General features: G+C 32.9%; 5 protein-coding genes and 1 pseudogene across 8 annotated transcripts; 5 read left to right on the top strand and 1 right to left on the bottom strand.

The window, feature by feature from the left end:
* Window positions 1–2,858, top strand: part of LOC128166963 (dehydrogenase/reductase SDR family member 11-like) — a 4,256-nt pseudogene extending 1,398 nt beyond the window's left edge.
* A 2,891-nt stretch (window positions 2,859–5,749) lies between these two features.
* On the top strand, window positions 5,750–27,204 carry LOC128166962 (dehydrogenase/reductase SDR family member 11-like). 3 transcript variants are annotated; one of them, XM_052832439.1, is made up of 7 exons: window positions 5,750–5,909; window positions 6,808–7,011; window positions 8,028–8,122; window positions 8,331–8,460; window positions 26,177–26,266; window positions 26,555–26,620; window positions 27,077–27,204. In XM_052832439.1, the coding sequence occupies exons 1-7, from the start codon at window positions 5,778–5,780 to the stop codon at window positions 27,116–27,118; spliced, it is 759 nt and encodes a 252-aa protein (XP_052688399.1). In that variant the 5' UTR covers window positions 5,750–5,777; the 3' UTR covers window positions 27,119–27,204. The 3 variants fall into 3 exon arrangements, with proteins under 3 accessions (XP_052688399.1, XP_052688401.1, XP_052688400.1); XM_052832441.1 differs by lacking the exon at window positions 26,177–26,266 and adding an exon at window positions 26,050–26,139; XM_052832440.1 differs by lacking the exons at window positions 26,177–26,266; window positions 26,555–26,620; window positions 27,077–27,204 and adding exons at window positions 8,866–8,955; window positions 9,407–9,472; window positions 9,932–10,043.
* LOC128166961 (dehydrogenase/reductase SDR family member 11-like) lies at window positions 12,958–19,983 on the top strand. The gene is made up of 7 exons (XM_052832438.1): window positions 12,958–13,399; window positions 16,827–17,030; window positions 17,362–17,456; window positions 17,992–18,121; window positions 18,523–18,612; window positions 19,045–19,110; window positions 19,418–19,983. The coding sequence occupies exons 1-7, from the start codon at window positions 13,268–13,270 to the stop codon at window positions 19,457–19,459; spliced, it is 759 nt and encodes a 252-aa protein (XP_052688398.1). The 5' UTR covers window positions 12,958–13,267; the 3' UTR covers window positions 19,460–19,983.
* A 2,419-nt stretch (window positions 27,205–29,623) lies between the features above and the next one.
* Window positions 29,624–36,410, top strand: LOC128166353 (dehydrogenase/reductase SDR family member 11-like). The gene is made up of 7 exons (XM_052831464.1): window positions 29,624–30,059; window positions 33,311–33,514; window positions 33,819–33,913; window positions 34,421–34,550; window positions 34,952–35,041; window positions 35,472–35,537; window positions 35,845–36,410. The coding sequence occupies exons 1-7, from the start codon at window positions 29,928–29,930 to the stop codon at window positions 35,884–35,886; spliced, it is 759 nt and encodes a 252-aa protein (XP_052687424.1). The 5' UTR covers window positions 29,624–29,927; the 3' UTR covers window positions 35,887–36,410.
* Window positions 36,411–38,419: 2,009 nt separating this feature from the next.
* LOC128168271 (E3 ubiquitin-protein ligase TRIM71-like) lies at window positions 38,420–43,771 on the bottom strand. Its single transcript, XM_052834470.1, has 3 exons — window positions 43,586–43,771; window positions 43,438–43,502; window positions 38,420–43,104 (listed from the first exon to the last, which is right to left on the bottom strand). Exon 3 carries the CDS (start codon window positions 43,081–43,083, stop codon window positions 41,329–41,331), a length of 1,755 nt encoding a protein of 584 aa, XP_052690430.1. The 5' UTR covers window positions 43,084–43,104; window positions 43,438–43,502; window positions 43,586–43,771; the 3' UTR covers window positions 38,420–41,328.
* A 6,558-nt stretch (window positions 43,772–50,329) lies between these two features.
* On the top strand, window positions 50,330–54,464 carry LOC128168282 (transmembrane protein 220-like). Of its 2 annotated transcripts, none has more exons than XM_052834485.1 (7): window positions 50,330–50,438; window positions 50,626–50,735; window positions 51,063–51,092; window positions 51,310–51,370; window positions 51,925–52,057; window positions 53,292–53,357; window positions 53,791–54,464. In XM_052834485.1, exons 2-7 carry the CDS (start codon window positions 50,628–50,630, stop codon window positions 53,933–53,935), a joined length of 543 nt encoding a protein of 180 aa, XP_052690445.1. In that variant the 5' UTR covers window positions 50,330–50,438; window positions 50,626–50,627; the 3' UTR covers window positions 53,936–54,464. The 2 variants fall into 2 exon arrangements, with proteins under 2 accessions (XP_052690445.1, XP_052690444.1); XM_052834484.1 differs by having other exon boundaries at window positions 50,351–50,533.
* The last annotated feature ends 11,018 nt before the right edge of the window (window positions 54,465–65,482 follow it).

Raw genomic sequence — 65,482 nt, 5'->3', positions numbered from 1 at the left:
AGAGAGAGTATCATTTCTAAAAAAATATAACGAAATAAGTTATCAAGATCTCCTCCACAAAAAATGGATGATAATATCATGTTAGTCTTGTTTGTTGTATATTAAATTAAAAAGTGAATGAAAGTATACAATTATTTAATGCTTGAGCAGTCAATAGACCAGAATATTTTTTCCGAGGTGCAGGGAACAGCTCAGTATGACCTATTGCCCTCGGGCAATAGATCATACTGAGCTGTTCCCTGCACCAAGGGAAACAATTCTGGTCTATTGACTGCTCAAGCATTAAATAATTGTTTTATTACCTAATTCCTTTTTTAGTTTTCGGGGTTGCATATTGCAGATGGTTTTCGTGCCATTATGCAATATACTCAGATTTTTTTTTCATTTTTAAATGCACAAAACCTGTTGCATGCATTACAACATCTCAATTTAATATTAGTTTACACAAAGAAGGGGGAGTCTTCAACCCATTAGATTTTAAATAGTCTATTACCTTATATAAAGCTTTAAAACTGTTGATTATTTGATACTCCATTTTGATAACATTGAATTTGGTTTCACCAAGTACTAAAAACAGCGTCTATGTAAAGGAATGTACATTCCCTGAGAACTATCGAAAGGATGTAACATTAACATACCCGCGTTCTGAAATTCGTTGCAGGTCCAATAAATCGCAGTCTATTGACCGGCGGTCCAATAGATCGAAGCCTATTGACCGGCGGTCTAATAGATCGCAGTCTATTGACCGGCAGTTCAAAATAGACGCAAATATTTAATTTGTAATAAACAACAAAATCCATTTGATTAGGTAATAAAAGAATTTTTTTTTCTCACAGAAATGCATGACTCTATTCAAGTATCAAGAATTTAAACAATCCATTATTGTAGGTCGATGTACTGGGTCTTTGCATATGTACCAGGGAAGCCTTCCAACAAATGCAGAAAACAAAGTTGATGATGGTCACATAATTCTCATAAACAGGTATAATTGATTTTATATTCATCCAATATGGAGAGGGTGAACATTAATTTTAAGTTGTATTGTACATATAATATTAGAAAAATTACACTTCACCACTGCACTTTAATCACAGGGGGAAAAAATTACATTTTGCTCTAACCATTAAAAACATGTAAAAAGTGACTTTGTTGTTAGATTAATATGTATATGAATGAAATTTATTTTTAGCATGTCGGGGCACCGTGTTAAACCATATGCAGCGGGTCATTTCTACGCTGCTACGAAGTTTGCTGTATCTGGAATTTTGGAGGGCATTAGAAACGAACTTTAAGAGCTGAATTCTCATATACGGGTTACGGTGAGATATTACACATTTGAAATTTATACTTTCGAATTGAGATTATCTACATCTGCATATACAGAGAAATATGACATTTTGTTCTCTTCATGATAATATGTAAATCAGTATGCATATACATTCCATGGATTCTAAAACTAATTAAAGATTGAACTCTCAAATACGTTTCCGTTTGTTCAAATTTTGAATTTTAATTCATAAGGATTTAAGTAATTCTCACCTGTTTATTAGCTGCGTTATCATTTAATTAATCATATTGAGTATATTTCTGCACATGCAGGCTATAAGCCCAGGGATGGCAAAAACAGAATTTGAAATACGCAATATGAAAAGTAAAGAAGAAGGGGAGAGAATCTATGCAGAATATAAGGTAGATAAATCAATTTCTCCTTGATTTTTTTAACAGTCTGTCAGTCCAGGGTTAGTGGCTACAGAATTCCAGCAAAGAATGCATAAAAGTTCAGAAGTTGGGAAGAAAATTTGTAGTCACTTTAAGGTAAGTACTAGTAAAATAAACAGTGTCTGACTAAATGGCATTTAGAGGTTTGAATGAAATGTAAGAATCCTGCTTTACATTTATGTCAAAAAAAGAAGAAGATAAATTATCTTAGATGTCTTAATCTGCTTTTGAATGAATTGTAAACATATTACACATGCATCCCCTTTTCAACACCATTTTCACTCTCTCGCATTACCTACCTACCTACCTCCCTCCCTCCCTCAATTGTATTTGTAAATGTGAAATGGAAGTGTGAAAATTTATAAATCCCAGGTTAAAGTAATTTTTTTTTACAGTGCTTGGAAGCAGAAGATTTGGCTGATGCAGTCATATATGCATTAAGTGCACCAGCACATGTACAAGTTAGTGTCCTAATTTGGACATTTAAGTATATTCTTTTATTTCAAGAACCACATCACTAATGAATTTATATCAGTTTTTGCATTTATATCATACAAAATATGCATAATATTAATATTCGAATGATATGACTTTTTAAAAACATTAGATATACATTTTTGCATGTGTATTATGTAACGGAAGAAGGTACAGCTTATGTCAATGTATGTCCTACAGTTTAAATGTTGTTTAATTCACATGAAAATCCACAGATAGTATCTTGAACATGCCTGTGTATAGCAGCTGTATAAAGTTATACACATATATCCTGTTACTAAAGAAGAAACATGACTTCAATATTTTGTCATATTTTTAAGATGTGATCAAAATGAATAATGGCACATTTTCTCATGGCTTGTGTACAACAAAAAATTATGAATACGCATGCATGTAAAATATTATGTAAATTTCTATTTACAGGTGCATGACATCTTGATGAGACCAACTGAACAGAAATCATAAATCAAAACTGAAAAAAGCGACGAACAATTATTTGATTGTTAATAATATAATGTCAATTTCATTAATAAATTGTTGATTTTGAATATTTTTGAATATACATGAGCATCAGCTTTACTTACTGAATACGCATATTTATTTAGTATAGTACATGTATGAACTAATAAATAATAGAGCAGTAACTGTTTTGTTATTCCTCATTGCTGGGAGGAGTGTTTTAATAGTATCCTCTGTAGTATTTTCTTATTCCCCGATTCTGAATCTCAGAGAAGTGAAAGATGATATCCATAAACATATGAAAACAGCCCCTTTTTATGCAAAGAACTGTGGAAAATGTACCATGCTTTTGATAAAACAAGAGTGAATAAATATGACACATCCTGATTACGGTTGTTAGCTTTAGACCGTTTTTCTATTGTAATGATTGACGTATTATCGATGATTTTATACACCATGTAACAGTAATTTTTGTTTTAGTTTAAATGAATAAAAATGAACAGAATAGGGGTGGGCCTTGGTACAATAGGCAATGTGTACATGAATAAATTAAGCTGATCGAGCCCAACACGTGTACATATCACGTGACTTAATTTGTCGCCAAATTCTTACCAACCAGGGGGAAACCTAGCAGCCAGAGACGACATCCGTTAACAATACAACTTATAAATAACGTATTCTCATAAATGAAGGTAGATAGTATGTAAAGTTACGTCGAATACGCCTATCAAAATCTATGTCACGTACGTGACACGCGTGTCACAGACGAGTCATTTATTTCAGAATTGACATATAATGATCACAGTGAGGTACTAGTACAGCGAGGCTTTCAAATGTGAAGCGGAGGTAAAAGTCTATGGAGATTGTATGTTAACTTGTCAAATTTAAAAGAGTAATTCGTAAAAAAATTTTTGGCCAATTTACTTAGGACCGTATTTAGCATCATCCTTTGTTTGAAATTCTCGAAGGGATAAAATCTTGATATCAGTCTGGCGGAAGATCTTTGTGTTCAGTTATGATATAATACCAAAAATAAATTTATGTAATAAATAGTTGATGTACTTCAGTTGTTGAACATACTTGATGAACTAACTCTCTCTCTCTCTCTCTCTCTCTCTCTCTCTCTCTCTCTCTCTCTCTCTCTCTCTCTCTCTCTCTCTCTCAGTATCAAAGTGGGGAGAAATCTGGAGTTGCAGTGACATTTCTCAGCAAGTATGCAAATTATCAAACAAAATGACAATGCAAGAATATTCATAAAATCGACATTTAAAGCTGATGTGGCCAAGTCTAAAGTTTGTGTTAACAGTTTTCATATAACTAAACCATAACTAATTTCAACCACAATTTAAAACCTTTATAAGTAAGAAGGAGTTGTGTCTCTTAATCATTGTATTTCAATCGAATATATGTGTGTCTATATTCTAAGAGGAACAAGTTACTTTCAGTTTATTTTTAATGGGAATATTAACGAAAATTACAAACAATGCACTATAATGATAATGGATACACCGTCAATTGTTTAAAAAATGTCACTAAAGCATTCTTAATCGCATTGCTTGTACACATGAACGAATTTAAAATAACCGAAACAAAACACCCCCCCCCCCCCAAAAAAAAATGCATTTGTGACGCATCAAGAGAAATCTTCGCGTACAGGTGTTGTATGTGAGGAAAAAAATGCATATGTTCTTATGTATATTCAAGTTCAAAGTTAACTTTTACTCACAACAACCAATTTAAATACAGAAAAATAAGTTTTGGAGGACTTCCCCCTCACCTCCCCACTTTTAAAGAGCAGATCAATTGATCGAAATTAGCTTCAGATATAACTTGTAGTTGTTGTTTTTTTTTTTGGTTTTTTTAGGATTAGCGCCCCCCCCCCCCACCTCAACCTTAAAAAAAAGATGCCAAGTTACTGATTCTATCAAACCAGAAAAGGTAGAAATTGATTTATTCCTGGTACAATTTGGTTTCTTTAAAAGCAAAGGCAAATTTATACAAGGCAGAGCTTTCATGCAAACATAAATTTTTTCTGTAACTTTAATTAAGTCCAGTTTTAATATTCTGTTGTGTATAAATGGCGAATTCATAGGAAACTGTCAATTTATCTCATTTTATATCGCATCACCTTAAATACACGTTTAGCCTTAAAACCTGCATAATTCTCAAGTGTGTCAGTTTTTATCAATTGTTTCTTAAAACCCAGATCTAGATTTCAATTTCAACTCAAATATATATGATATTCAATAATATACCCACAATTTATTGCATACCGCCGTCAAATTCACCAGATTACATCTAAGTGTATATGTTTCAAAATTTCCTGACGTCAATTCGAGCACCACTGTTTCCGCTCCAAGCCGCCTTGGTACTACATAAGATCCAATAATGGGTGCAAACTCCAGCTACCAAAAAATTAATATGGGTTGACAACGCTATTTTTTTTTAAATCGCCAATTGGAAATACATAAACGATTGGTATCGCGTCTTTCTCAGGGTAAGGCGTCACAGATACAAAAGATACTGATAGAAATGATCAATTTCATGGTATCCTCTCTCAACATCATCAATTATACTCTACAGCTCAATTTATATGGCTCTCAGTTAACCTGCATATTCCCGATTTTCAGTGCAATTTAAAAATGTAGCAAGGCGCCACCAATTTAAAGGGTATCTGTTTGCAACGCAAGATAAACATGTATTTTTATATACTACTATGAAAAACAAAAATGCATGTATCGTAACATGCATATATCTATTGTTTTTGAAAGTGCAGGGACATGCATATATCTATTGTTTTTGAAAGTGCAGGGACGAGACTTCCCCCAAAATATGCTGACAAGCTGAAAAAAGAACAAAACAACAACAGATTTACTGTTATATAAATTTTGCCAAGTATAACGAAATGTTCTGTTGGTGGTGCATATTTTCCACGAATTCGGGAAGTATGCATGCATGCTTGCATTACACTAGTCATATTAATAATAAAATTCAATTTTCTCTCGACCTGTGACAACTTGAGGGCGATAGTATTACTATACCAAGTAGCTTTGAGCCTTAAGATAAAGTACGTTAATAATTATTAAACAATAATTATTGTCAACATGGAGAGGTGGGTCGGTCGGGTTGCGCTTGTTACCGGAGCCTCGGTGGGGATAGGAGCGGCCATCACAAGGGCTCTGGTCAAACATGGAATGAAAGTCGTGGGCTGTGCAAGAAACGTGCAACAGATTGAGGTAACATATCTAGTATTTCATGCAAACTGGAGTCGACACTGTTATTAAATTATGTGGCTAAAGGGCATGTGACCCATGGACTCGCTTGATTTACCATAAATGGGTGTACACCAGTGTGCACCCGGTGTAACCAGTTTGTATTGTATATCAAATATAATATCAAATACAATGTACATGGGGGCAGAAAAGGATGCAGTTTTAACACAGAATCTGATCGTCAGCAACAACCCGATGGCTTTTTCTGATATAAATGCATTAGAATAAACTTGAAGACATTTCAAATTTAATGGCTTTCATTGTACAAAAGACAACATATATGCGACTTCAATTTTTTAAAAAAATTACATATAAAAAATTGAATTATCATGGAGTTGCCCCCCCCCCCACTTTTTTGGGACTGTGTAAAAAATTGATATGAAAATAAGGAAATGAGTGGTGAAATTGAAGTTATATACTCCCCCCCCCCCCCCCGTTTTAGGATTTTGAAGATTTTGGGAAAGTTTAATTTTTTATTTATTTATTTTTTTTTTGCTTGTCAAGAATTTTTGGATGAGTCTGCCCCCCCCCCCCCACCTTTCAAAAACGATGCTACGTGCCTGCTTGGATATAGTTTCTCTTAGTTATCCTAAGTTCAAGTACGTGATGTACATCTAAATTGAACTCATACATTTTCCATTAAGATCACATCTAAAATTTATTTAAAAAATGAGGTATTCAAGTTTAGACCCTATGGTAATACTAAGGCTTCTGGTTTATATTTGCTGCATATAATGTGATTTAAGGGCCTGCAAATCTATTGAAGAATTGTTTTAAAGTTTAAAAGAAAAAGGAATCTAAACGACATGTATTTCACACAATCAATGAAACAATCAATTAATGTATATTACTTAATTTTCAGTCAATACGTGATGAACTGAAGGCTGAAAAGGGTCAACTGATTCCAATCAAATGTGATCTCACCAAAGAAGAGGAGATCCTGGCAATGTTTAAGCAGATCCAGAAAGATCTAGGGGGTGTAGATGTGTGCATTAACAACGCTGGACTAGCACACTGTGCACCCTTACTGTCTGGCAGCACTGCTGACTGGAAAAACATGTTAGATGTAAATTTCAATTTTTAAATTTTTTATGATTTTTCTGCTTCTGTTTAAATTTATTTAAAGTAATTAGCTCTTGGGTGTTAAATTTTATCAGAATTTGTTTCCTTTTTAGGAGAGAGAGAGAGAGAGAGAGAGAGAGAGTATCATTTCTAAAAAATATAACTTAATAAGTTATCAAGATCTCCTCCACAAAAAATGGATGATAATATCATGTTAGTCTTGTTTGTTGTATATCAAATTAAAAAGTGTATGATAGTATACAATTATTTAATGCTTGAGCAGTCAATAGACCAGAATATTTTTCCCTTGGTGCAGGGAACAGCTCAGTATGACCTATTGCCCTCGGGCAATAGATCATACTGAGCTGTTCCCTGCACCAAGGGAAACAATTCTGGTCTATTGACTGCTCAAGCATTAAATAATTGTTTTATTACCTAATTCCTTTTTTAGTTTTCGGGGTTGCATATTGCAGATGGTTTTCGTGCCATTATGCAATATACTCAGATTTTTTTTTCATCTTTTACATGCACAAAACCTGTTGCATGCATTACAACATCTCAATTTAATATTAGTTTACACAAAGAAGGGGGAGTCTTGAACCCATTAGATTTTAAATAGTCTATTACCTTATATAAATCTTTAAAACTGTTGATTATTTGATACTCCATTTTGATAACATTGAATTTGGTTTCACCAAGTACTAAAACAGCGTCTATGTAAAGGAATGTACATTCCCTTAGAACTATCGAAAGGATGTAACATTAATATACCCGCGTTCTGAAATTCGTTGCCGGTCCAATAAATCGCAGTCTATTGACCGGCGGTCCAATAGATCGAAGTCTATTGACCGGCGGTCTAATAGATCGCAGTCTATTGACCGGCAGTTCAAAATAGACGCAAATATTTAATTTGTAATAAAACAACAAAATCCCTTTGATTAGGTAATAAAAGAATGTTTTTTTCACACAAATGCATGACTCTATTCAAGTATCAAGAATTTAAACAATCCATTATTGTAGGTCAATGTACTGGGTCTTTGCATATGTACCAGGGAAGCCTTCCAACAAATGCAGAAAAACAAAGTTGATGATGGTCACATAATTCTCATAAACAGGTATAATTGATTTTATATTCATCCAATATGGAGAGGGTGAACATTAATTTTAAGTTGCATTGTACATACAATATTAGATAAAATTACACTACACCACTGCACTTTAATCACAGGGGGAAAAATTAACATTTTGCTCTAACCATTAAAAACATGTAAAAAGTGACTTTGTTGTTAGGTTAATATGTATATGAATGAAATTTATTTTTAGCATGTCGGGGCACCGTGTTAAACCATATGCAGCGGGTCATTTCTACGCTGCTACGAAGTTTGCTGTATCTGGAATTTTGGAGGGCATTAGAAACGAACTTCAAGAGCTGAATTCTCATATACGGGTTACGGTGAGATATTACACATTTGAAATTTATACTTTCGAATTAAGGTTATCTACATCTGCATATACAGAGAAATATGACATTTTGTTCTCTTTATGATAATATGTAAATCAGTATGCATATACATTCCATGGATTCTAAAACTAATTAAAGACTGAACTCTCAAATACGTTTCCGTTTGTTTAAATTTTGAATTTTAATTCATAAGGATTTAAGTAATTCTCATCTGTTTATTAGCTGTTTTATCATTAATTAATCATATTGAGTATATTTCTGCACATGCAGGCTATAAGCCAAGGGATGGCAAAAACAAAATTTGAAATACGCAATATGAAAAGTAAAGAAGAAGGGGAGAGAATCTATGCAGAATATAAGGTAGATAAATCTATTTCTCCTTGATTTTTTTAACAGTCTGTCAGTCCAGGGGTAGTGGCTACAGAATTCCAGCAAAGAATGCATAAAAGTCCAGAAATTGGGAAGAAAATTTGTAGTCACTTTAAGGTAAGTACTAGTAAAATAAACAGTGTTTGAATTGATGGCATTTACAGGTTTAAATGAAATGTAAGAATCCCGTTTTACATTTATGTCAAAAAAAGAAGCTAAATTATCTTAGATGTCTTAATCTGCTTTTGAATGAATTGTAAACATATTTCTATATATTTATATTTATATACTTTCGAACTGAGATTATCTACATCTGCATATGCTGAGAAATATAACATTTTGTTCTCTTTATGATAATATGTAAATCAGTATGCAAATACATTCCATGGATTCAAAAACTAATTAACGAATGAACTCTCAAATACGTTTCCTTTTGTTCAATGTTTTGAATATATATATATATATATATATATATATATATATATATATATATATATAATTCAATTGTAAATGTGAAATGTAAGTGTGAAAGTTTATAAATACGAGGTTAAAGTAATTTTTTTTACAGTACTTGGAAGCAGAAGATTTGGCTGATGCAGTCATATATGCATTAAGTGCACCAGCACATGTACAGGTTAGTGTCGTAATTTGGACATTTAAGTATATTCTTTTATTTCAAGAACCACATCACTAATGAATTTATATCAAAGTTTTTGCATTTATATCATGCAAAATATGCATGATATTAATATTCGAATAATATGACTGTTTAAAAACATTAGATATACATTTTTGCATGTGTATTATGTAACGGAAGAAGGTACAGCTTATGTCAATGTATGTCCTACAGTTTAAATGTTGTTTAATTCACATGAAAATACACAGATAGTATCTTGAACATGCCTGTGTATAGCAGCTGTATAAAGTTATTCACATATATCCTGTTACTGAAGAAGAAAACTGACTTCAATATTTTGTCATATGTTTAAAATGTGATCAAAATGAATAATGGCACATTTTCTCATGGCTTGTGTACAACAAAAAATTATGAATATGCATGCATGTAAAATATTATGTAAATTTCTATTTACAGGTGCATGACATCTTGATGAGACCAACTGAACAGAAATATTAAATCAAAACTGAAAAAAGCGACGAACAATTATTTGATTGTTGACAATAAAATGTCAATTTCATTAATAAATTGTTGGTTTTGAATATTTTTGAATATACATGAGCATTAGCTTTACTTACTGAATACGCATATTTATTTAGTATAGTACATGTATGAACTAATAATAGAGCAGTAACTGTTTTGTTATTCCCCATTGCTGGGAGGAGTGTTTTAATAGTTTCCTCTGTAGTATTTTCTTATTCCCCGATTCTGAATCTCAGAGAAGTGAAAGATGATATCCATAAACATATGAAAACGGCCCCTTTTTATGCAAAGAACTGTGGAAAATGTACCATGCTTTTGATAAAACAAGAGTGAATAAACATGACACATCGTGATTACAGTTGTTAGCTTAGACCGTTTTTCTATTGTAATGATTGACGTATTATCGATGATTTTATACACCCTGTAACAGGGATTTTCGTTTTAATTTAAATGAATAAAAATGAAGTCAGAATAGGGGTGGACTTTGGTACAATAGGCGATGTGTACATGAATAAATTAAGCTGATCGGGCCCAACACGTGTATATATCACGTGACTTAATTTGTCCCCAAAGTCTTACCAGCCAGGGGGAAACCTAGCAACCAGAGACGACATCCGTTGACAATACAACTTATAAATAATGTATTCTCATAAATGAAGGTAGATAGTATGTAAAGTCACGTCGAAAACGCCTATCAAAATCTATGTCACGTGACATAAGTGTCACAGACGAGTCATTTATTTCAGAATTTACATACAATGATCAAATGTGAAGCCTATGGAGATTATATGTAAACATGTCAAATTTAAAATAGTAATTTGTAATAATCTTTTTTTTTTGCCAATTTACTTAGGGCCGTATTTAACATCATCCTTTGTTTGAAATTCTCGAAGGAAATCTTGATATCAGTCTGGCGGAAGATCTTTGTGTTCAGTTATGATATAATACCAAAAATAAATTTATGTAATAAATAGTTGATGTACTTCAGTTGTTGAACATACTAGATGAACTCAGCAGGCTTTCGATTTAGTTATGGCATTAAAACCTAAAAGAGAGTACAATCATAATATACTAGTACTTCTTTGAAATTAATTTTTATTTATGTTGAAATCTTAAGGTATTCAATGTATAATGGAGGGATATTGAACAATTTTAAATCATTTTAAACTAGTTAAATATGTATTGCTAGATAACTATTAAAGTGAAATGAACCAAATTCGCATGACAGACAACATATAGGAAGCCGGTCATTTTGCACCTTAAGTTTTTTTTAAGAGTTATCTCCCCTTGATGAAAAATAAGAAAATTTTAACTTCATCAAAATATCTGCAGTAAATGATTCATTTTATTTCATATTTTAATAAAGAGAAAGTTTATGCATGTATTAACCAAGAGAGTTTTTAGAACTTTAAGTTACTTTTTACAATATTTTAAGATAACATACGTTGCCCATAGACTTCAATGCAAAATTCCAGGTGTAATAAGTTGGACCATAATCAAAATTTTGAAAACTCCTTTGGTGGAGTATTTTTATTTGATAACACCTTCAAAATGATATCATGATTAAGAATATCGGACCATTCATTTATAAGGTACAAAATGTGGTCGTTATACATTGAATACCTTAACAAGTTTCAACTTACGCAGAACAGTAAGTAAAAAATATGAAAATAAGAGGAATACATGAATGTGATATATAACATATCACTAAAATTAACACGATGTAAAAAAAAAATCTATTTCAAAATCTGAAAAACAAACTCTTAAAAAGAATTTAATTTGCATTACGTATACATTAAGAAAGAATATTTTGAATGTCTGCATGGGCGCACGTGTATACACGATAATTTTATGCGCTATAATGAGCATGGGTACACCGTCAATTGGTTAAGAATGTCAGTTAGACATTCATACGGGTTTTTCCCTTGTGTATTTCTTTGACAAAGTAGCTTGTGGCAAACAAGATAAACTGATTTAACGTGTTCATAAATACTGGTAATTTTATCAACAACAAAAGGCACAGCTAGATTGAGACTTATACCAACGTCACACTTTATAAACAAATAATCGAGATTTGTTAACTCAATAAAGAATTCAAACCTCTGTTACTAGAATGAAACTCAATATTTGACTTTCAAATTTTGATAAAGCATCATCCTTAATGACCGTTTTAGACATTTAAAATGAAAAATATAATATTTGAAAAAAATTGAGCTCAAATCGTGTCTAAGTCTCTTTAATCAAGTATAAAATGTGACTTTTGAAAATAATCTATATAATGTGCTAGAATAACTACATCCATACATATTTTTCTTACATTTTTAAATATAGTATTATGAATAACTTCAATTTTAATTTTAAGATGATGAATGAAAAATAATGTCAATCCAATATATAAATTTTCCTGTATATAATGGCCGATGTGAGTAAGAAAAATGCATATTCTTATTTCTGTTTAACTGCAAACAACTATTGTTTAAAATTTTGATATAGAAAATTCTGGAGGAGCTTTTAATGAAATGAAAGTTAGAGATTTTTTTTTTTGCTTTTTAAATTGTTAAGAATTAGTCTCCCACCATCAACTTAAAAAAACCCACCGATGCTAAATGTCCGATTCTATCAAGCCAGACTAGATGGAAATTAATTTATTCCCAGAACAAAATGTCATGTAAAGCGTAGCCAAATAGCTTTCATGCAAACATAAACAATTTCTGTAAATTTAATTGCATAAAAATTATGCCACTGCATAGGAAACTGCCGACCCATTTTATATTGCATCACCATAAATACATGTACGAGGTGTTCTGTTTTCATTTATCAAAAATCGGTGGATACGTACATAATCATAAATCAATACCTAGATTTCGAAAATCACTATTGTACCTTTATATCTATTTTTAGTAAAGGGTACTTTCCGTTCAACCACGCATGGGTGCTCCTCGTCTATTCTTTAAATGACGAATGATGTTTGTACATGTATAAGTTTACCATGTATGTTATAGAATTGACTGATCAAGATTGATTTTGTAGCAACAAGGGTAAACAGGGTATGCATGTATAGACTTGTCATTCGTCATTTTTAAAAATAGATGTGGAGCGTCAAGGGCGAAATAGTATGAAAAGGCGCAATTATTTTTAGTAAAATGTACTTTCCGCTCAACCAAGGGTGTATGCAAAACAACAGGAAAAGGTGCCATATCTCTTTGAATTTTGGTAACACATTTTTTCTCACTTTGTGACAAGGAAATAGTGAAGGACGTTATTGTCAACATGGAGAAATGGGTCGGTCGGGTTGCGCTTGTTACCGGAGCCTCGGTGGGGACAGGAGCCGCCATCACACGAGCTTTGGTCAAACATGGCATGAAAGTTGTGGGCTGTGCAAGAAACGTGCAACAAATTGAGGTAACAAGTCGAGTGTTTTATGCAAACGTTGTAATTGATGCCGGTGTTGTATAGCAGTTTTTCCCCTATAGTAGCTTTTCCCCCGGAAAACCTACTATATAGTAGCCTTTCCCCCCGGGGGAAAAAGCTACTATAAAGTAGCTTTCCCCCCATAGTAGGGTTTCTCCCTCACGTTTTTGGTTCAGATTTTATAAAAAATATTTATGAAAATCCAGTCAGGATTAAAATCAATGTTTTTACACTCTCATGTTGCATACATGTATATCTGCATTCATCTGTACAGGTTAAGTTTCGTTTTGCCGATTTATTATTTTTATAGACAATGCTGAAAGTTGAACATGTGTGTAATGGAATTACACATAGAACTTAATTTAGGTAATTTATTGAAAAAAGTTTTACAAGTTATACACTTATATGCATAATTCTGTGTTCTGAAATTGTATTAAACGAGAATGCTTAAAGAATTTCTTGATAAATTTATCAGACTGTTTGTCTGTTTGTGAAAATTTTATCCAGGCTAAACCTCTGTTTTAGAGAAATTTGGTTTCCGATGTTTCAGAGCCCGATTTTAAAATCCTATTATAATAATTATAGTGCATATTTTTTAGGGTCCAATGTCTCATAAACCAGAGATGACCATATCACCATATTTTTATCGTGGCAGTGGTTTACCACCTGAAGATGACTCTGAAAATTTCAGCTCTCAGGGAAGAGGCCCTTGAAGTTTCAGGGCCCAATGTTGAAAACCCCATTATAATGATTGATTAGTGTTCTATAAGTGGTGACCCGAATCTCAAATTCTAGAGATGACCAATTAACCATATTTTCACAGTGATAGTGGTATACCACTAGTAGATGACACCGAAAATTTAAGCCCCCATGCAGGGTAGGAGCCTTTGTTGTTTTCGAGCCCGATGTTTGAAATCCAATTATAAAGAACATGTATTTTTTAGGGCCCCATATCTCAAAAACTATAGATGACCACATGAACATATTTTTACGGTCATTTAAAAGTAAAAACATCATTTAAAAATACACAATCACTCATATATTTCTTTATCAAAATGATTGAAAATTACGTTTAATTCTGCTGCTTTTTTTTTTTAATTAACGAACAAAATTTTTTAAAAAGGTACGCGGGTAAAATTCATTATTCTTCAAAACATTTAATCAATTCATAAGATGACTAATGATATAATAAATAATTAGATAAATAAATCAATGAACTTTTATTCATAAAAGGAGTAACCGAAAAAAAAATAACCAACCTAAGCGCATATACGACTTTTTTACTTGTTAGTTGATTAGAAGAACAAGCTTATATTTTAAAAAAAAAAGTCAGCTCATCACAATATATGTGTTGGTTGTTTTTTTTTTTTTATTACCCTTGTTTAATTGTTCGAAGAAATAATATGGTACACAAGTAAATCTTTATTGCAAAAATATGAAACAAATAGTATAATTTTGTTAGGTAATTGAATCGTATATCTTGATTTATATAGCATCGTTTTCAAAATTGTATATTTATAAATCACGTTGCAAACTTAAAAGTGGCAAAATTAGCAAATACTGAGTGACAATATAAACATAAGGTTAGTTCAGTCTCCATTTCACATTTTCCAAAGTAACCAGCAAAGATACCGACATTGTTCTGGTTGTGAAGACATTTCATTGTTTTTTAAAATGTTTACATCATAATATCTCGCGTTTCGTAGAAATGTGCTTAAAATATGAATATGCGTAACTTTAAAACGAAATTGTAAACACTAACTTTACACATACTTTTAATACATAATTAAAATACCAATAAACCATCAAAGTAAAACTAAAACATTTCAGTTTCTCATCATATCATTGGATCCTGTCTCCCGTTTGATATTTAGAAGAAACATATAACTGTTTTTAAGATCGTCAATTCTAACGGTATTAATTTAAAATTGACGAAGGGATTAATACATTTCCACTTTTTATTCCCTTCCTCTACGAAAGTAAGTCAAGATTGGTCAGTTAGTTCCCTGGGAGAAGCTTATACATTGATGGTAATACATTGGAAAATTAGATTTCCAAACCGGCGTATTTTCACTCAAATGTGTTCTCACGTGTTCATAACGTCGAAGTCAAAACTGTAGATAAGCACCGATTAGATGAAAAAGATTCGAGGTATTCCGCCGAAATCCGTGTAAAAGGTGTTCCAAAAAGGGGTGAGAACAGGTGAAATAAACGATGATGACACATGCATGTTATGAAGGCGCATGCCTTAGTGCATATTTGGGGTTGGAAAACCATGTATTTTATTCTATGTATTAATAAATGCCATAATTATCCTTTTTTGTGAGAAATTAATATCATATCAGTTATTGCAAATTATTGTCACGAATGGCCCGCAATAAACATGGCCGGAAAGTAAAAATGGGGGAAAATCCACTATATAGTAGGTTTTCCGTGGGGGTAATCTGGCTATAAAAAGGGGGAAAGCCCACTATTTAGTCAGCTTTCCGTGGGGGGAAAACTGCTATATAGCAATTTTTCCGGGGGGAAGAACTGCTATATAGCCATTTTTCCGGGGGGAAAGATGGCTAGGGGGAAAAGGCACTATATAACACCGGTCGACAGTGGATCATGGTTGACCAAGATAAATAATACGAAGCAAGCTCTAAATGTTCTTTACAATGAAAAAAGTATGCATTGCATACTCGTGGAAATACATGACGATTGGAGCAATAATTTGGGCTATCGGAAAGTCAAACTGCCAAATAATGCAGTATGTAGAAGGCCCATGGACCACAATGCTCACTTGAATTTTATAACAAAAAATCGATCTCGTTTATATGTGTATTGGCAGGCACGTAGCAGTGATGGATGGGGGGGGGGGGGGGCGGGGGCAGACTTATTCGAAATCTTGACAAGGAAAAAAAAAACAACCCCAAAACAACCCCCCCCCCAAAAAAAAAACCCCGCAAAACTATTAACAGGTTCTTTTCCGTGGGAGGAAGGGGGCTTAGTTACTTTAAACTTCTGTTTTAATGTCAAAGTTGTTAATTTTTTCTGTAATTCGTAAGTGGATGAACTCCTTTAAAATTAAATTTTCTATATCTAATTTCAAGCAAAATGTTTCTTGCATAAAAAGGAGGTGCAGGTCCCCCTCACCCTCTTCCTCCGATGCTACATGCCTCATTGGCTTCTCTTCACACCCAGAACCGTCGGTGATTGTATGTTTTTTTAAGCGTAAATAATGCTTATTGAAGGATATACAAGTCAGTTTTCTATGGAGTGAATGCAAAAACTGCCTTTGTCGTTTCAAGAAAACCCCTGAGTTAATTTCAAAAGTTGCTTCAATTGCCATTTTGTCACTATATTTATCAATGAAATCTCAATTTAGAAGTGCTTTTTCATTTTAAATATTAATATGTTAAATTATTAATTTCAGTCTATACGAGATGAGCTGAAGGGTGAAAAGGGTCAGCTGATTCCAATCAAATGCGATCTCACCAAGGAAGAGGAGATTTTGGCAATGTTTAAAAAAATCCAGAAAGATCTAGGGGGTGTAGATGTGTGCATTAACAACGCCGGACTATCACACTGTGCGCCCTTGCTGTCTGGCAGCACTGCTGACTGGAAAAACATGTTAGATGTAAATTTCAATTTTTTCAAATTTTCTGCTCCTTATTTTAAAGCATTAGTTCATGAGTACTGTAATGAAAACATCAAGATTTGTTTTCTTTGAGAGAGAGAGAGAGAGAGAGAGAGAGAGAGAGAGAGAGAGAGAGAGAAAGAGAATCTTTTCGAAAAATATGACTGAATAGGTTATCAAGATTTTAAAAAAAATAATGACTGCAGCATGTCAGTCTTCAGCTGTGTTGTATATCTATTGTTACAGTGTATAGGTTAATAATTAGTAGTTATTTTTAAAGAAATACATTACTGTATTCAAGATTTAGAATTTAAACAATCTACTGTTTTAGGTTAATGTACTTGGTCTTTGCATATGTACCAGGGAAGCCTTCCAACAAATGCAGAAAAACAAAGTTGATGATGGTCACATAATTCTCATGAACAGGTATAATTGATTTTATATTCATTCAATGTAGGGAAAGTGAATAAGATTTTTGATTAGGTATAATTATACATAAAATATTACATGAAACTACAATATAGACTATTGCCCTTTTAGGTTGTATGAGACACGTCCATATTGTTACGTACTTCCTATCGAAAAAAAACAACCAATTAATGAAGTATAACATTATAAATGTTTTATTTCCCAATGTTGTAACCTAACAGCGTAGTGCAGTGGGTTAGAGTATAACTTGCAAATCTGTAAGTAATGAGTTCGAATCTCGCTGGGGCTTTTACAAATGTTACCTTTTTTAAAAAATGTGGGTAAAAAATTGCATAATTTGAAAAATCTAAACCGGTGAAAATATTTTGATAGTAATGTTTTTTTTTATCAACATTAATCTCGACAGGTGTCCCATACCACCTTAGCCACAGGGGAAAAAAATAACATTTCACACTTACACTTGGATACATATGGAAGGTATATTATCAGTTATGTTGTTATAATCAATATATGTAATGATATTTATTTTCAGCTTGGCTGGACACCGTGTTATTTCAAATGCAGCGGGTCATTTTTACTGTGCCACAAAATGTGCTGTGTCTGCAATTGTGGAGGGCATCAGGAACGAACTTCATATGCTGAATTCTCACATACGGGTTTCGGTGAGAAACTGGGGTTTTTAATTTTATACTGTCGAATAAAGAGTACATCCGCATGTACAGAGATATATACAGATTTTCCTTCCTTTCTTTATGATTTGTAAAATCCATATACATTCCATGGATTCTGAAACTAAAGAAATGGACTTATGTTTAAATTCTTTTTGTTCAACCTTTGAATTTTTAATTAGAAGGATAAGTAATTCTAATCTGTATACTAGTATTACCTGTTTTATCATTTAATCAATCATATGGAGTATATTTCTGCACATGCAGACTATAAGCCAAGAGATGGCAAAAACAGTTATTTGAAACATGCAATTTGAAAAATTAAGAAGAAGGGGAGAGACTCTATGCAGAATATAAGGCAGATAACTGTATTTCTCCTCAATCTTCTTAAATAGTCTGTCAGTCCAGGGATAGTGGCAACAGAATTCCATCAAAGAATGTATAAAAGTCCAGAACGTGGGAAGAAAATTTGTAGTCGCATGAAGGTAAGTACTGGTAAAATAAACAGTTTTTGAATTGATGCCATTTACAGGTTAAATGAAATGTAATCACCCTGTTTTACATTTATAGAGGAAAAAAATTGATGAATTCTCTGAATTGTCTTAATTTGCTTTCTAATAAATTGTAAACACATAACATCCCCTCTCCAACAACATTTAATTTGTAAATTTTTACTTTTTTTTATGCATATATTAATTTATTTGTAAAAAAAGAGAAATATATCAATCCCAGGTTAATCAAGGTCATTGAAATAAGAAAGGTTCCATATGTATATTCAAAACATAATTATCATAATTACTGTGTCTTAATCAATTGAAAAATGCAAATTATCATTATGCACAAGAGTCAACTTTGAGTAAAATTGATACTATGACCACTTCAGTACTTGAAGCACAGACTTTTAATTGATTTTTCAGTGTTTGGAAGGAGAGGATTTGGCCAACGCAGTCATTTATGCATTAAGTGCACCAGCACATGTACAGGTTAGTGTCCTTATTTGAATATCTAAGTATCTTCTTCTATTTCAAAAACCACACCAGTAATGAATTAACATCACAGTTTTTGCATGAATATCATGCAAAATTTGTAGGATGTTTTAAAGAAATGATGGTTTAAAACATTAGATGTATGATATTCCGATGGAAATCATGTCAAAATCACAGGAAGTTTTTGCACGAAATGTGTGTGTTACTTTACGTCCCTTTTTCATGCAAAGATTTTACATGAAATTCATGCAATATAACGAAGAAGCATGCATATTAAATATTACGTTAAATTTCTTTTTCACAGGTTCATGACATCCTGGTGAGATCAATTGAACAGAAAACGTAATTCAAACTTAACAAAGAGACAAGCAGTTATTTGATTGTTGACAATATTAATATTATGCAATTTCGGAAATTAATTGTTATTTTTGAAAATTTCTGAACGTACATGACCATGGGGTTTTCCTAATGTATACTCCTATCTATTTTGTATAGTATGAATCAGTTTAAGTGTATGGTTCTCTTGAACAAAGCAGAAACTGTTTTACTTTTTCTCATTACATTAAGTGTTTTTCAGTAGTATCTTCTGTAGTATTTTCTTATTCCCCGATTCTGCTAAATCTCAGAGGAGTGAAAGGATGATATCCCTAGACATGGAAACGCCTCCTTTTTATATACAATGATCTATACAAAATCTGCCATGCTTTTGATAAAACAAGAGTGAATAAATATGGCACATTCTTGTTACTGTGACATCTTTGATCATTTTTTATTGAATTGATTGATACATTATCGATGATTTTGTACATTCTGTAAAGGTGAATTTTGTTCTGGTTTGTGACTTATTCAAATAAATAAAATTGAACAGAATGGGTTGACCTTGGTACAGTAGACGATACTGTGGTTTCATTAATAATCAAGGGTATCAATTTTCGTGGATAAAGTGAAAATCACAGTTTCAAGGATACGTAAATTCGTGGCCAATGACCCTATCAATAGAAAATGTTAATAGAAATTACACTTCAATGAACATTAAATTTCGTGGATCAACTTAACAATGAAATCCACGAAAATTGATATTCAACGAATATTAATAAAACCACAGTATGTATTGTACATGAAACAGATCGTTCAATAGTCTTTTACAATCCACGTAACTATATATCGTCAAATTCTCACCAACCATGGGGAAACTTAGTAATTAGAAAAAATCCGTAGACAATACAACTTACAAATGATTAATTTCATAAATGAAGGTATAGTAGATGGCATGTAAAGTCGCGTCGAACACGCTTAATATCGAAATATATGTCACGTGACACGCCTCGCACAGACGAGTAACACTATGAAATAAGTTTGGCGCGTTTCTATTTATTTTAGAAGTTACACAGTGATGTAGAGTTTTCTCTTTTTACATACAGATTTTGGCAAAATACATTAAAGTAGAAAAATTCATGTACCTCAGTGTGCTCGTGTGTATTTGAAATTTCAAATGTGGGGGGAGCTAAAGGTCTACGGGGAGATTGAATGTAATCAGCGTACCCCTACCATAAATGATGATTGTTTTTTCTTTAGTAAGAAAATGATTCTAAGAAAGTACATATGACATATGTTAACAAGGTTCAAGCTCATGCACAAGAAGAAGAGTACCGATAAATCTGGAATTTTTTTTTGCCAATTCACTGGGGGTCATATGTCACACCATCCTTTGTGTGTAGTTTTCAAAGGGATAGAAATCTTGATATCGTTATAGCAGAAAAGTTTAATGGTATGTATGAATAGTTTTGAGTTTATAATAACAGCTATTCTCAGTGTGTGTTACTGTACTCCTCTTTAATTAGAAGTATATATATATATATATATATATATATATATATATATATATATATATATATATATATATATATATATATATATATATATATATATATATATATATTCAATAAATCCTTTTTCTTGGTACCGGGGATTAAAAACACAAAAATAAGTCCAATGCTCAAACAACTTGTTGTTTGAGCATTGGACTTATTTTTGTGTTTATATATATATATATATATATATATATATATATATATATATATATATATATATATATATATATATATATATATATATATATATATATATGTATATATTTATGTATATATATATATATATATATATATATATATATATATATATATATATATATATATATATATTTATATATATATATCCGCAAGCTTCACTGACTGTGTTGACGCAAAGCGTAATACGCCCTCTCATGAGAGATTGGTTGAAATTCGAAACTCTCGGGATTTTTCACAGTAGATGCACTGTGTAAGAGTAATCTCCATATATAGCAAATTTCCAATGAAAACTTACACGAATTTGTGTTATTGTTTCTGAGTTTATTCATGCAAATGTGATATTGTGGAAACATAAACTAAAGAGCCTTAAGGATGACATTACAGAACACAAATTTGAATCTACTGTTAAAATTCGTTTTATGATTTATTCAATTAACATCATATTATATTTTTGACCTTTTCTCTTTGTTGAGAACTATTTTTCAACAAATCAGAAGTTATTGGTTTTTCTTCCCAAATTATATAACTCTAAAATTTCGGCATTGTTTCATTTAAATCTATGTACAACCTTTTATACTGATACTTATCTAAATACAAATAATAAAATAAAAGAGAGTCAACAAAAACTGTCTAGCTTGCGCAAATATGTAATGATATTTAAAGCAATATGAGTTGCAATTTTCATGTTTGCATGTTTTCTTTTTACAAAAATTTTATTGTCCACTAAAATGACAACAACTATCGTGGATTTTAATTTTCTGTTAGCCATATTTTTGTGAAAAAATTCACTAAGAAGCTTTTATTGGAGCAAAATTGAATTATTGTCGTCCTGTACAAAAACTGATCTGCTGTATATTCTTTAGAAGGGAAATCTTTTTCTTCCAAAAATTCATGCTCTTTTCAAATCTTATCTATTATGGAAATTTAAGTTACATGCAGACTTATCACACTAGCAGGTTTTTGCACAAATTTAATTCTAAAAAATACAGCTTATATTGCTTTAAAACATCAGTATATAAATTGATACGTAAAAAATAATGTCTTCGTTGACAGGACTGGATGGTCTTTGTCCCTTTAACAGTTACTAGTATTTACCTTCTTTAGACTAAAAATGTCACTAAAGCATTCTTAATCGCATTGCTTGTACACATGAACGAATTTAAAATAACCGAAACAAAACACCCCCCCCCCCCCAAAAAAAAAAAATGCATTTGTGACGCATCAAGAGAAATCTTCGCGTACAGGTGTTGTATGTGAGGAAAAAATGCATATGTTCTTATGTCTATTCAAGTTCAAAGTTAACTTTTACTCGCAACAACCAATTTAAATACAGAAAAATAAGTTTCGGAGGACTTCCCCCTCACCTCCCCACTTTTAAAGAGCAGATCAATTGATCAAAATTAGCTTCAGATATAACTTGTAGTTTTTGTTGTTGTTTTTTTTTTTTAGGATTACCCCCCCCCCACCTCAACCTTAAAAAAGATGCCAAGTTACTGATTCTATCAAACCAGAAAAGGTAGAAATTGATTTATTCCTGGTACATTTTGGTTTCTTTAAAAGCAAAGCCAAATTTATACAAGGCAGAGCTTTTTCTGTAACTTTAATTAAGTCCAGTTTTAATATTCTATTGTGTATAAATGGCGAATTCATAGGAAACTGTCAATTTAACTCATTTTATGTCGCATCACCCTAAATACATGAACAGCATTAGAACCTGCATAATTCTCCAGTGTGTCAGTTTTTATCAATTGTTTCTTAAAACCCAGATCTAGATTTCAATTTCAACTCAAATATATATGGTATTCAATTATATACCCACAATTTATTGCATACCGCCGTCAAATTCACCAGATTACATCTAAGTGTATACGTTTCAAAATTTCCTGACGTCAATTCGAGCACCACTGTTTCCGCTCCCAGCTTGGTACTATATAAGATCCAATAATGGGTGCAACTCCAGCTACCAAAGACTTAATATGGGTTGACAACGCTATTTTTTTTTAATCGCCAATTAGAAATACCTAAACGATTGGTATCGCGTCTTTCTCAGGGGAAGGCGTCACAGATACAAAAGATACTGATAGAAATACTTTTATGATTAATTTCATGGCATTCTCTTTCAACATCATCAATTATACTCTACAGCTCAATTTATATGGCTCTCAGTTAACCTGCATATTCCCGATTTTCAGTGCAATTTAAAAATGTAGCAAGGCGCCACCAATTTAAAGGGTATCTGTTTGCAACGCAAGATAAACATGTATTTTTATATACTACTTTGAAAAACAAAAATGCATTTATCGTAACATGCATATATCTATTGTTTTTGAAAGTGCAGGGACCAGACTTCCCCCAAAATATGTTGACAAGCTGATAAAAGAACAAAACAACAACATATTTACTGTTATATAAATTTTGCAAAGTATAACGAAATGTTCTGTTGGTGGTGCATATTTTCCACGAATTCGGAAAGTATGAATGCATGCTTGCATTACATTAGTCTTATTAATAACAAAATTCAATTCTCTCTCGACCTGTGACAACTTGAGGGCGATAGTATTACTATACCAAGTAGCTTTGAGCCTTAAGATAAAGTACGTTAATAATTATTAAACAATAATTATTGTCAACATGGAGAGGTGGGTCGGTGGGGTTGCGCTTGTTACCGGAGCCTCGGTGGGGATAGGAGCGGCCATCACAAGGGCTCTGGTCAACCATGGAATGAAAGTCGTGGGCTGTGCAAGAAACGTGCAACAGATTGAGGTAACATATCTAGTATTTCATGCAACCTGGAGTCGACACTGTTATTAAATTCTTTGGCTAAAGGGCATGTGGGTATAGTCCACTAATGCATTTTCCATAGGCGGTAATGTTAACGTTATGGTTCATAGCTCTGGCCCTAATTTTCGTTCAGCAACGAGGGACCTCTTGAATGAAAGCTCATCAAATTGTCTCTTCCCTGTTAAAATTTCGTAGTGTGAAGTCAGATTCGTTTTCCGGCAAAATGCGTCTGTATTGAAAAACTCTGAAAATGAAAGTAAAAGTAGGGAATTTCTCAGTTTTGGAAAGGGTGTACATCAAACAATTTCAATTCTTTTCTTCAAATGATAATTCAATTTTGACACTTGTTTTTGAAATTGCAAATCCTCTTTTCTGACATGTGTCAAGCATTCTAATTCAAAATATCCCAATAAATGTATATACACTCTGCAAGTATAGGGACTATTTTGCTTAAAGGCGCTACTTTGTTGTCCTACCGATTCTAAAAATAGTTAGAGGGATATACCCATGTCGACCCATGGGCGCACTTGATTTACCATAAATGGGTGTACACCAGTGTGCACCCGGTGTAAACAGTGTGTATTGTATATCAAATATAATATCAAATGGAATGTACATGGGGGCAGTTAAGGATGCAGTTTTAACAGAGAATCTGATCGTCAGCAACAACCCGATGCCTTTTTCTGATATAAATGCATTAGAATAAACTTGAAGACATTTAAAATTTAATGGCTTTCATTGTACAAAAGACAACATATATGCGACTTCAAATTTGACTTCAAATTTTTTAAAAAAATTACATATAAAAAATTGAATTATCATGGAGTTGCTCCCACCCCCCCCCCCCCACTTTTTTGGGACAATGTAAAAAATTGATATGAAAATAAGGAAATGAGGAACGAAATTGAAGTTATATACTAACCCCCCCCCGGTTTAGGATTTTGAAGATTTTAGGAAAGTTTAATTTTTTATTTATTTATTTTTTTTGCTTGTCAAGAATTTCTGGATGAGTCTGCCCCCCCCCCCCCCCACACACACACACTTTCAAAAACGATGCTACGTGCCCGCTTGGATATAGTTTCTCTTAGTTATCCTAAGTTCAAGTACGTGATGTACATGTAAATTGAACTCATACATTTTCCATTAAGATCACATCTAAAATTTATTTAAAAAATGAGGTATTCAAGTTTAGACCCTATAGTAATACTCAGGCTTCTGGTTTATATTTGCTGCATATAATGTGATTTAAGGGCCTGCAAATCTATTTAAGAATTGTTTTAAAGTTTTAAAAAAAATGAATCTAAACGACATGTATTTCACACAATCAATGAAACAATCAATTATAGTATATTAATTAATTTTCAGTCAATACGTGATGAACTGAAGGCTGAAAAGGGTCAACTGATTCCAATCAAATGTGATCTCACCAAAGAAGAGGAGATCCTGGCAATGTTTAAGCAGATCCAGAAAGATCTAGGGGGTGTAGATGTGTGCATTAACAACGCTGGACTAGCACACTGTGCACCCTTACTGTCTGGCAGCACTGCTGACTGGAAAAACATGTTAGATGTAAATTTCAATTTTTAAATTTTTTATTATTTTTCTGCTTCTATTTAAATTTATTCAAAGTAATTAGCTCTTGGGTGTTAAATTTTATCAGGATTTGTTTCCTTTTTAGAGAGAGAGAGAGAGAGAGAGAGAGAGAGAGAGAGAGAGAGAGAGAGAGAGAGAGAGAGAGTATCATTTCTAAAAAAATATAACTGAATAAGTTATCAAAATCTCCAACACAAAAATGGATGATAATATCATGTTAGTCTTGTTTGTTGTATATCAAATTAAAAAATGTATGATGAAAGAATTTTTTTTCACAGAAATGCATGACTGTATTCAAGTATCAAGAATTTAAACAATGCATTATTGTAGGTCAATGTACTGGGTCTTTGCATATGTACCAGGGAAGCCTTTCAACAAATGCAGAAAAACAAAGTTGATGATGGTCACATAATTCTCATAAACAGGTAATTGATTTTATATTCATCCAATATCGAGAGGGTGAACATTAATTTTTAATTTATTTTTAATGCAGGCTATAAGCCCAGGGATGGCAAAAACAGAATTTGAAATACGCAATATGAAAAGTAAAGAAGAAGGGGAGAGAATCTATGCAGAATATAAGGTAGATAAATCTATTTCTCCTTGATTTTCTTTAACAGTCTGTCAGTCCAGGGTTAGTGGCTACAGAATTCCAGCAAAGAATGCATAAAAGTCCAGAAATTGGGAAGAAAATTTGTAGTCACTTTAAGGTAAGTACTAGTAAAATAAACAGTGTCTGAATTAATGGCATTTACAGGTTTAAATGAATTGTAAGAATTTCCCGTTTTACATTTATGTAAAAAAAAAAGAAGATAAATTATCTTAGATGTCTTAATCTGCTTTTGAATGAATTGTAAACATATTACACATGCATCCCCTTTTCAACACAATTTTCACTACCCACCTACCTCCCTCCCTCCCTCCCTCCCTTGTAAATGTAAATGTGAAATGTAAGTGTGAAAATTTATAAATCCCAGGTTAAAGTAATTTGTTTACAGTGCTTGGAAGCAGAAGATTTGGCTGATGCTGTCATATATGCATTAAGTGCACCAGCACATGTTCAGGTTAGTGTCGTAATTTGGACATTCAAGTATATTCTTTTATTTCAAGAACCACATAACTAATGAATTTATATCAGTTTTGCATATATATCATGCAAAATATGCATAATATTAATATTCGAATGATATTACTGTTTAAAAACATTAGATATACATTTTTGCATGTGTATTATGTAACGGAAGAAGGTACAGCTTATGTCAATGTATGTCCTACAGTTTAAATGTTGTTTACTTCACATGAAAATACACAGATAGTATCTTGAACATGCCTGTGTATAGCAGCTGTATAAAGTTATACACATATATCCTGTTACTAAAGAAGAAAACTGACTTCAATATTTTGTCATATTTTTAAGATGTGATCAAAATGAATAATGGCACATTTTCTCATGGCTTGTGTACAACAAAAAATTATGAATACGCATGCATGTAAAATATTATGTAAATTTCTATTTACAGGTGCATGACATCTTGATGAGACCAACTGAACAGAAATCATAAATCAAAACTGAAAAAAAGCGACGAACAATTATGTGATTGTTGACAATATAATGTCAATTTCATTAATAAATTGTTGGTTTTGAATATTTTTGAATATACATGAGCATAAGCTTTACTTACTGAATACGCATATTTATTTAGTATAGTACATGTATGAACTAATAATAGAACAGTAACTGTTTTGTTATTCTCCATTGCTGAGAGGAGTGTTTTAATAGTTTCCTCTGTAGTTTTTTCTTATTCCCCGATTCTGAATCTCAGAGAAGTGAAAGATGATATCCATAAACATATGGAAACGGCCCCTTTGTATGCAAAGAACTGTGGAAAATGTACCATGCTTTTGATAAAACAAGAGTGAATAAACATGACACATCGTGATTACAGTTGTTAGCTTAGACCGATTTTCTATTGTAATGATTGACGTATTATCGATGATTTTATACACCCTGTAACAGGGATTTTCGTTTTAATTTAAATGAATAAAAATGAACAGTCAGAATAGGGGTGGACTTTGGTACAATAGGCGATGTGTACATGAATAAATTAAGCTGATCGGGCCCAACACGTGTATATATCACGTGACTTAATTTGTCGCCAAAGTCTTACCAGCCAGGGGGAAACCTAGCAACCAGAGACGACATCCGTTGACAATACAACTTATAAATAATGTATTCTCATAAATGAAGGTAGATAGTATGTAAAGTCACGTCGAATACGCCTATCAAAATCTATGTCACGTGACATGCGTGTCACAGACGAGTCATTTATTTCAGAATTGACATACAATGATCAAATGTGAAGCCTATGGAGATTATATGTAAACATGTCAAATTTAAAAAAGTAATTCGTAATAATCTTTTTTTTGCCAATTTACTTAGGGCCGTATTTAACATCATCCTTTGTTTGAAATTCTCGAAGGAAATCTTGATATCAGTCTGGCGGAAGATCTTTGTGTTCAGTTATGATATAATACCAAAAATAAATTTATGTAATAAATAGTTGATGTACTTCAGTTGTTGAACATACTAGATGAACTCAGCAGGCTCTCGATTTAGTTATGGCATTAAACCTAAAAGAGAGTACAATCAAAATATACTGGTACTAGTTCTAGTACTTCTTTGAAATTAATTTTTATTTATGTTGAAATCTTAACAAGTTTCAACTTACGCAGAACAGTAAGTAAAAAATATGAAAATAAGAGGAATACATGAATGTGATATATAACATATCACTAAAATTAACACGATGTAAAAAAAAAATCTTTTTTAAAATCTGAAAAACAAACTCTTAAAAAGAATTTAATTTGCATTACGTATACATTAAGAAAGAATATTTTGAATGTCTGCATGGGCGCACGTGTATACACGATAATTTTATGCGCTATAATGAGCATGGGTACACTGTCAATTGGTTTAGAATGTCAGTTAGACATTCATACGGGTTTTTCCCTTGTGTATTTCTTTGACAAAGTAGCTGGTGGCAAACAAGATAAACTGATTTAATGTGTTCATAAATACTGGTAATTTTATCAACAACAAAAGGCACAGCTAGATTGAGACTTATACCAACGTCACACTTTATAAACAAATAATGGAGATTTGTTAACTCAATAAAGAATTCAAACCTCTGTTACTAGAATGAAACTCAATATTTGACTTTCAAATTTTGATAAAGCATCATCCTTAATGACCGTTTTAGACATTTAAAATGAAAAATATAATATTTGAAAAAAATTGAGCTCAAATCGTGTCTAAGTCTCTTTAATCAAGTATAAAATGTGACTTTTGAAAATAATCTATATAATGTGCTAGAATAACTACATCCATACATATTTTTCTTACATTTTTAAATATAGTATTATGAATAACTTCAATTTTAATTTTAAGATGATGAATGAAAAATAATGTCAATCCAATATATAAATTTTCCTGTATATAATGGCCAATGTGAGTAAGAAAAAATGCATATTCTTATTTCTGTTTAACTGCAAACAACTATTGTTTAAAATTTTGATATAGAAAATTCTGGAGGAGTTGTCCTTTCCCTACTTTTAATGAAATGAAAGTTAGAGTTTTTTTTTTGCTTTTTAAATTGTTAAGGATTAGTCTCCCACCATCAACTTAAAAAAAACCCACCGATGCTAAATGTCCGATTCTATCCAGCCAGACTAGATGGAAATTAATTTATTCCTAGAACAAAATGTCATTAAAAGCGTAGCCAAATAGCTTTCATGCAAACATAAACAATTTCTGTAAATTTAATTGCATAAAAATTATGCCACTGCATAGGAAACTGCCGACCCATTTTATATTGCATCACCATAAATACATGTACGAGGTGTTCTGTTTTCATTTATCAAAAATCGGTGGATACGTACATAATCATAAATCAATACCTAGATTTCGAAAATCACTATTGTACCTTTATATCTATTTTTAGTAAAAGGTACTTTCCGTTCAACCACGCATGGGTGCTCCTCGTCTATTCTTTAAATGACGAATGATGTTTGTACATGTATAAGTTTACCATGTATGTTATAGAATTGACTGATCAAGATTGATTTTGTAGCAACAAGGGTAAACAGGGTATGCATGTATAGACTTGTCATTCGTCATTTTTAAAAATAGATGTGGAGCGTCAAGGGCGAAATAGTATGAAAAGGCGCAATTATTTTTAGTAAAATGTACTTTCCGCTCAACCAAGAGTGTAGGCAAAACAACAGGAAAAGGTGCCATATCTCTTTGAATTTTGGTAACACATTTTTTCTCACTTTGTGACAAGGAAATAGTGAAAGGACGTTATTGTCAACATGGAGAAATGGGTCGGTCGGGTTGCGCTTGTTACCGGAGCCTCGGTGGGGACAGGAGCCGCCATCACACGAGCTTTGGTCAAACATGGCCTGAAAGTTGTGGGCTGTGCAAGAAACGTGCAACAAATTGAGGTAACAAATCGAGTGTTTTATGCAAACGTTGTAATTGATGCAGGGCCGGTGTTGTATAGCAGTTTTTCCCCCATAGTAGCTTTTCCCCCGGAAAACCTACTATATAGTAGCCTTTCCCCCCGGGGGAAAAAGCTACTATAAAGTAGCTTTCCCCCCATAGTAGGGTTTCTCCCTCACGTTTTTGGTTCAGATTTTATAAAAGATATTTATGATAATCCAGTCAGGATTAAAATCAATGTTTCTACACTCTCATGTTGCATACATGTGTATCTGCATTCATCTGTACAGGTTAAGTTTCGTTTTGCCGATTCATTATTTTTATAGACAATGCTGAAAGTTGAACATGTGTGTAATGGAATTACACATAGAACTTAATTAAGGTAATTTATTGAAAAAAGTTTTACAAGTTTTACAATGTTTCAGAGCCCGATTTTAAAATCCTATCATAATAATTATAGTGCATATTCCTTAGGGTCCAATGTCTCATAAACCAGAGATGACCATATCACCATATTTTTATCGTGGCAGTGGTTTACCACTTGAAGATGACTCTGAAAATTTCAGCCCTCAGGGAAGAGGCCCTTGAAGTTTCAGGGCCCAATGTTGAAAACCCTATTATAATGATTGATTAGTGTTCTATAAGTGGTGACCCGAATCTCAAATTCTAGAGAAGACCAATTAACCATATTTTCACAGTGATAGTGGTATACCACTTGTAGATGACACCGAAAATTTAAGCCCCCATGCAGGGTAGGAGCCTTTGTTGTTTTCGAGCCCGATGTTTGAAATCCAATTATAAAGAATATGTATTTTTTAGGGCCCCATATCTCAAAAACTATAGATGACCACATGAACATATTTTTACGGTCATTTAAAAGTAAAAAAATCATTTAAAAATACACAATCACTCATATATTTCTTTATCAAAATAATTGAAAATTACGTTTAATTCTGCTGCTTTTTTTTTAATTAACGAACAAAATTTTTTAAAAAGGTACGCGGGTAAAATTAATTATTCTTCAAAACATTTAATCAATTCATAAGATGACTAATGATATAATAAATAATTAGATAAATAAATCAATGAACTTTTATTCATAAAAGGAGAAACCGAAAAAAAAATAACCAACCTAAGCGCATATACGACTTTTTAACTTGTTAATTGATTAGAAGAACAAGCTTATATTTAAAAAAAGTCAGCTCATCCAATATGTGTTGGTTGTTTTTGTTTTTTTAATTACCCTTGTTTAATTGTTCGAAGAAATAATATGGTACACAAGTAAATCTTTTTTGCAAAAATATGAAACAAATAGTATAATTTTGTTAGGTAATTGAATCGTATATCTTGATTTATATAGCATCATTTTCAAAATTGTATATTTATAAATCACGTTGCAAACTTAAAAGTGGCAAAATTAACAAATACTGAGTGACAATATAAACATAAGTTTAGTTCAGGCTCCATTTCACATTTTCCAAAGTAACCAGCAAAGATACCGACATTGTTCTGGTTGTGAAGACATTTCAATGTTTTTTAAAATGTTTACATCATTATATCTCGCGTTTCGTAGAAATGTGCTTAAAATATGAATGTGCGTAACTTTAAAACGAAATTGTAAACACTAACTTTACACATGCTTTTAATACATAATTAAAATACCAATAAACCATCAAAGTAAAACTAAAACATTTCAGTTTCTCATCATATCATTGCATCCTGTCTCCCGTTTGATATTTAGAAGAAACATATAACTGTTTTTAAGATCGTCAATTCTAACGGTATTAATTTAAAATTGACGAAGGGATTAATACATTTCCACTTTTTATTCCCTTCCTCTACGAAAGTAAGTCAAGATTGGTCAGTTAGTTCCCTGGGAGAAGCTTATACATTGATGGTAATACATTGGAAAATTAGATTTCCAAACCGGCGTATTTTCACTCAAATGTGTTCTCACGTGTTCATAACGTCGAAGTCAAAACTGTAGATAAGCACCGATTAGATGAAAAAGATTCGAGGTATTCCGCCGAAATCCGTGTAAAAGGTGTTCCAAAAAGGGGTGAGAACAGGTGAAATAAACGATGATGACACATGCATGTTATGAAGGCGCATGCCTTAGTTCATATTTGGGGTTGGAAAACCATGCATTTTATTCTATGTATTAATAAATGCCATAATTATCCTTTTTTGTGAGAAATTAATATATCAGTTATTGCAAATTATTGTCACGCATGGCCGGAAAGTAAAAATGGGGGAAAATCCACTTTATAGTAGGTTTTCCGTGGGGGTAATCTGGCTATAAAAAGGGGGAAAGCCCACTATTTAGTCAGCTTTCCGTGGGGGGAAAACTGCTATATAGCCATTTTTCCGGGGGGAAGAACTGCTATATAGCCATTTTTCCGGGGGGAAAGATGGCTAGGGGGAAAAGGCACTATATAACACAGTGGATCATGGTTGACCAAGATAAATAATACGAAGCAAGCTCTAAATGTTCTTTACAATGAAAAAAGTATGCATTGCATACTCGTGGAAATACATGACGATTGGAGCAATAATTTGGGCTATCGGAAAGTCAAACTGCCAAATAATGCAGTATGTAGAAGGCCCATGGACCACAATGCTCACTTGAATTTTATAACAAAAAATCGATCTCGTTTATATGTGTATTGGCAGGCACGTAGCAGTGATGGATGGGGGGGGGGGGGGGCGGGGGCAGACTTATTCGAAATCTTGACAAGCAAAAAAAAAAACAACCCCAAAACAACCCCCCCAAAAAAACCCGCAAAACTATTAACAGGTTCTTTTCCGTGGGAGGAAGGGGGCTTAGTTACTTTAAACTTCTGTTTTAATGTCAAAGTTGTTAATTTTTTCTGTAATTCGTAAGTGGATGAACTCCTTTAAAATTAAATTTTCTATATCTAATTTCAAGCAAAATGTTTCTTGCATAAAAAGGAGGTGCAGGCCCCCCTCACCCTCCTCCTCCGATGCTACATGCCTCATTGGCTTCTCTTCACACCCAGAACCGTCGGTGATTGTATGTTTTTTTTAAGCGTAAATAATGCTTATTGAAGGATATACAAGTCAGTTTTCTATGGAGTAAATGCAAAAACTGCCTTTGTCGTTTCAAGAAAACCCCTGAGTTAATTTCAAAAGTTGCTTCAATTGCCATTTTGTCACTATATTTATCAATGAAATCTCAATTTAGAAGTGCTTTTTTATTTTAAATATTAATATGTTAAATTATTAATTTCAGTCTATACGAGATGAGCTGAAGGGTGAAAAGGGTCAGCTGATTCCAATCAAATGCGATCTCACCAAAGAAGAGGAGATTTTGGCAATGTTTAAAAAAATCCAGAAAGATCTAGGAGGTGTAGATGTGTGCATTAACAACGCCGGACTATCACACTGTGCGCCCTTGCTGTCTGGCAGCACTGCTGACTGGAAAAACATGTTAGATGTAAATTTCAATTTTTTCAAATTTTCTGCTCCTTATTCTAAAGCATTAGTTCATGAGTACTGTAATGAAAACATCAAGATTTGTTTTCTTTGAGAGAGAGAGATTGAGAGAAAGAGAATCTTTTCGAAAAATATGACTGAATAGGTTATCAAGATTTTTAAAAAAAATAATGACTGCAGCATGTCAGTCTTCAGCTGTGTTGTATATCTATTGTTACAGTGTATAGGTTAATAATTAGTAGTTATTTTTAAAGAAATACATTACTGTATTCAAGATTTAGAATTTAAACAATCTACTGTTTTAGGTTAATGTACTTGGTCTTTGCATATGTACCAGGGAAGCCTTCCAACAAATGCAGAAAAACAAAGTTGATGATGGTCACATAATTATAATTAACAGGTAATTGATTTTATATTCATTCAATGTAGAGAAAGTGAATAAGATTTTTATTAGGTATATTTATACATAAAATATTACATGAAACTACAATATAGACTATTGCCCTTTTAGGTTGTATGAGACACGTCCATATTGTTACGTACTTCCTATCGAAAAAAAAAACAATGAAGTATAACATTATAAATGTTTTATTTCCCAATGTTGTTACCTAACAGCGTAGTGCAGTGGGTTAGAGTATAACTTGCAAATCTGTAAGTAATTAGTTCGAATCTCGCTGGGGCTTTTACAAATGTTACCTTTTTTAAAAAATTTGGGTCAAAAATTGCATAATTTGAAAAATCTAAACCGGTGAAAATATTTTGATAGTAATGTTTTTTTTTTATCAACATTAATCTCGACAGGTGTCCCATACCACCTTAGCCACAGGGGAAAAAATAACATTTCACACTTACACTTGGATACATATGGAAGGTTATAATCAATATATGTAATGATATTTATTTTCAGCTTGGCTGGACACCGTGTTATTCCAAATGCAGCGGGTCATTTTTACTGTGCCACAAAATGTGCTGTGTCTGCAATTGTGGAGGGCATCAGAAACGAACTTCATATGCTGAATTCTCACATACGGGTTTCGGTGAGAAACTGGGGTTTTTAATTTTATACTGTCGAATTAAGAGTACATCCGCATGTACAGAGATATATACAGATTTTCCTTCATTTCTTTATGATTTGTAAAATCCATATACATTCCATGGATTCTGAAACTAAAGAAATGGACTTATGTTTAAATTCTTTTTGTTCAACCTTTGAATTTTTAATTAGAAGGATAAGTAATTCTAATCTGTATACTAGTATTACCTGCTTTATCATTTAATCAATCGTATGGAGTATATTTATGCACATGCAGACTATAAGCCAAGAGATGGCAAAAACAGTTATTTGAAACATGCAATTTGAAAAATTAAGAAGAAGGGGAGAGACTCTATGCAGAATATAAGGCAGATAACTGTATTTCTCCTCAATCTTCTTAAATAGTCTGTCAGTCCAGGGATAGTGGCAACAGAATTCCATCAAAGAATGTATAAAAGTCCAGAACGTGGGAAGAAAATTTGTAGTCGCATGAAGGTAAGTACTGGTAAAATAAACAGTTTTTGAATTGATGCCATTTACAGGTTAAATGAAATGTAATCACCCTGTTTTACATTTATAGAGGAAAAAACTGATGAATTCTCTGAATTGTCTTAATTTGCTTTCTAATAAATTGTAAACACATAACATCCCCTCTCCAACAACATTTAATTTGTAAATTTTTACTTTTTTTTATGCATATATTAATTTATTTGTAAAAAAAGAGAAATATATCAATCCCAGGTTAATCAAGGTCATTGAAATAAGAAAGGTTCCATATGTATATTCAAAACATAATTATCATAATGACTGTGTCTTAATTAATTGAAAAATCAAATTATCATTATGCACAAGAGTCAACTTTGATTAAAATTGATACTATGACCACTTCAGTACTTGAAGCACAGACTTTTAATTGATTTTTCAGTGTTTGGAAGGAGAGGATTTGGCCAACGCAGTCATATATGCATTAAGTGCACCAGCACATGTTCAGGTTAGTGTCCTAATTTGAATATTTAAGTATCTTCTTCTATTTCAAAAACCACATCGGTAATGAATTTACATCACATTTTTTGCATGAATATCATGCAAAATTTGCATGATATTTTATTGAAATGATGGATTAAAAGATTAGGTGTATGATATTTAGATGGAAATCATGTCAAAATCACAGGAGGTTTTTGCACGAAATTCGTGTGTTACTTTTTGTCTCTTTCTCATGCAAAGATTTTACATAAAAATCATGCAATATAACGAAGAAGCATGCATATTAAATATTACGTAAAATTTCTTTTTCACAGGTTCATGACATCCTGGTGAGATCAATTGAACAGAAAACGTAATTCAAACCTAACAAAGAGACAAACACTTATTTGATTGTTGACAATATTATGCAATTTCGGAAATTAATTGTTATTTTTGAAAATTTCTGAATATACATGACCATGGGGTTTTCCTACTGTATACTCATATCTATTTTGTTTAGTATGAATCAATTAAAGTGTATGGTTCTTTTGAACAGAGCAGAAACTGTTTTACTTTTTCTCATTACAATAAGTGTTTTTCGATAGTATCTTCTGTAGTATTTTCTTATTCCCTGATTCTGCTAAATCTCAGAGGAGTGAAAGGGTGATATCCCTAAACAAGGAAACGGCTCCTTTTTACATTCAATGATCTATACAAAATCTACCATGCTTTTGATAACACAAGAGTAAATAAATATCATACACCCTTGTTACTGTTGACATCTTTGATAATTTTTATTGAATTGATTGATGCATTATCGATGATTTTGTACACACTCTGTAAATGTGAATTTTGTTCTGGTTTGTGATTCTCTCCTTCCAATGAATAAAATTGAACAGAATGGGTTGACTTTGGTACAATAGACGATTTGTACATGAACATGAATAAATGAAGCAGATCGTTCAAGAGTCTTTTACAATCCACGTAACTATATATCGTCAAATTCTCACCAACTATGGGAAAACTTAGCAATCGGAAAAAAATCCGTTGACAACACAACTTACAAATAATGAAATTCGTAAATGAAAGTATAATTATAGTAGATGTCATGTAAAGTCCCGTCGAACACGCTTATCGAAATCAATGTCACGTGACACGCCTCGCACAGACGAGTAACACTATAAAAAGTTTAGCGAGTTTGTATTTATTTCAGAAGTTACACAGTGATGTATAGTTTTCTCTTTTTACATATAGATTTTGGCAAAATACATTTAAGTTGAAAAATGTACCCCAATGTGCTCATGTGTATATTTGAAATGCTTTAAAATGTGTGGCGGATCTAAAGGTCTAATGGGAGATTGAATGTAAACAGCGTACCCCTACCATAAATAATGATTAACATCTCCCTTGGGGTTGTTTTTTCTTGAGTAAGAAAAGAATTCTAAGAAAGTACATATGACATATGTTTACAAAGTTCAAGCTCATGCACAAGAAAAAAAAGTATACCGATAAATCTGAAATTTATTGTTTTACCAATTCACTGGGGGTCATATTTCACACTATTCTTTGTGTTGTTTTCAAAGGGATAGAAATCTTGATATCGTTCTGGCAGAAGATTTTAATCTTATCATAACGGCTATTTTCAGTGTGTGTTACTGTACTCCTCTTTAATTAGAAGTATTTTGCAACATCAATGACCATACTGCATGCTACTTAAGGATTGTACAAAAAACAAAAATAAAAAAGGATTGGAGAACTTTTTTTGTTGATAATCTAAAAGATCACATTGTGTTTGGTATGCATGCATACATTTCTTATCAAGTTTGTTAATAAGCACGTAAAACTTAAGCCATTTGAAAAATGTTAAGAATTGGTGTTTATAATACATGTATGTGATTATATCCTCATTTATGCAGAGACAAATAAATTTATTGTTCTGGTTTATGGCATACCCCAATGTTTAGTTAAAGGTGAAAATTTGCATACAAATTCACCAGATAAAAATATGAAAGAAAGGGAGAAAGTTGCTTTAAAGTGGTGCAGGTTATGTCGTATTAATTTTGATGATATAAATTTCATATTGATCACGAGTTGTTCTTTTTAAAATCTGTAAACAATGTTAAAACAACGTGAGATTTTTTGTTGAATAGAGAAACTGTTTCAAGTTACTTTAGAGTCCACTTATATATATATATATATATATATATATATATATATATATATATATATATATATATATATATATATATATATATATATATATATTCGCAAGCTTCACTGACTGTGTTGAAGCAAAGCGTAATACGCCCTCTGATGAGAGATTGGTTTGAATTCGAAACTCTCGGGATTTTTCACAGTAGATGCACTGTGTAAGACTGATCTCCCGTATAATCTTTGATGAACAGAATATATAGCAAATTTCCAATGAAAACTTACACGTAGTTGTGTTATTGTATCTGAGTTAACATTATTCATGCACATGTGATGTTGTGGTAACATAAACTAAAGAGCCTTAAGAATGTCATTACAGAACACAAAATTGAATCTACTGTCAAGTTCGTTTTATGATTTATTCAATTAACATCATATTATATTTTTTACTTTTTCTCTTCGTTGAGAACTATTTTTCAACAAATCAGAAATAATTGGTTTTTCTTCCCAAATTATATAACTCTAAAATTTCGGCATTGTTTCATTTAAATCTATGTACAGCCTTTTATACTGATACTTATCTAAATACAAATAATAAAATAAAAGAGAGTCAACAAAAACTGTCTAGCTTGCGCATATGTAATGATATTTAAAGCGTTATGAGTTGCAATTTTCATGTTGGAATTTTTTTTTTTACAAAAATGTTATTGTCCACTAAAATGACAACAATTATCGTGGTTTTTAAATTTCTGTTAGCCATATTTTTGTGAAAAAAGTAATTAAGAAGCTTTATTGGAGCAAAATTGAATCATTGTCGTCCTGTACAAAAATTGATCTGCTATATATTCTTTAGAAGGGAAATCTTTTCCTTCCAAAAATTCATGCTCTTTTCAAATCTTATCTATTATGGAAGTTTAAGTTACATGCAGACTTATCACACTAGCAGGTTTTTGCAGCAAATTAAATTCTAAAAATTAAATACAGCTCATATTGCTTAAAAACATCAGTATATAAATTGATACGTAAAAAATAATGTCTTCATTAACAGGACTGGATGGTCTTTGTCCCTTTAACAATTATTTACCTTCTTCAGACTAACAATTTCTTCAGTATACCGTCCTCCTTAAAAACAGATGACAACTAGATGGATTCAGTTCTACAAAGTCAGGAATCGACGAACTTACTTTGGAAGGATACCTCAACTTAACTGATATCCAGTGGTCACGTAGAACCATATAGTTGGTAACTGGTATCCACAATATATCAACTAGCAGGTTATGAAACTTGCTGATGACTTGTCACAAATGCCAATAGTGGATTTCAAAACCTGCAACAACAAAACCGTAGACGTATTGTTCACATCACGAGCAAGAGTGAACATGACACAAATTCTGATCGAAACTTTATTATCACCAATAAGAAGTAAGCCAGCAAACTTTTAAAAGATACACAAATGAGATAGAGCATACAACATAAACATCAAGAATATGAAAAAGGGTTAATGAATATAGCCTTCATGGACATAAATTCAATCTTGACATCATTCAGAATATTCTGCAAGAAAAGTATAAAAAAAAAACATGTTGCAGCCAAAATGACATCCTCACGAGAGAGCAAATAGTGGATTAATGGGAATCAGGACAACTCGCCTCCAAGACAAGTCGCCCTCAGTACAACCTAAGACAACTCAACCCCAATTTAAGACAACTCGCCACCAGTCAAGACAGCTCGCCCCCAGCATAAAGACAACTTGCTCCCAGTATTGTTTTTAGTATTACGGCAAAATATTTAACAAAAATTCTTATTTTTTTCGCTACATATCACAGAACAGTTTATATTTTGCAGGTTATTTTTAAATTTTTGATAGTTTTAATTTCAAATTTAACAGATTAACAAGAATTTCAATCATAGATTTCAGATCACAGGAAACCAGAATTTGCCCGTCCGAAGTTTGTGAATGCAGCCAGGACAGCTAACCGACGACGGCAGGCAAATCGGCCAGAGGAACCCAAGGACATGAACTTCGAGGAATACATTACTTTAAAAAAACCATTGAAAATTTGTTTTGTGTTTTTTATTTTGTGTTGGTCTAATGTCTAAAAACACACACTTTTAGATATTTTAGATTGACAAACCAACAGCTAAGGACCAAGGATCGATCCATACATAAAACAATACATTGAGTCCATTAAAGCGGTGCAAGATGGTTAGATTAATCAAAAGTAAAAAAAAGATCAAAGGCTCAAATGTAAGATCCATCGTGATGTACAAGATATGTGGATGTCGAGATACCAAGTAGCCAATATGTAACTGCGTGTAATGCAGGGACCAGCGCTCCCGGCATCCGAGGGCAATGCCGTCATCCAATAAGGTATCTAAATAACCTTTTTTCCAAGAACGATAAGCCAGTAAAACAATCTCCCAAAAGAAACAGCCGCAGAAAATCATTTCAAAGTTTCGCTAAACATGATTCTACGGGTAGCAGACCTTATGGTTTAACCCCATATGATCTACATAACTCGTAAATAAGAGGTTATGTGTTTTACTGCCCTAGCATGTGCCTGAGTATTAAAGTTCTTATAGGCGCTCTGCGCAGTGCTTTAAAGAAGAAGAAGAAGAAAAAGAACTATTTAATTTTTTCTAAACTGATTATAGTTATGCAAAAGAAAATAAAATCATTTCATGCATCAAATTTTATGGGGAAGATTCGTCAGTACAAGCAACGAATCGTCGTGTGGTAAATATAAATAGACTGAATCTAAACACTAGTAAGTTATTGCTGAATGCTGAACATTTTAGATCACTATTTACATCTGAGAGTTTTGACATTAATTATTTTTTAATCATGAAGAAATATTCTATCTCTCTAATTTTACCACGCTTTTAAAATTCTGTTTTCCATTGTTTCATAATCTTAAAATTTGAAATTATGTCTAAGAAACTAAAGCAAAAATGCATTTATATTTTTATTCTTTTTTTTTATATATTTATATATCAAATAAGCGAATCTTTTTCACAGTAATTTTACATTTCATAGATAAATTAAATTGCTAGAAATTAACATATCATTTACGATTATCAAGCTTGATCATATTTTCACTTCGAGGCGCTAAACGGAGGTGACATAAGGAAGAAGCCAATTTTGAAGGTGACAATGTTAGATACTTTAAAGCAATAAAATTGAATTAATTCGTGCTTTAGGAGAACTAACTGTAATCTACATGCTATATACCTATGTTATTGTATATACAAACAGAGTCGTCCCTTCGGAATTACGGAAGCGCTCACTTCTTATTATTAATCAAAGTACTGATAGTACTGAAAAGCGCTAACCCAGCTTCTGTATGTATATAACATATATATGTATACAACATTTCAGCTTCTGTATATTTCCTCATCACTGCGTGGCAGCCCCTGCAATGATATTTGTAAGCCCCCCTACATTAAATTCACAATACCCCGTACATTAGATTCACAATAGCCCGTTCCGTTATGTGCATAAACCCCTGAAACTGGTTCCCTAACCAGTTTAAATGATGTATAATTCTGCTCATAGCGGGCGGTTTTTCGATGCACCGGAAGTAGAAGTCTAACGACAATAAAGCGCTGAGTATGCTTAGCGCTTTAAAAAGGGACTGAAGTTATCGTTTTGTAACTTGAAATTTCATTCAAATATAGAAAATCGTTGGTGCACTATTAATTTTAGGTCTCAAGGGCAGTTGGGCCAAAGGCGCTAAAATTTGTACAGCGCCATACTTTCTCGTTTTACAGTATTTAATTTTTTTCACCTTAAATGTCTTACACGCAGCAACAAAGAGATTGTCTTTGGAATCCATACACAATCCCCATGGACGCTGTATATCACAGTCGTCAATGTAGCGGAGGAACTGTCCGTCCTGCTCAAAAATGTGGATGCGGTTGTTCCAATAGTCTGCTGTAAGTATCCGACTCTGGCTGTCGGTAGTGATACCGACTGGACAAAATGATTCCTTGGTAGTAGAAAAAGGACCAGTGTAGGTAAACCGGAGTTTCCCGGCCTGATTGACCACCACTACTGCCCCGGCTCTATAATCAGCTACGCAGATGTTAAGGTTCTTGTTCTCGCTGATATACTTGGAGAAATCGCCAAGTGAATAAAGCGGCTCACCATTATCATTTGATTGAATGCTTTGTTTTTCTTTGAAGTCTGAGCTTGAGTAACGCACGACTTTTACTTGTTGATAATCATCACTGTCGATGATAACAAGGAAATCGCCGGCAGAAGAAACACATATACTACGAGGTCTCCATCCCTGAAGTTTGGCAACTCTCTGCAACTTTTCATCTTTCAATATGTTCACTGTTCTTTCATTGTAATCAGTATAAACTGGATACCCACTCGTCACTGCTATGGCTCCTGGTATGTTTCCTGTTTTGGTTTCAAATGACTTTACTAGTTTTCCCTGGAGATTGACGAGTCTCATGATTTTTTCATTTCCATGCGTTAAGATATAATCATCGCTTAGACAAGAAACGCCATGTAATTCACTTTGGTTACCATACTCTGTAATGATCCGTGGTTCCTCAAGGAGTGGTTTTTCAGAGGGAAAGGTCTCAGCGTCAGGGGAATCTATTGTGTAACCATCATTATCGCATGTTATACAAAATGCTGACAAAGCACCAAATTGCTGATAAAGCTGTTCTTTATTTATCTTCTGAGAAGTCAAGCTTGGTAAAGATATTTTGAGTTTAGGAGGCAATCTTCTGAAATCGGCATTCCTGGATTTGTAAGCAAAGACATGAGAGGCATCATTGGAATTAAGCAAACCATTCAAATCAGTAATGTTTTGAGTAATTTTAGAAATAGTTTGTGCTATTTCGTCCTCCTGCCTATTTAGAACAGCCAAGTATTTTGAATCTATTTTATCAAGAGCAGATTTCAGTTTTTTCAAAATGTTATCTATTTCTTTTCGCAAGTCTTCTTCTTGTTTTTCTAAAGCTATTGTCAACTTTTTAGAGTTGGTATTGATGTTATCTTTCTGAACTGAAATATAAGAGGCAATCTCTTTATATTTTGGATAAATGGATAGCTCAAACTCTTTTAAATCTCTTCGTATTACTTCTTTCTTATTTTCAATGTGTTTTAAAAACTCAACAAATTCATGGCCTCTATGATCCTCTGAAGAAGCACATGTTGCACATATAGGAATGTCACATAGTACGCAATAAAGTTCACATATTTTCGAGGAATGTTTTTGACACTTTGCTGTAGATGCACGCATCTTAAAGGGCACCACCTTGTGGTCTTTAAATTCGCTTGAGAGATGTTCTCCCTCACATTCTTTACACAGATGTATGTGACAAATGTCGCAGTACATAGGTGTAACAGGGGTCTTACAGAGATGACACCGTAACACATCCTGGGCACAGCGCTTGGGATCCATTGTCAGACACGTTCATTCATACTTTGAATAAAAAATATAGTTGCAAAAACAGAAATTAATTAATACAGTTAAATGATCGAAAATTGGTAGGTCTATAAAAATCAGGTTTGAATGACGAAGTAAATAGATAAGGCATGTTTTCTATAGAAAATTAAAAATTAAGATAAAATACGCAAAATTCAACGCAGCATTTACAGATATGCAAAAGGAAGGTTTGAACAGGTTAAGCATTAGATGGAAAAAGTTAAAAATACGCAGTTTTGTATACACACAAGTACCAACATGTATCAACTAAGAATCAATAATCCAGAACATAACCTTGTATTGACTAATTAAGAAAATTTAAACACTTACTTGCCAATGCAATCCAATCCAATTGCAGATCTTTCAGTTCCACTTATGATCCAAAGTTAATAATCCTAATTTGATCAGAAATAACGTATAATATGCTAATATAGTTTTATTACAACATATATGGAATAGATTTGGTATCAATACTTACAGATAAAAAATTACGAATCTCTTCAACCAAAGATTTATTTTGTGAGGTATCTTCACAGAAGTCTCTTTTAAACATCACATGATGTGTTAAGGAACGGGTACTGTGCTATAAAACTGCTGAGGTATTTTTTGCAGATATCTTTGTGTTTCGTTCGTTTTCTTTAGCCAGCTTGAATGTCTCAGCCTTATTGTGTAATGAATACAAAACTGCTTTAGAATCAGCATTTTTTTTCTTTTTTTTGTTAAAAACTGCATCTGTAGTGTTTAATGGGGTCAAGGACGCAGGCTGTTTGACGTTTAAAGGGCAAACACCATTCCTATTTCATAATTATATGTATTCTGCGCATGCTCAAGCATAAAAGTAATCTGTAGTAGCAAAACTTCTTAACCATTCTTTACTGAGTTTTTAAAAGCATATAATCATAAACAGCGCACAAAAGCGTGACCATGTATAGAATATGGTAAGGATCTTGTTTACAAAGAACTGCGAACTCTTCATCTGAACAGTGTTTCCCTTGTAACTGAATATACCAGCAAATAAAAGATGCACTACAAAGAATAGAGCTGTCGGCTGTGTGATGTGATTGTAGAATTTTTTTAATCCAATTGTAGAAATCCTAGACTTCCTTATGTTGGCCTGCTATGGGTAAATATATAAACAAGATAATATTGTATCAAAAAAAGAAACATCATGCAAACTAACATTTAACAGCAAAATTTTAAATCAAAACAGAATAACAAATTAACATAATTTGTAGATTGAAAGATTGATTGATTGAGTGGTTTACATTTATCATTTTGGACTTTTCTAAAGCCTCTATATTATCTTTAAGAGTAACAGAGGTATACGTAAAAACTTTGTTAAATAGTTAAGAAACATAAAATCATGGTAAAAATGATAATTATATAAATTAATGTACAAATTTGGACATATTCAATCCTGTTGTCTCCAGATCATAGTATACAATTGTTTTGGCGTTACCAACATCTGATGGTCTAGGAATTACTGTGGAATCATTAGATTTCGTGGTGGCTTAATTTTTGTGGATTTCGTGGGAATAAAGACACTGAATTTGTAATTTTTAAATAAAAAAATCTCTATATATATGCACAGATTAGAAGTATAGACATTTTTAATTTTTATGTTCATATTTTAATGCAAAGAACGCATAGTACATAATGATATAGTTACATTTGTATTTTACAGCAAAAAATAAAATATTAGAACGCAGTGTGAAGAAGAGACATTAATATTTTTATTTATAACATTTAATATTTCAGTTCAATCTTAATTACTACTCAGTACTGTGGTAGATTGACTCATTACAGTCCCACTTTTTGGAAGCCGCTTTTTATCAGCTCGGGGCGTTTTGACATGTTATGATGAGTGTTAATTATCCAGTTAGCGTGTAGAGGCTTCAGTGTCGATGTTCTTAGATCAACATTGGCATTCCCTTGACCGTCATGGTCAAGCAATTCTAAAACTTGGGTAACTTTACCTTGTAATCGTAGTTTACGGCCACATGCAACGGCTGGAGCTTATCGGTGCACGCGCCTGGGACATACAGGGGCTGAATGTTGTGGCTTTTTAATTTTTCACTTTAAGAATTCGTGCGATGAGCGGCAAAAATGTCGAAAAAAGCAATGGCCTTCTGGTTGATTCGATTTAACGGAAGTTCCTTTCTAATCTCGTTAAAATATGGCACGATCACTTTATCCACATATCGCAGCATCGAACTTTCACCCCAGTGAGTTTTGGTAAACGTGATATCCCAATCAGAAGGAAACTCTACATTTTGAGGTAGACAGCGCTCTGTTTTTCCTGCATATATGAGTTGCGGGGGAAAGTAAAGTTCCCGATTTCGTTATTCCTAAAAGAAGTGTTATCTGCCGTTCATCATCAATTTCGGCGACTGTAACCTGCTTTAATCCTTTTTCCTCCATTGTCCACTCACCCCCGGGAACGAGCTGGCAGCCAGTTTGATCCCAGTTGATAATAAGAGAATCCGGGACAGGATACTCACTCACCACATAATTGACTTTTTCACAAATTCACATTTGTATCGTCAAAATCACTTAGTAAAGTTTTAACAGTCTTTGTCACTTTCTATTTCACAAAACCCATACGGCGCATTATTAACCTAGCAAGATGCTTAGTGATTTCGATGTGGCCACCAAACTGGGATAATTTTTTTTTCTGTCGAACTTGGTCACAATGGCCTCCGTCCCCGCCATAACGATTCTCAAATTGATAACACCGCCGTTGAGCCGTTCTTGGCGGATCCAGTTTTGTACCTCACTATCCAAGGAACCAAGCATCAGGGAGTTTCCTAATCCCCTTAAAAAGTAATGCATCATATGTATTGCGTATTCATATTATTTTTTACGGAGAAAAGTGCGACAATGCTTAATGTAATTTAATATTTACGTAATATAATGGTAGTTTAAAAATGATTAAATAATATGACATACCAGATGCTTTTCTTGCTCTTAGATACCGGTCTCGAATGCTTCTTACTGTTGATTCAGACACCAGAATACCAGATACCAGAATTGGCCATAAAGCGCCTTGTTGCCCTTGCAACACCGTCTTCCACAGCGATTCTGTCAATTTTAGCCCTTTGTTCTTCGTCCAGGTTCTTATATTCATCCCGCTATTTTTTCCTAGGTCTCGAGAGAGGACTATCGGTAGTACTACATGTAGTAATAATAGCTTCAGCTGCATCAATTGCAGCTTGGAATATACTGCCGCTTCCCGAGGTTCTGTACAGTCAGACCGGGAACTGTTGGTGCTGTTGTTTTGAGTTTACCTGTAATCAACCGATGTCTCTGCGACATCTTCGAGAAAAATGACCAATATTGCCCACCAAAAAACACATTATGGATAAAGTATGAGTCAGATTGGGCCAAGGGGAGGGAAATCTACACCCAAAAATTGAAAGTCGCAGGACATACTTGGCAACTCTTATGTTTTCCTCACCTTCCCTTACACATTGTTTACATAGTGGTATATAATAAGATCATACCTTTGGCTAAATATCTATATGACCAATCCAAAATAGATATACATGTACTCTTATTGAATTGCTAATTAAAATCACCTTAAAGATTTGATGAGTAGCTGTCACCCTCTCTGACTTCTTAGCTCCTAGTTTCTCTACTCCTTTCATTTTTTATTTTTTGACGTTGCAACTGTGCAAAAAGAAACCAATCTAATTGTTGTCTTGTAAAATGACAAATGAATAGATTTTAATTATAAACAATTTCTATATATTTTTACTCATGAAAAGGTTTGATCATATACATACATGTATGCATATATGAAGTTTAATATTATAACTATGGTATATTTTGAGTTTTTTTGTTGTTGTATAAGCTAAAAGAAAATTGGTATGGGATTCGTCTATAATATTTTTATATACCTTATATTCTTTTGTTTTTGAAACTTTTCTTTTGCGATGAACATCTCTGTCTCTGATGGAGGCTAGCAAAGTTGTTGCTGACCCAGGTATAAGTCCAAGCTTCTAATGAACCTATAAAGATAGCAGTCAATTATTAAAATTGCAAAATAGACCGGAAACAAATTTTGCACTTTTCCTGCCAGTGACCTTGACTTTGTCCAAATGACCTTGGGTTAAGGTCATGACGCTTCGTCAGATAATAAGTAATATTTGTATGAAGTAAGAACTTCCAATGTTTCTCCATCAGAAAGATATGGACCGGACACGAAAATTTGGACAGACAGACGAACAGACAATTTGATTTTTATTTACCCCCCCCCCCCCCCAATTTATTTTCGTGGGGTATAAAAATCCTTTTCGCTCGTGTTTTGCAGCACAAAATGCGAGCTATATTTTTCACTTATTTCTATCATATCACATATAAATAAAATGTATGATTTGTATGCACATTTGAGTTCTTTTCTTGGGTTCTAATGATGTCTTTTCATTGGCATTTGTCAATTTGCATCACTAAATGATATCCAAGTGGTAAGGTATCAAAGTTTTTGAGAAGTTAGATACTGAATTTCTATAGATCAAAATTGTAGGTTATGAAAAACAACACGTTTTATATAGTGAAACAAAATCTAAAATAGCTTTATGTACTCGTATACATAAAAAAGAAGACGTAGCGAAAGCCATAAAGACTTTATTCATTTCTTCTGTTCTAGACTTTTTTCAGATCGGTCGAATAGTTTTCGAGAAATCGCGTGCACAAAATTTGGAAAAAAAATAATATGTACGAAAACAATCAGGATAATGTAAAAAAAATTGTTTATTACTTAATAAATGGGTGTGGCAATGAGTTTTCCACATAGATATTGTTACGATCAACAACTTAGCTTCTATAATGCATAACAAAATCTTCATCGTTTTAAGGTTATTTGTAATAGACTTTACGAGTTGATTGGCCCCAAAATAAAGGGGCCAGCCCTTTTTTCATGGTTTTGTTAGAAAGAACTTTTATTATATATTCTTAAAGCTATACACGCTATAATTTGCGTCAATTTTGAATAAAGGGGAAAATGTATGTGTTTGATTACTAATAAAAGTTACCTTTATTCTGTTAATTATAATGCTCAATTCGATCACGTAACAAATATATCAAATATTAAACAATAAAAAAAATTTATTTTCCTGCCAGGAAAGTAATGCCTCCTCGTGAATATCAATCTATCACGTGATATCGACAGCTAAATTTAGCCTATCATACCAAAACTGGTGAAGGGTCAACATCTTCATAATTGTGATAGTTTCACAAAGGAAAGGATATTTTCAGTAAAGCATAAATTTGTCAGATATACGAGTACAAACAAAAGAAAAAAATACAAGCCTGTGAGCAGATATGAATACTTCCTTTAAAAAAATGACGTAGACCTGTGTTTTTCCCCTATGTGCTATTTATAGATCCTATAAGTGTTAATGCAGAAGTAAGGGTATCGTAAATGGCAAGCGTATTTTACTCATTATACATGTATGTATTTCAAATTAACAATTTTTAAGCATATTAAAAATCAAGTTGGATATTCAATTAGGCAAACAATAACGACCACCTAGTTCTCCGCGGACATGCGCAATGAGGTCGGTTTGCTCTTCCTTCATCAATATTCATGAAAAGGCAGGAAAATAAACAATTAAAAATCTATATCTTTGTAACGAGATGGAATTCACCCTTGTAATTTACAGATTAAGGATAACTTTCATAAGTAGACAAACACATGCGTTTTCACTGTCATTCAAAATTGACGCAAATTATAGCGTGTATAGCTTTAACAAAATATCAACTGATAAAAAGATATCGACCGAAACGTCCAAAAATTGTTATTCAAAATTTGTACCCAATTTCCGTTGGAAACAGAAGACCTTAATAAACAGTACGAAAACAATAAGGTCTTCCACTGGAAATGGAAGACCTTAATTATCAGCAGAATCAGTACAAGGTCTTCCGTTGAAAACGGAAGACCTTAATAAAAAATTATGCGATACAAATGATCGAAATTCATACAATGCAAATGGAAAATCACAAAATACAAATGGAAAATTATACAATAAAAACACAAAATTATACAATGCATATAGAAAATTATAGAATACAAATGGAAAATTATACAACACAAATGAATATAAATACAATACAAATGGAAAAGATTGAATATTGCAACGTTTGACATGCCATATTAATATCACTCCTCATATTTTGATTTCATTGCGCAGATTATCATTATGTTCAAAATGAATATGATTTTATTTATTTTATCATCACAGAAAGATTACAATATCATAATTGCACAACAGTCATAAGGAAAATTCATTTAAATTTAACGAACAAGTTTTTCTGGCAACTATTTTTTCGTGCGGAAGGGTTTTTTTTAGACGAAAATTACAACAACAAAAAAACAAGCAATTTTATGAATTTTCAATATACTTTTCTTTTCATTATACTTTATTAATTATTCACAATTATAACATTTGATAGGTTTGTAACATATTCTATAGGTTCTGTATGACACGTACAAAAATAAATCTTGAGAGATTATAAAATCGTTCAAATATATGGAAAATGTCTGATTTATTAAAGCCAAATTTTGCGAGAATTTTAATTTATTTTTGAAAATAAATAAATAACTAAAATTTGACATCACCGACCCCCATGTTTTATTGTGTCAAAATGATACTGAAGACATATCTAGGCAAACTGAATTAATCTTATAAAATTCTTGATTTTCAAAAAGTTTTTATTCCAAACCAAATGAATGTACATGTATTATAGAACTTGTCTATTATAAGTGCAAAAGGGTCAGACAAAAAATTATGCAGCTTCGTATATAACTATTTTCGTAATCCCTCTATTCAGTGTGATCATTGTGCTTAATTAAAAACAATATTTGAAGAAATAAGTTTGCTTGATAAAAAATACTGACAACAAATCTTAATCAGGCTGAAATTGCATTTTAGGTGCACTGAGGTAAAATTAAATGGGCCATAACTTCAGAGGGATGAAAACTGACCCCCCCCCCCCCCCCCATTATCTTTGTATGTTTTTAGCATGTTTTGTGTACAGATTTCAATGATATACTCCTCAAGAAAGTCTTGATATAACAACATTGAGAAGTGAAATACCTTAAATAGAAATATTTTAAACCTTTTCTTTTCAGGTGGTGCTGGTGATGGGGGTGGGGGGTTGAATATGAATTTACTTGCCGGAAAAGAAAAGGTTGACGGTATGGATTTCTTTACTTAGTGAGCTTTCATTTTCTAAGGCGAAAAATGAAACTAAAATAATAACAACGTTGGCCAGCTGTTTAACGATTAGCGGATTACAGTGGAGTTATCAGGAGTGGTTAAACTGATAAGGTTATTATGCAATATCTGATAAAACCACAAGCGTTTATGTGACATATTTGTTGTGCTTGAAAGTCTTGTTAAAAAAAAAATAACCATGCAGTTAGGTAAGATTCACATACGTTATCGTGTGAATGTGCACGTAAAAGCAGGGGTAATCGGTTGATTGATAATAATAATAAATTCATTTGTGTTTTAGATATGGAGCACCAAGCAGAAGTCACAAAAAAGCCCTCAGGGGGCTGGAAAGTATGGAGGATAATTAATTTGTTGTTGGGAGTTTTCTTTATGTTAGCTGCTCTTGTCAATGTAAGTAAAATGTAAGAGAGAGAGAGAGAGAGAAAGAGAAAGAAAGAAAGAGAGAGAGAGAGAGAGAGAGAGAGAGAGAGAGAGAGAGAGAGAGAGAATGTACATTATATGTGGAACAGGTGCGAGAATTTTAAAGTATTATTATTATGATAACAACTATAGAGGCTTTAAATAATATTGTATATCAAAATCAAACTATCCGAAGTTAATGTTTCTAAATGTGCTTATAAATACTTTATATGAATTTAAATGCAGTTAATTGGAAGAAGTAATTTATATAACTTAAAGCCATATTCTTTGATGAATTATTGTCTTCTTAATTTTCAGTTAAATGATTCCGACTGGTACCTATGGATGGTAAGTATTGACAGGTATTTAATGGCATTATAAATTTCAAATGAATCACTTCTCTAAAACATAGGATTCAAGACCACGCAGTTATATGCTTAGCAACCTAAACCAGTTAGAGACTTTGGAAAAATTCTTCTAGAGGTAAATTAAAAGTTTTAAATTTACTATGCAACTTGCTGCCAAAGATTTTCAATAAATATGATTTTCTGTTTCAAATTTTTAGCCAGTCTATGGAGTTTCTGCTGCATTGTGTCTGCCTTTGGTATTGAAACCACAGTGGTCAGGTATGCCTCTCAGAGAGAGAGAAAGAGAGAGAGAGAGAGAGAGAGAGAGAGAGAGAGAGAGAGAGAGAGTGTTGATAACTCCTATACTGCTTTTAAGTACAGCAAAAATTAAGGATATGATTTACTGATTAGCTAGATGATAACATAATAAAAGGACGATATGTATTCAACAGCTTTAAGATTGTTGCTGCTATTTCTGACAGCAAAGTGTTTAATCCTCCAAAAAATAATACAACTGCAATTGTGAAACTAAATTACATTTCTAAGAAAGTTTTATTTGATTTTGTATATCGAATGTAAAAACATTTTGAACCTTGCTTTTTATGCATTTATTGTAATACTACTTGGAGTATTGTAACTGGCAACACTTGCAGGTCTGAAATAAAAAAAAAACCCTATAGTCTTTCACCTTTATGTATTTTATTTAAGATCACTAATAACTTACACCATTCTTCATAAATAATTAATATAACTGACAATCAAGATATCAAGATAACAGATGCTGATACATGTATTGTATGATTATTCTAGTTATTCAAAAAATTTTTAAACAGTAAGTAAAGTATGGAACACAGTGGTGACCATTCACTTCACAATGTGCCTGGCCTATGCTGTCTATCAGGTTGTACTGTTGTTTGAGGCCATCAAAGGGGAACTGAAGAACCCACTTGAACAGGAGGAAGGCAGGTAAGAAGAAAAAACCATATTTCTTATAATCATTGTATTGATCCAATTTATTGTTATTCTTAACTTGTACTTTCTCATCACAAAAAATAAAATACCAGTGTGCATAAATTATATATCAAATTTCCCCCCACATTTTTATAAGTTTTTTGGCACACAGAAACCACACATATACATGGTACATGTACAAGATGAGGAGATACCAGTTTGTTTATAATAACTTTATCTACATGTGGCAGAATGAAGTTTAATCTTAATATAAAGTAAAACTTTGAAGACATTGCCATTGTTGACATGCATTGTTGTTTACTATCATTTATGTTTAAATATTCACTCAGATATTTACATATCAGATTCAAAGACATACATTTAGGTACTGTATCATAGCAAGTGAAAGTTAATAACTAGTTTTTCTCAATCTTGAGGTCCTAATTTTATTTTTTTTAATATGAATGATCACTGCATGGTTATGAGACCTCTGTTTCTATCATAATTGAAAAAAAAATACACGGTCAAACACATGTATTGATGTACATAATAATATCAGAAAGTAAATTACTGTTTATCAAAAATTGTACAAGGTACCAAACAATGAGACCCTCAATGAAGTTTGATTTGAGTCTGAACAAAAAAGATGTTTTTTATTTAAAAAAAAAAATTTTTGCTGCTTGATTTATATGCTGAAGCCAGCCATAAGTGGCCTCTAATCAGATCAGATTCATCATAAGTGTTTTCTTACATGTTAGGAAAGAACCACTGTGCAGGAGTGAAGAAACAAAGTTGATTGCATTTGTTATGTTTATGCTTATACTTGAGTGGTTGCTCTGAGATACCGTGTACATTATGTTGATAAAGATCTTGTATAGATGATATTGTAGAGGGGTGATTTTACTGTAGATTGGGCCTCCAATTTCAGCTGACACAGAGACTCAATTGATGGTTTAATTTTATAAAAGGATATCTTACTCAATGCACATATATATAGGGTTAAAGTTCTTATTGGCATTTCTTTTAATGTCATCAGAAGAATTTCCATTAAAGCATGACTAAAAGTACATTTCGTGTTGATTTTAGAATCCAGTATTTGTTGCTAAAAATACTTCGAAAATATTTTGGGAAAGTTCATCTTCACTGCTATTTGTACTCTAAAAATCAAGCAAATACAGTACTTTGATTATTTTCTTTGATATATTATCCAGAATTTTATAGATATACTAACCAGAATTTTATATTACAGAGAAATGGGCGGACTGTTGATCATCATTGCTTGGACATCGATTGCCAGGTTTACAACAGTTGGAAGGTATTTAGTAAATGATGAAACATTTGCAGCAGAAAGTTCAAAGATTTTGGGGCACTGCAGTGTTTTAATGCATGATAAAACACGGCTTTCCTACCAGGGGTATAAAAAAAAGTAATTTTTGTCTGCTAACTGTAACATGAATCGGAATTATTTATAGAGGGTTACAGATATCAATCTGAGAATATTCTATATTTGATATAAATTCAATATTTTCCCCACCCAAATCAAATATTTTGTGCATTTATCAATATCTTTATGGCAATGCTTTGATTTTGTGCTAGCAGGATAAATAAAAAAGCAGAATAAAAGTTTGTATAAATTGATTATTTTTAATTGCTAAAACCCTATTACTTACTGTATAAATCCAAGGGAAAAAAATTTAAAAAATATCTCTGAAGTGCAAAAGATAATTTTCCTTCTTTTTTAATTTCAGACCAGTTCATGCCAGCAACAAACAAATGATGAATGCCCTGCTCCTGATCACTGTGACCTTGACCTTCATTCCACTTCTGACCTGGTCCCTCTGTTATGTGGGTGACTGGCACACCAGGCTAGGCCACTGCAAAGGAATGTTTTGATGTTTTGTTACTGCCAAGCAGACATCCTTATTTCTATTTTGTTGTTATTATATACGTGTAATGCATTGTGGATCATATGTTTGGTTATATGCATTATTTAGTTTGCCTCAGGTCTCATTTCAATTGGTCTCAATGGTGCTAAACCACCTTTCTTGTATGTTTATGAATTTTCAAAACAAATGAGGAACTTTAAGTTTACTGTATGAGATATATGTGTACAAACAGATTAGGAAGAAAAACCCAATTGTAATGTATTATGCGTGTTCTCTCTAAAAATCTGCATTGTAAATTGGAGTTTGATAGTTTGCTAATGTGACCATAAGCTAAACAGTGTGTGAAATCCAGAAACTAATCCAGTACTAATGCATGTACTACAGCAACTATATATTTACTTCCTGCCATGTGATTTAATCATTATCCACATGTTTATGTGCCATTCAAAATCACACCATGCTTTGTGTATTGTACAATCCCAATTTTTTGCTGAGTTTATACTCTTTACATTCAAAATAAATTGATTTAATGATAACGATTGTCTAAACGAATGGTAAATTACAATACCAATGTGCACAATATCAGCATAACCCTCTGAGCAAAATGAAAAAGAAATGATAATTTTATGATACAAACAATGTTAACATCAATAAGTTGTCTTCTTTTTACACACATTTACAAGTTGGATAAATTTATTATACTAGTATGGAAAAATTGACAATTTTCTGTTTCAGTGCAGAAAAAGTACACATACTAGATGAAAGGTACATGTTCCTAAAAACATTGAAATTTATGATGTAAATTAATTCATTCCAATATTACAGTTGATATACATATATTCTTTACAGTTCTCACTTGCATACATGCACATGAATTTGAGTTCATATTGATTTATAATAAATACCATGTTTATTGCAATAAATTTACATTAATTAGGGTCTTCCGTTTCCAACGGAAGACCCTTTTGTTTTTGTTAGGTTTCTTTTTCTCTATTTTTCACTATTATTATTCTTTTTTTTCTTAACATTTTTCTTAAAACTCAAATATCTCAAATATGCTACAATGGATTTTTATGAAAATTCCACGAATAATACAAAATATCAAGGTCTTTTATCATGTACATTTTTGTTGATGACGTCACTTCCGGTCGGCCGTTATATTCGTTTTTCTTTTTGTAAAAAGTGATCATGTCCTCCCTTTTTCGCAAAAACGATTAAAGATAGAAAATTGAAAGTTTCAGGAATGATAGATTTTTGAATTTCTAGGGCCGATCAGGTAAAACTACGATCGTCCGTCACTTCCGGTCCGCTCAAACAGCATTTTTAAGGCGTCGAGCTAATTCTCGGCAGCCTTCTAGCGATCGTCTGGATTGGCAATCGTCCAAAAATTCACGCGCTGCACCGCCTTTTAAATGCACATAAGAAATAAGTTCCTAAGAGTATTAAACGTATTACAAGATTTTTTTTCCATTTATTCAACTAAATTGTGTACAAAAAACCCAACTTTGCCTCCCTGGTGATTGACAACTCATTGCATAAGAATAAATTTGCTTAATCAAGAAATGGCGGATGAATACAATCAGGCCTAAGTGTAAAGATTCACTATATATTATTTTAGTTTATCGCTTACATTTTAATTGGAGACCGTGCCCGATAGAAGTAACATTTTAAATGTAAATTTATTTGTTATCGGGCACGGTCTCCAAAATAAATGTAAGCGATAAACGTATCTAGTAATTTCGTTGCAAAAAGTAAACTCGATAATGCAGTTAGTTTGGTCGAGCATTATAGATAGCACGTGTTGTGGATTTGTTTGTAAACAACCATACCATAGGAAATCTTGTTTCAAACGGGAATTGAAATAAATAAATGTATGTTTTATTATTATAATTAGGGACACACTGTTAATGTATTCAAATTATGAAACTATGAAAGTTGTTCAAAGACTGTTTGAAGCAGAAAGAAACAAATTATTTTTGAACTTTGAAATTTCTTCGATTTTTGCAATTATGATGAGTTATTGTATTAAAAAAGCACCACTACCTATTTTATAAGAAAATATACCGATTTTTGTTTTTAAAGCAGCAGAAAACATAATTCAAATACTTTCTATTCTAAGTCTAATATCATTTGATATGACTATTAGTACAGAAATTCAAATTATTGGTATCATTCTATATAAAAGAAAAAAATGTCAGCTCGACGCCTTTGTGGCCGTTCCGGCCTTTGATTGGAAAATTGTGTTTTAAAATTTTTTTAAATCAAATAATCTACGATTTTTTTTCCATCAGAATATGTTTTAAACTTATCAAATTTTAATATGAGCAGGTTGTCCGTCACTTCCGGTCGTCACCGGAAGTGATTCTAATATTTCGAATTTTAAAAGAGTTGCGTTTTGTTGACATTTTTGTACTGAATACAAAACTGAAAACCGTTTTAAAATCGGACTACGCATTGCAGAGATATTGAAGTTTAAAAATGACGTTTTCCGGAAATCTGCATTTCGCAGAGTAGGTTGAAAAATTAGTTTAAAAGGAAGTTAATATGATAGTAAATCGTACCAAATGTCAACAGTTTAATTGAACCCTATCAATTCAAAATCAAACGAAAGACCCACTTGTTGCTCGCAACAAGGTGCTTTCAGGTAATTCAGGCATTCTCTAGAAATTAAGCGTCAAAGTTCTGAAGCGAGGGTCTGAGTAGCTCAGTCGATGCAGTCGTGGACATGGCCCAGGTGACCCTGGTTCAAGCCCCGATTGCCGCAATTTTTTTTTTTACTATTTCGCTTAGATCTACGATTTATCTTTGAAGTGATAAGTTTAATCTAATCTATTAAAAAATCGGACGGAAGACCCACTCGTTGCTCTCAACGAGATCGTGTCTAGTTATTACTATAGTGATAGTGTTTTTTATTTTTTTTTCTCAATCTGTAATCTTCGTGACCATCCATTGCAAATGTTTTCAGGTATAATTTTTAGGAGGGAAAAAATTGAATGTTACTATTGATTGTTTTGTTTAAGAGTGAACATCTAGTATCAACTTTATATATCATTTACTACGTAATTTGATTTTGCTATTACTCTTGGTTATATCAGAAAAATTTTATTACTTTTAGGTCACCCGAGTCACTCAGGTGACCTATTGCTATCGGCCTTTGTCTATGGTCGAGGCACGAACAATTTTACATTTTTATACCTCCTGCAAATAAAGATGGATGGGTGGGGATACATGTATAGGAATCACATTATCCGACTGTCTGTCTGCACCTCTGTCTATCTAAGTCATGTAACTGTAAAAATGATATTTAGATAATGATTGCAGTAGATTAAATACTAACTTACAAGAGATAAAATAAAATTTAATTATATAAACAACATGGAGCTTAAACAAGGTTCAATGTTTATTTTGTTGAATAGATAATTGATGTAATTTATGTGTCCAGATAAAATAATTGATGTTAAATCCCTTTGAAAGCCCAGGATAAAACTAATTATTATAATTAAGTGCTCATGTTCAACCTTTTCCAAATGGAAAATATATATCTATATCACTTTCCTTAATATGGCTAACGCGCAAAAGCGTGTGGATTTCTTAGAGAATGGACAGCAGGTTATTTCCTTTTACATGTTGGATTTAAGTATTCAATCAAGACGAGATACAACGACAGGATCAACTGGAGATGCTTTGACAGACAGTGTCCAGCTTCATTAACCAAATCGGTAAATGTAAACAACCAACGTAACTCTAACCATGTTTCCGATATCAAAATCGTAAGTTTAAATGTTTGCGGCTTATGTTCTAAATTACAAACTCCAGATTTTCTAGAATTTATAAACGAACATGACATTGTGTGTTTAACGGAAATCAAAAACAGAGTGTGCTGATGTTATAGACGTGGAAAATTACACCGTCAATAGTAAACACAGGTCAAACCTATCAACTCATAAATCGGATGGAATTGTTGTCTATGTACGTAACATTTTAAGTAAGTTTGTCTCTTTAATTACCAATGAATGTGACCATGTGTTATGGATTAGAGCTAAAAAAGATATAGTTCATTTATATGAAGACTTGATTATAGGAACTATTTATATACCACCTGTAAACTCTCGTTATTCATCTCTAGAAATTTTTGACGCACTTGAAAGAGAAATTGTAACACTTTCAACGGTTACTGAATGTATATGTCTGAATGGTGATTTTAACAGTAGAGTAGCATACGAGAAAGACTATTTCAACCTCGTAGATCTTGAAAACCCGGTATTAGATGACAACATTTTACAAAATGCATGTGGTTCTAACGATTTTATGGAACTACAAAAATATGGATTCTTTGTAGACATACAACCAAATGATAAGACCATTAATCAATATGGAAAAAAGCTTATCAACATATGTAAAAATTGTAGTATTTTTATTTTGAATGGTCGATCCAAACATGATAAAAATGGTGAATACACATGTAAATCTTCCAGTGTAGTAGACTATTGTATTGCAAGTGTAAGTTTTATCAAGTATGTATCAGAAATAAGGGTGCTACCTTTTTCAGAGTTATTGTCCAGGGTTGGCAAAAAAAAGCGCGGGAAATACTCATATTTCCCAGGACGGCGGGAAATACTTGTAATTTCCGGGGAAATACTGGTATTTCCCGGTAAATACTGGGAAATAAAGTACAACTATATGTTTCTGAAATTTAATCATATCTGATTAGTTTTTGACAGCAGTATACCTTGTTTGCTATGATATCTAATCATTGTCTTTGAGTTAAACAAGTGTTGGCTATCCAGTAATGCCTTAAGGCATCTCTATACAAGTAATCAGAACACAGTTCACCTTTTCAATAGTGTCATTTGCTTGAAGACTTCAGTCGGTAGAAGCGTTTTCTATAGTGGTGTTTGTAATCATGAAACCCAAAGACCCACTATGGGGTTTTTATGATGTGTATGAAGAAGGGGATAAACAAAATTGTCAAGTGTAAAGACTGTGGAGAGAAAGTAAGTGGCAAAACTGACAGATTAAAAAATCACAGAGAAAGATGTGTTAAATCAATTCTTATGACTGAGTGCAACAATGAGTCAATACTTGAAGGGACTTTGCCCCTCACCTCTGGGTTCAACACACCAAAGAAGAGGCCATTTAGCTCAATTCAAGGTAAATATCTCCCCACAATAGTAGCACATAACTGTCATGAGTCAATTTGTTAAAACAACATGTGTTATTCTTTGATTGGTGTTTGATGTTGTTTGATAAACCTACAGTAATTATCAAATAATTTAAGTTACCTGCTTCAATAATCTGTAAAACATAAATTTAATCATGATAATAAAACAATAAAGCCTATATACAGTAATTTAATAGTCATTATTTTGCTTCACAGATAGTGATAATCCTCATGATGACTTAAGTGTTGCAAATTCAACCCCTAAAAGGCAAAAGATACGTCAGCGAAATCTTAGTGGTTATTGGATTCATACAGATTCTGCCATGAAAAGTAAATTAGATGAACAGATAGCCAAATTATTTTTTTCTTGTAATTTGGCCTTTAACATTGCAGATAATCTCATATTCAGGGAAACAATTGAAATGCTTAGACCAGGATATAACCCCCAAATAGAAAAGATATTTCTGGTCCCCTTTTGGATCAAGTTTATGATAAACCCCTGCACAAGTGATTAATCAAATTGTCGAAGTGAATAATTATTTTCGTAATCATCACATTCCTGGGGCAGTTCTTAGTGAAATACTTTTAAGTTCAACCAATGAGAACTGCATCCATACACTGTTAAATTTTTATCAGACTCATGAGCTGCATTTTTTTAATTGTCTGTCACCAGCCCAACCACTTGGTACTCAAATAATTCAGTAACCTCTGTTTTAGCTTCTAATGCCACATTTGTACAATATTGTGCTTTTTTTGGTGCCAGTGTTCACAGCCGACAAGAAATAAGAACTTCCATCACAATGGATACTACTAGCAAGCACAGGAGTATTATGTATATCACTCCATCCATCTTGAACTAGCACAACATTTTCCCCTTGTATTTCATCTTTCATTTTTGTTTTCAGTTTCCTCTGTGAAACCACAGTTACCTGGGGATACTCGTTGGAATAGCAGCTCAGATGCATAGACACATATATCAGAAATAGACCATTCATGCTCATGATTGCAGCTCAAAATGAAGACATCATTGAGTCAAGAATATTATTCACAATGTTGGCCTATTCAGTGAAGCAAAGCACCTTCATCCACAGCTGGAACCCATTGCAGATGCTTTGAATAGGTTACAGGGTGATGCTACCTCAATTGCAGTGGTTAAGTTTACTTTCTTCTAGGAGCTTAGAACCATACAAGGAACCAGTTGAAAAAAGTTTTCACCAAGCCATGACTCCATGTCACTATCTGGCTAACATTATGCATACTTTTTTCAAAGGCAAAAAATTGAAACCCTGTCACATTAGTGGAGCACAAGACATGATGATGAAATTTCACCCAGACCTTTTACCAGACTTTTTAACTTTATTATCTGATACCATGAAACTTCCAAAAGCTCTTCAAGATGAAAAAACAATGACCAGCATTAAACCAGGGGTATGGTGGGTTTGTGCTGAGAGGTCAAAACTATTTCATGACACTTTTTGCCAATATGCTCAGAAACTGTTGCAAATGCCAGGCAGCTCTGCATCTATAGAGAGAATTTTCTCCAACTTTGGTCTAATCCAGACTAAGCTAAGAAACAGACTTGGTGTAAAAAAAGCTGGAAAACTTGTTTTCTGTTACAGAATGTTAAGGGGAAATGAGGATCTAGAGTGGTGAAAAATTTACTGACACTGAACTGCCCACTCATATATAATGGTGTTTTATGCTGTTTGAATGCAGACTGTTATTTTATTTACTTAAAACATGTTTTTACATTGAATAAATTGATAAAAAAAAAATTATCTTAGTATTTCCCATTTTAAAGGAAATTGATAGTATTTACCGGGACGGGAAATACCGGTAAATACCACTGGTAATTCCCACCACCGGTATTTCCCGGCCAACCCTGTTATTGTCAGATGTGCACAACATTCCAGACCTGCAAGTCTTCGTTATACAGGAATCGGGCAAAGACAACACAGGAGCTGCCTACATTACAGGAAGAAACCTTGATGGTTCCTCCTCCGTGACGACACTGATGCCCAGGGACACAGAATCCTGATATTCTCAACGGATTCAAACATTCAACATTTGTGTGCAGCGGAGACAGTGTTTATTGATGGAACTTTTAATTAGTGTACCAAATTCTATACACAGCTATACACCCTGCATGCCAATGTCAATGGAACCATGTTTCCCCTCGTCTGTGGGCTTTTACCGAACAAGAGTGAGACGACATACACTCGTTTCTTTGCGTTTCTTTGCGTTATTGAAGGATGCAGTACGTGATCAGCAGTCTGTGTTAACGCCTGAACACAGGTTACTGGACTTCGAAATCGCTGCAAGAAACGCTGTGCACACCAACTTCCCTGAGACAACAATCAAATGCAGTGCTTATGGAGGAAGGTACAATCTTGTGGATTGACTGTGCAGTTTCGAGAGGATGATGGCTTCCATCACCTAGTAAGAACGACTGTTCTTACTTTAGTACCTGAACACCAAGTAGATGTGTGGTTGGAGGTTGGATGTGTTGCATTTAAAGACTACGTGACAGACACCTTGGTTGAAGGCCATCTGATGATCTAGAACCACTTTGACAACGATGGACCACGAACAACAAACGCAGTTGAAGGGTTGCATCATCAATTTTACAGGATGTGTCGGCGCCCCCATCATAATGTGTACATGTACATCCAGTTTCTTCAAATAGAACAAGCAGCCAACAAAGCAAAGATGATCCAGCTTGCTGCAGGTGGCGTAGTGCGTCCCAAGAAAAGGAAGTACAGACAGTTAGACCAGCGCATTCATGACCTGAGACCTCACATCGCTGAAAGGTGAACAAGCACGAACCGAAATGATCATCGGTGCCCTACTCCGAGTGGAGGAACCTGATTGGGCGCGAAAAAAGAAATTACAAAAAACAAAAAATATTTACTCGATCGTTTCAACATTCGGAGAACGAGTCGCGATTGGCAATTAATTACCATACCTTGAAGGGCTATCACACAATTTAAGGTATTAATGTAAATGTTAATCAGTGCGAATACAATTAATTTTTTTTTTAGTCATTGTGTTTTACTTTTCAATTTTAGTGTCTACTGTTTCACTTTTTTTTCACTTTCGATAAGTTTCGATGAGTTTCGATGTATTGTATCCATGAGATGTCTATTCCATGACTTGTCGTATCGATGAGCTGTCCATTCGGTGAGTTGTCGCATCGATGAATTTTTTCGATGAGTTGTCTTTCGATGAGTTGTCATAGACCTGAGAGAAAGACTACGCCGTGGACATATCCAGTTGGTGGACTATACAGATGCTGCATCACATCTCCTTCATCAAAAGTGATGTTACATTGAGTTTAAGTTGTTTGTGAAATTTCAAGGTCTTTGAAAGAAAAATTGCGCATTCATTACTTTCCAATAGAAAAAATACTAGACTATAAAATATATTCCTTATAGGGAGTATCTTTTTTTTTTTTAGCTTTTAGCTTTCACAGTTCTTATAGTTAACTTCTTAAAAACTACAAGGCCAATTGTAACCATTTCTGTTCTCATGTGCAGGGCAAAATACGGAAAGGTCATGCAATTTTTAATATCTTCTGAACTTTCACACGTGTAAAAAAAAATCTAAATGCATGGTTATGTTGTCAAAGAAACCCGCTACTTAAATTGTGAAATTCATGGCCCCTAGGTCAGGGGTCAGGCCCTAGGGTGGGGCTAATATAGCCATATAATGAAAATTTAGTAAATCTAAGAAAACATCTTCCCTTCTGCCAAAAATTGAGAAATAATAAATGGATTGTTATGATGTCAATGAAGCTCTCCACCAAAATTGGGCCTCTAAGTCAGCTATTAGAGCCTTAGGGCTGGGCTAATATGGCCACAGTGAAAATGAAAATAAATATTAAATCTTAGAAAATTATGTCAATGAAGCCCTCAGCTTAAACTGTGAAATTCATAGTCCTTAAGAAAGTAGTTCAGGCTTAAGACAGGGCCAAAATATTGAAAATGTATTAAATGTATTTGAAAGTGAAAATGTATTGAATCTTATAATCTTCTTTATTTCCACATATATTTGAGAAAAAGGTATTGGGTTTGTTCGTCCTATCTACCTGTTCGCCTGAGTTCGTTCGTTCTAATTATTGTTCGCCCTAATAATCGTTCGCTTTAAACCACGTTCGTCCCTTGTTTGTTAATAAACCACATCATAAGTTATTTCATTTACTTTTAACTTTAAACTTGTTAACTTTTATTAATTATTCGTATATTCTATATTTTTCCTTCATAAAAAAACCGAAATTGGTATAAATGAATTTGTATATGTTGCCTTTAAAATTTTTTTTTAATTACTTCCTTTTGATGTATTTTGTTTGTTATATAACAAGTCAGGAAACACAAAAAATGACATTTCTTCATAGTTTTGCGTTTCTTGACGTTATTCTTGTCATATCACTACAATTTATATTCAGTAATAACATTTCAGCAGTATAATGCTGCAAAACAACACAAAGAGGAAATCCACTAGTTTTGCATACCATGCGAGGATCGGTATTGGCCAGACCAACCTAGCTGATGCTGAGGAACCTGGTGCTGAGGAACATGATGATGAGAAATCTGATGACCCAGCTGATGCTGCACCCGCCCCTGTTGCTGACCAACCTGATGACCAAGCTGATACATGTACCGACCCACTTGAGAGATCCTTTGATGTAGGTCATCGCCGTGCTTCCATACACCCTAAACGTATAGACACGTAAGTTAAAAATAACAAATTGTATTGTTGTCACTTTTCATATATCTTGATTTTGTGTTTTTTCTCAATGAATATACTAGTATATATATTTTTAGATCACTTAATTTAGAACAAGAGTTTAGTGAGTTATAAAATATAGTTGTTAAAATAATTGCATTAACGTATATTTTTAGATCACTTAACGCAGATCCAGAGTTGCCAGAAGACATCATACTTGACGACGGTGGCATCCACTACAAGGTTCTAGAGAAGGGAAGCAAACGAGGAGGACGCTTGCTATTTGGTTATACATTTAGAGTAAAGGTATAATATAAACCAAAATCAAAACTCAATAACTTATTTATGAATTCAATTTAATTACTGATGTAAAATCTAGATTAAAAATATTTTCTATTTAAAGCAACAATATTGTACGATATTTTTTTCAACAAAATATAAATTGCATTCTATAATAATTCTTAATTTTTTTCAGAATGCTAACAAGTCATCCACACTCTGAACCTGCAGTGTCCGATCGACAAAAATGCATTGCCATGAAGCCAAAAAGGGAGTCAGTTCAGGACAGGAGTCCAGTCTCACTGCCATTCAGATAACCCAGACTTCCCGTCTGCAGTGAGGTTGCTGCAGTGGTAAGTTTTCATTAACATGTTGAAATGTTAACATGTTGAAATGTTTATTATACATGTACGTAATATTTATTGTAGCCATGTCTTCATTATGCTTATCCTATATGTTATGGACACAGGCAGTTTGGAGGCATGTGCAGTCGTTAGGCTTGACCCGAGCATACAAGGAACAACAGGCAGTCCACAGCTACACCCGTCAGCTACTCTCCCTGCATTTCCTGCCAGCACAACATATTCCCGAGACATTCAACCAATTGAGAGGAAGAGCCAACACACCACAACTTCGAGACCTGGTGGACTATATATGGACCGACAGTGGTTTCACCATCGAGTCTTCAGGGTCCAGGACTGGTCAGTGTTTCGGCGGACAGTGCGCACCAACAACGACGTTGAAGGCATGTTAACATGTCAATTATGTTTTTCAAATGTTATAACTAAATGGATGTAATTTTGATGTAAATTAAACATCATAAAAATTTTTGAAATTAAATAAATAATGAAATGAACTAATATACCATTATGAATTATCCCTTTTTGCAGGCTGGCACAACCGACTGAACACATTGGCAAGGCATGGGTGTTTCCCTTTCTACAAGTTGGTGCTACAGCTGCGACAAGAAGCAGAGATTGGTGAAAAAATAAATGAATGGCTGTGATGTCCCTGAAGTCCTTTACCAAAAATTGTGAAATTCGTGGTCCCATGTTCAGGAGTTTATACCCTAGCCTAGGCTAATGTGGTCATATAGTGAAAATGTATTAACTCTTATAAAATATCTGATAAATTGAATGTACGATTATGATATGCATGAAGCCATCCACCAAATTTGTGAAATGTATGACTCCTGGATCAGAAGTTGAACGGGTTAAATATGTATTTAAAGTAGATCCAGTGTTCTGTGACGTCACACTTTTTTGTAAAACTTTGAATTCTTTAAAAATTGTGCAAGATAGTTTTATTTATTTTATGTGAATATAATCACATGGATGTAATTAGAATTATTGATAGGTTCAAGATATTTTCGCACTTAATTTTATACTA

Source organism: Crassostrea angulata, chromosome 10 (genome assembly GCF_025612915.1).
Source record: "Crassostrea angulata isolate pt1a10 chromosome 10, ASM2561291v2, whole genome shotgun sequence".
Taxonomy (NCBI): Eukaryota; Metazoa; Mollusca; class Bivalvia; order Ostreida; family Ostreidae; genus Magallana; species Magallana angulata.
This window is presented reverse-complemented; position numbering and strand designations above follow the sequence as displayed.

What these genes read in the sequence shown, in the direction of transcription:
- LOC128166962 (XM_052832439.1), top strand. Translation starts at nt 5,778, where the DNA reads ATGGAGAGGTGGGTCGGTCGGGTTGCGCTTGTTACCGGAGCCTCGGTG. An exon ending in ACTGGAAAAACATGTTAGAT is followed by an intron (nt 7,012 to 8,027) that starts GTAAATTTCAAT and finishes CCATTATTGTAG; the next exon opens with GTCAATGTACTGGGTCTTTG. An exon ending in GTGCACCAGCACATGTTCAG is followed by an intron (nt 26,621 to 27,076) that starts GTTAGTGTCGTA and finishes TTCTATTTACAG; the next exon opens with GTGCATGACATCTTGATGAG.
- LOC128166961 (XM_052832438.1), top strand. Translation starts at nt 13,268, where the DNA reads ATGGAGAAATGGGTCGGTCGGGTTGCGCTTGTTACCGGAGCCTCGGTG. An exon ending in CACATAATTCTCATGAACAG is followed by an intron (nt 17,457 to 17,991) that starts GTATAATTGATT and finishes ATTTATTTTCAG; the next exon opens with CTTGGCTGGACACCGTGTTA. An exon ending in ATTCTCACATACGGGTTTCG is followed by an intron (nt 18,122 to 18,522) that starts GTGAGAAACTGG and finishes CTTCTTAAATAG; the next exon opens with TCTGTCAGTCCAGGGATAGT.
- LOC128166353 (XM_052831464.1), top strand. Translation starts at nt 29,928, where the DNA reads ATGGAGAAATGGGTCGGTCGGGTTGCGCTTGTTACCGGAGCCTCGGTG. An exon ending in ATTCTCACATACGGGTTTCG is followed by an intron (nt 34,551 to 34,951) that starts GTGAGAAACTGG and finishes CTTCTTAAATAG; the next exon opens with TCTGTCAGTCCAGGGATAGT. An exon ending in GTGCACCAGCACATGTTCAG is followed by an intron (nt 35,538 to 35,844) that starts GTTAGTGTCCTA and finishes TCTTTTTCACAG; the next exon opens with GTTCATGACATCCTGGTGAG.
- LOC128168271 (XM_052834470.1), bottom strand. Translation starts at nt 43,083, where the DNA reads ATGGATCCCAAGCGCTGTGCCCAGGATGTGTTACGGTGTCATCTCTGT.
- LOC128168282 (XM_052834484.1), top strand. An exon ending in CCGACTGGTACCTATGGATG is followed by an intron (nt 51,093 to 51,309) that starts GTAAGTATTGAC and finishes TCAAATTTTTAG; the next exon opens with CCAGTCTATGGAGTTTCTGC. An exon ending in CTTGAACAGGAGGAAGGCAG is followed by an intron (nt 52,058 to 53,291) that starts GTAAGAAGAAAA and finishes TTTATATTACAG; the next exon opens with AGAAATGGGCGGACTGTTGA.